Source organism: Cannabis sativa, chromosome 4 (assembly GCF_029168945.1).
Source record: "Cannabis sativa cultivar Pink pepper isolate KNU-18-1 chromosome 4, ASM2916894v1, whole genome shotgun sequence".
NCBI lineage: Eukaryota > Viridiplantae > Streptophyta > Magnoliopsida > Rosales > Cannabaceae > Cannabis > Cannabis sativa.
The window spans coordinates 33,959,561-34,031,649 of NC_083604.1; the positions used below are offsets into that span (position 1 = coordinate 33,959,561).

A 72,089-nucleotide genomic window follows, 5' to 3' on the forward strand; every position below is an offset into this window, starting at 1 on the left:
ATATTGGTGCAAGATTGTGATGTGATATATAGGTGATGCAATTATATGACACATGGGAGCAGGTTTTTGGCACAGGCTCACCTAGTTGGTGTTGGGTTTGATGCCCTAAATACAACTCATTTCATTATAATCAGATTTACTAATTAATAAAGATCAGAAATAACATTTTATGTTGCATGGTTCACATGATTTATTTCATGATTATATACACATAATGTATGAATTCTATTTAAGTCCAGAACATATGAATTTGTTAATAATTATATTGTTGTCAGCACGGTGGAATATAATCTTAATTATATGTTCGAAAGTTTATACCCTGATTTGTTAGAACACTAGATTTAGACTGACATGATAATCAGCGATAGGTATTCTTACACCTTGGATAAGTTTTATGTCCTTTCAAGGACATTGGAAAAGTTTACCAATATCGGATGTATGAAGTATACATCGGAAGGGACCGATATTGAACTTTGATTAGATATATTAAAATTTACCGTAATATCTATTCAATTCAATATCACCCGTTGATCCTAGATCAAATGATCTTAATCCTGATATGTTTAGGTTCGATCTCAAGAGTATTATACATGTTCTTTGATTTGTTAGTTAAGCCTACTTTTGGGTCAGGGTGATACGTACATTTTGGGAACATGATAGTATAATTGAGTGGGAGCGCTAAAATAAATATGGAGTCTATAACTTCTATAAGAATTTAGAAGTGAAACGATGATATCCTTTGAGCTTTGCTAAACAGAGATGAATGGTGGAGATCTCATTTCACTTTGCTGAAATATCATTTATACGGAGCTAAGTGTTTTAAGGATAAAATACATTGAATGTGTAAAGGTAATTTAAGTTCCTATTCAATGTAGATCATCTATTAGAGGGTAATTGATCAAATTAGGATTATAACAATAAATAACTAATAGCGTATCTATATCGTGGAACATATAGAGCGTTCTATATGATTGAGAGTGCAATTCCAAGTTCTAAGTGTGGATTCAATAAGGAATTAATAAGTTAGCGAATTTACTTGGTAAATTCGGTTCGACTTATTGGAAGCTCGATTTATAGAGGCCTATGGTCCCCATACTAGTTGAGACCATACTGCTTGTAAGACTCAGTTAATTGATTTTGATTAATCAATTATAATTCTAAAATTAGACTATGTCTAGTTTATGAATTTTCACTATGTCATGGCTTGATTGTGAAGAAATAGTGTTTTGGGGTTTATTTGTTAATTAAGAGACTTTATGGAGTCTAATTAATAAATATTGTAAATGACAATTTTATTTGATAGTTATTTTAATTGTTAAATAAATAGTTTGGCATTGATAAGGTTGAATTGAAAAATATGGTATTATTGAAAAGAAGAATAAGTGGTTGAAATAAAGTGGCAAAATTGTAACTTGAGATTGGTCCACTTATTGTATACGGCCAAGAGGTATTTTTGCCCAATATTTTATTATTTTTTAATCCATTTAATTCAACCCTAACCCTATTGAAGAATAGTATAAAAGGAAGGTTATGGTCTCATTGTCCAACTGATGCCTCCAAAGCTAAAAACCTAGATGAGACCTCATCCTTCTTCTTTCTTCTTCAATTCGAAACACTAAGCCTTTCTTCACACTAAATAATTTGACCCATTAGTGATAGAGTAGTGCCCACACACATCAAGTTGTATCTCAATCATAGTGTGTAAGACTGTAGGAGATTCCAAACAACAAGAAGGAGAATCATCATCAAAGGAAGGAGAGAAAGAGATCCAGGTTCAGATCTTGATTATGTTCTGTTACAGAAAGGAATCAATGGCTAGAGATCTGAACGGAAGGAGTCATTATATTCCGCTGCACCCAATGTAAGGTTTACTAAACTTTTTATGTGTTTATTTCATTGTTTTAGAATTCATATTAGGATGTTAATGAAATATACTTGTTAGTAAATCGAGATCCTGGTAAAATATTTCCAACAACTAGCCTCAGAGCCATGGTAATGATTTACTTTCAGGAAATATGAATTTAAATGATGTTATGTGTTCATTTGGATGGTTTCACGTCGTTTATGTGCTTATTTGATGATAGTTTAGAAATCGCAATATATGTTACTGAAATATTTTTTATTTCGATCTGGAATTATTTTTCCTGGAAAGTAGACAAAAAAATAAAATAAATTTAGGCTTTTACAGAACCTAATTTAGATTTTTTTATGAATTAGTTATGATTTTTTGAAGTTGAATAAAAATTTCAGGGTTTGAAAGCACACTCGCGCGCGCATGGGACAAAATCCCTTCAGACAAAGCCTTGTTCGAAGCTTCCCCTGTGTCATGCCCATGTTTCTCGGTCAGATGGGCCATTCCGCGCGCGCAGGGGTATGTAATGCATGCCCCTGTGCACCAAACTTGTTTTCTTCATAACTTTTGATTAAGAAATCGTTTTTCATTGAAACAAAAGCCAATTTTTGGTAGAATTTTGTGTAGAATCTAAATTTTCAATTAAAAATCTAATTGTCAGAATAAAATTGATTAAAATTAGTTTCTGATATTAGTAGGCTTTGAATTTTAAAAATTTGATTTCTCACAAAGGAGCCTTATGGTTAATTTTTGAAATTTTAGATTATTTTATTTATTTTAATTATAAGATCAGATATCATTATTTTTTTATTAAATTTGAATGATCTTTCTTTGATATTAAAATATTATCTTTTAAAATAATCTTGTTCAAATTTCAAAGTTTTCTAACCATATCATTTTTTTTTTCAAATTTGTTATTTTTTGAGATATATTTTATTAATTAAAATTATAAGATTAGGGATATGTTAGGTTTAACATTTTATCTTATTAGACATTTTTTTTATTAAAATTATATTTTGGTAAAAAGAACATGAAGATTTGAAAAATTGGTTAGTTTACTTTGATTAGATATTTTAGGGTTTCAAACCTTAAATTTTTCAAACTTATTTTTTTTTTAAATATTCTAACCATATGAAATATCTTATTTTTTCAATTAGTTTATTTATGTAATATATAAATTTATTAAATTATAAGACTTTGAATATAATAATGAAATATCTAAATTTAAAATTCAAGATATTTTATTATATTATCTTATTAGAAATTTTAAATAAATTAAATTTTTAATAAACTTGATATTTGAAAAATTGGTTAGATATTTTTTATTTTTTGTTATAATTTAGGAAATTTAGGAGTTTGTTGAATTTTGAATTTTCTCAAATATTCTCTAACAACATAAATTTGAATTCTAGTTAAGATATTTATTTTAAAATTTATTTTTTTTTAAATTTTAAAATTGAGATATTTTAGCTTACTTTCTAGATATTCCATATCAGTTACTTGTTATGGTTTGTATTGTTTGATTATATTATTATGTATTCAGATTTTTTTTACAAACCTATTATTTATTTGATCTAAATTGCTATGATTAACTTGTTGACAGATCCAATGATCTGATTTTAATCATAGTCGAATTGTCAATAGATCTTATAAATAATTTATAACAGGTAAATTTTTGCAATTTCTTTCATCTGTGTAAACCTAGTAACATGATAGGGCCCATCCAAATCATTTTGACCTGTGTGAGCCTATATGTTTGCTATTGGGCTTAGATACATATAGGAAGCCCATTTAAGTTTTACCAAGTAAATAGACTAGGTTGCTAAAATAAATTTTGACATTAGTAAATTTATTTAGGCCCAATTAGATTTGGGCTAACAATTGTTTATTTAAAGGTTAAATTCCTCTCCTTTGGGCCTTGTGTGAGAGTTGGGGGCCAATGAAGTGGGTACGACATACTGAACCCAACTCCCCCTCACATGAACTACTCCAATTGTGAAGGCCCATTTGCCTTATTTAAATAATTGTATTAGGTTAATTATATTAGTCTAACCTAATTAAAATTGAATTAGCAACATAATTAACTTTTAAAATATATGAAATTTATTTTTTCATTTAATATTTTAAAGTTAATTTTAGAAAAACACTTAGTTAATGATATATATTCTAGAAAGTTATTTCTAGAACTAATTATATTTTCTAATATTTAATTAGGAAAATATCATAGATTGTGAAATTAATTGTTTCATAATTAATTTTGGTACAATCTAAGTTATGTATATTTTTCCTAGTATTAAATTAGAATTAATAAAAGTCTTCTCTATACTTAATTATTTATTTCTTGAATTTAATACATTTAATTAAATTAAAAATTTAAATATTCAAGTTGATTTTCATCATGATACTATTTTCATGTTATTTAATTAAAATTGAAAATTATTTTAAGTTTGAAATCTTATTTCAAAATAACTTAAATTTGAATAATTTTCAAAATATATTTTATTTTATTTTAATTTATTAATCTTTTTCTCACAATTTCGAAATTGCATTTCTTAAATGCAGAAATTTTGAATTTTATTTGAAAAATAAATTAAAGTTGAAAATTATTTATTTTAATTTTGGACCAACTTAAATCAATGATTTTTTCATTTAATGATTAATTAAAAATAAATGAATTAAAATATATTATAATTAGAAATTGAATTAATTAGTCAAAGAAAATCTAGATAGATATTATCTGTTTTGCTTGAAGTATTTTTCTAGTGTATTTAATTAAATAGAAAATTAATATTTAATTTGATTTCATCATGATACTTAAATATTTAAAATTTTTCTTTAAAATTTAATTAAATAGGAAAATTATATTTTTTGTTGTAAATTAATTTTATTAATTAATTTTGGGCCAACATAAAATTAGAATAATTTTTTCCAGGATTTCTTTTTATTTTATTTTAAGAAATTTCAAAAATTGTATTCTTAAATACTTTAATTTTTTGAAATGCGATATATATTTATAGAAATTAAATTTGAGTTGTAAATTAACTTAAATTAATTTTGAGACAACTTAAATTGAATAATTTTTCTAAATATTTATTAGAAATTATTACTAAGATGGAAATAATTCATGTTATTTTCATATCCATCTAAGTATAATTTATATTTAGAATTTTTCATTCTAAATTGGAAATTTTTAATTAAATAAATATATATTTAAAATAAGTTGATTAAAATAAATATGAGAAGAAAATACACTTTAAATAATGAGCTTTATTATTAGGACATTCGATCTCCATTGTTGGTTTTACATAGCTTTTGTTTTAGTGAGTAATCCTCTATTGGAGAAACGTTCATTAAAACGTTCATTAGCAAGTTAGCACCGTTTAATCTCAAAAGATAAGTATATTTGTAAGTGTTTTATATGGTATTGATCATCCTAATGGTGGCGACTATATTTGACTTACAAAATATGAAACAATGGTAGAAGCTCATAAGATAGAATAGCCTTGACTCTCGCCTAAACGGGACAACGCTGGATTCCAATCTTGATTGAATAAAAGGTTGCTAGAATATTTATTATTTTAGATGAGATGACAACTCTGTTCAATGGATTGTATCACTGACTCTCGCCTAAACGGGACACTGATATCAGTTTGTTGAAGACCTTGGAAATTATTTAGGATTGTATGTTTTAGTATTTTCACTTGTCATTCCTACTCGCTATATGTTTAATAATTTCTGAATTGTGTATTAATTTATATTGAACCATGTTATTTTCTGTTATTAAATTGTAGTTTAATTTCGAATCTTCATTGTTGGTCTAACTTGTTTTGTTGTTCTAATGGGACAAATCCCTAATGGATTGTCAACATTAGACAAACATAATTGTGTTAGATCTCGAAAGATAAATATTGTAAATGCAACATCTAGTTGTTCATCAATTGATGACAGCTTAGACTAGTATTTACAATATGAAACAAGAAGATTGTATAAATAAGATTACTTTGACTCTCGCTAATCCAAGCATCGTTGGATTCTTATTTACAAACAAAATTATCCTAATTCCTCTTAGCTTATTCATTTCGAATTAGCTCAATAACATATCATTGGATGAATGGTATATAAATAATTTCATGTCATTCTATATTTTCTCTTAAGAAATTAAATGACGCATATGATTATATTCCCGAAATTCTTTCCCAAAATGATATTAATCCTTAATCTTAGAAATCTCCTACTTGTATGGGCAAATCAAACTTAGAGTTAGATTAGTAGTGGTGGTCCAAGAAAGAATTACTCATGTATATTTGGTATAAATTTAAGTCTTTGACTTTAAATTTTAGATTCCAAATATTTTTTTTAATACAATACAGTTTCACTTTCACCACTGTTTAATAACTATTTTCTATCAATTGATTCAAACTGTATGGAATATGAGTTTAGTATTCTATGACTAGGATCCACTTGCACTATTCTGAGAACTCTTTGATGTACCTAAATCTAAGTCATCAAAAGACACAACCACATATTTTCTAAATCTATGGCATTTGTGTCTTGTTCATAGTGGTTTTGACAAGATCATTCTCTGCAAAGAGTTAATATGCCTATATCCACTGAAAGTAAGTTCATCTCATTCGCAGATGGATGTACATTCAGGGGTGGATATGAGTTTTTCGTTATATTCTTAAAACAATCACTCTAGATATTACCTTATGCAAAGAAATTTGAAATGTTTGAAAAATTTCATGAATTTCTAGCAATGGTGATAAACCATTAAGGTAAGTGGTTAAAGATCTTGCAAACTGATAGGAGTGGAAAAATAGTTAGTAGATATGCATTTCAAAGATCATTAAGTTGGTTTTGAATTATATCCAAACTTACCTCCCTAGAAATTCGAGTTGCATATGGATTAGTTACTAATCGTTGCCTAAGACCTTCTATGGTAATACAATTTCAGAATGATGCAATGGTTGGGTACTTAGTGTAAAGCATTACTAGATTCATGGATGACCTAATTGAAATCTTAAGAAAATCTAGAACTGTTAACCATGGTTTGCATGTTTGTTAGCTATTCTAAGTGATTAGGGGTGGAACATCCCATAGTCAATAGATAAGAAAGTGTTTGTTTAAACAAATACTACTTTTCTAAGAAAATGACTAAGTATGAAAATAAAGTAGCAAATAAAGGAGATATTTTTTTCTTGATTCCATAAGTGTTCTATCATCTTATTCGATACAAGATGATCCCACTGCCTCTGTTGTCTTAACACAACCGAAGAGGTCAATACCATTTAGTTTTCTTAGACATGATTCACGGTACCTTATCATAGTGGGAGAGTTTCAAGGAAGTTCACTTCTTATGACTTGGAAGACACTAGTGATTAAAATCCATTGCGAGTTTAAACTAGTAATGGACTGTCAAGATAAGAAACTAAGAAGAAAAGCCAATAGAACTATGGTTTGATCCATTCACATGGAATAACCTAAAGTTTTGTATTACAAGGACAAGAAAGGAAATTTTCGTTAATAAGTCTATTCAATGGACTTAACAAAACTTCCTGTTCCTAGTATTATAGGTTTGAGTTTATCTAAACCTATGGCTTGTGGTATACCTAGTAATTACTTACTCTAATGCAAGAAATTTACTTTAGTAAGATCCTGAAGCATTTTCTTTTTAATGGAAATCTATAGAAGCTTCTCGACTTCTAGGCATAGATTTTATTTCTCTAAGGAAAAGTGTCAACTATTCCAGAAAATATAAAGTCATGAAAGAATTTCTTATATCAACAGTGAGAGGTCTCAGATATGCTTTAGTATGCGTTAGACTAGACACCTGCTGTTGAGTGGGAGTAAAGAGTAGGTATCAGATTAATCCAGGAGAGGAACATTGGAAGACAATCAAGTAAATCTTAAGATTAAGAAGAGGAACTATATGTTAGTCTATAAGGGTGTGTCTAAAACTCTTAGACTACACCACATCAGATTTCGAGACTTGCCTTTGTGCTAGAAAGTCTGCTGATAAGATGGTGATTACTCTGGGGGTGGAGTAGTTATTTTGGAGAAGTGTAAAAACCCATCTGAAGTCTCTTAGTCTACCAGAGAGAGACTGAATGTTAAAGTTGCAGGAAAGGTACTTATTCAGTCTAAGGAAAGTTCTATACATTTGTGGCACCGTTCCAACTTGTCTTAACTACTAGTGTTATTGCCTGATTAACCAAAAGTATAGAATCCAGTATGCCAAGAGAGTAGACATATAGAGAGGAATTTCACAATATCAAGAATTTTGTGATTAAGGAAGAGTAATGGTGGAGAAAAGGTTGGGTTTAATACAACCTGTCAGATCCTATTACGAGGAGTATACTAGTACTACACTTGATTTGTATACCAAGGTGTTGAGATTATTTGATCTAGGATCAACTAGGTGATATTGAATTGAATAGATATTACAATAAGTTTCTCATATCTAGTTCAAGTTCAATATCGGTCACTTCCAGTGCATACTCCATGCATCCAACCCAAGCTTACTTTAACCAATTGAAGCACCTCATAATTATCTAAAGTTCTCATATACTATAAAATTTTGATGAGACGGACGGTAAATCGAGATTCTTCAGATATTTTTTAGTGCAAATTTTTTATCTATTTATAATGTATTTTTTTTTATTTGTAAAATTTATTGTTGACCTCAAAAAGTGATCCACCGACAGTGGGATCGTGTATATCTGATGCTTGCCATGTATTTGCGCAAATAAGAATGAAAAGCAATAAAAAATAGATTTGTTATAGAGGTTTGACCCCCTTGTGATGGCGGGTAATGACCTACTCCCTGTTTAGTTGTATTAATATCGAGGGTTAATACTATCTAGATCACTATAGATGGAATCTTCTACAACACCCGTAGCAATACAAAGTATGAATCAAGAATTGCAACTTACAAGTGTAGAGTGTTAGAATATATTTTACCAAGACCTAGATTTACGAAAAAGTATGTTTTTAACATCCTAAACATGAACTTCTAAAACCATATAAAATACACACATAAAAGGTATGAGAAACCTTACATTGTTTGCAGCGGAATTCAATGACTCCTTCTGCTCAGATCTCTAACCCTTCTATCCTTTCAGTAGTAGAGTATCACCCAGATTTGAGCCCGACACTCCTTCTGTTGTTTGGATTCTTCACAGTCTTACACACTATGATTGACGACTAACTTGCTATGGGTTGGAATGCACTCAATCACTAAGGCTCGAATTTCATAGTGAAGAAGGCGATATGATTTCGAATTAGAAAGAAGAAAAAAAGAAGAAGAAGTCTAAAAAACCTTGTTGTCAGAGAGAATGAAAACTAGGTCTAAAGCCTTTGAAGCATTAGTTGGATAATGAGACCATTCTTTTCCTTTTATACTAATTTACATAGGGTTATGGTTGATTTATTTGGAATAATAAAATTATAAAAATAGAGCAAAAAGAGGCTCTAGTGGCCAGCCATGAAGTGGGCCCAACACTCGTTAAATTTTTGCCATTTTTCTTAACCATTTATCTTTTTTTACAAATACCAGTTTTTGCACTTTAAACCCTATAAATGCCAAAACTATTTATGTAATAATTAAAATAATAATCAAATAAAATTGCCATTTATATTATTTATGAATTAGGCTCCACAAAGTCTCTTAATTAATAAATAAACCCCAAAATTCTATTTCCTCACAATCAAGCCATAACTTAGTAAAAATTCATAAGCTAGACAAATTCTAATTTTAGAGCTATAATTGATTAATTAAAATCAATTAACAGATTCTTACAAGCAGTTTTTCTCAACTAGTATGGGGACCACGGGCCTATATAACCGAGCTTCCAATAAGCAGATCTAGAATTTACTAAGTAAATTCTCTAACTTATTAATTCCTCCTTGCACCACTATAGAATTTGGAATTTAGCTCTCAATTATATAAAGTGCACTATATGTTCCGCGATATAGATACTCTATAGCATTATCCATTTGTTATTATCCCAATAATTAATGATCTTCTATAGATGATTTATATTAAATATGGATTAATTTACTCTATAAGAAAATCATCATTTGACTTCTATATCCGAATAGAAGCTATAGATTTCGTATCTATGATTAGCACTCCAACTCAATTAAACTACCATGTCCTTAACCTATATGTCACGGGAAGAACCATTTAATCAATGATCATCTATAGATGATTTACATTGAATAGGTTAATTTACTGTTACACCCTTCAATGTTTATATCCTTAAAACACTTAGCTACCTATAAATGATATTCTAGTGAACTAATCTTGTAACACCCTAACTAACATAGGCGTATTACGTGATTTTTAAACATGCTGTGCAGCTCGTTGCTAATCAACGAGGTTTATGGAAAAACGTGATTAATTAAAAAATTTTGCTTTTTAATTAAACTTATAAAATATTATTACAAACGACTCGGGATCCCGATTATAAAATCATTTACAAAAAGATTTAAATGTTTAACTGATACACAAAATAAATGTCGCCTAGCGACTAGTTCCAAAATCAGCCTCGCTGTCCCGATGATCGTACGCTCCAGGCCTAACCGCCCCGACATGTACAATCTTCACAAGCTCGCTCGCAGTCCATCAGCTTTAGCCTTGCCTTTACCTACACATAAACGTAGAACTATGAGTCGACAGACTCAGTAAGAAAAGCATAATAATACTCATACATAAATCCCGGTCATGATCAGACGCCCATACCGCTGATCATAACCCTAACTGCCGTGTCCAACACGATACTGAGTCCCGCTACTGCCGTGTCCAACACGGTACTGAGCCACTACTGCCATGTCCAACATGGTACTGAGTTTTGAACGTTCATAGGGACGGTACTATTGACACGTAACAGCCTGATCGGTCGAACCGGTCATACTCCGGCTGCTGGTCATACTCCAGCCTGTACCGACGTGTTACTATATCCACCTGATCGGTCAAACCGGTCATACTCCGGCTGCTGGTCATACTCCAGCCTGTACCGATGGGATACGTCAATAGTACGGAACCACCAACCAAGTGTCAGCTTGATCGGTCGAACCGGTCATACTCCGGCTGCTGGTCATACTCCCGCCTGTACCGACGTGACAGGGTTGGATGGTTCGAAGCCAACATACATAACTAATGTAATCTAACAAGCTTCCTACATGCACGCTAAACATGTAATCTACATATGCATACTGTTATACTAATCTAACCTGGATTACGAATTCAGGTGTGCCGGTCAACCTGACTGGAACTTTAGCTGAGCGGTGGATTACAGGCTCCTTGACTAGGATTACACAAAGAGGAGATGAAAATCACAAGATTTGAGCAGAATAATCCCAACCCTAGCAGCCCAAGTCTTGGCCGAAAAGAGAGAGAGAGAGAGAGCTTTGAGTGTGTGTGATTTTGAAATGTTTTTTCTAATTTTGACTAAGTGTAGAAAATGAGAGAAAATGACTCTTAAGGCATATAACACTTAATTTCAGCCAAGTAATACATAATTAAACATTTTATTTTCATTTAGCAAAATCACAAAAAGACAAAATACCAATGGGGCAAAAAGACCATTTTGCCCCTCCACACAAAAACCACATAAAACACACTAAAGGGGTATTTTTGGGAAATTCTGAATTCCCGGCCATTCTCGACATTCCCAATGTCTAATAAACCGCCCCATACTACTAACATGCTAAGTTGTGATTTCTCCAGAAATACCGGGCACCGGAAATGCAAAATAAGAAAACTACTGAATGACATAGCAATGCATTTCTGAATTCGATAAATAACAGTATAATAAATTATATAAATAGCTATAAATAATTTTCATAAATAATCATAATTAACTGCTAATTTCCAAATTAAACTAAGCGGGCTTTACAACTATCCCCCCCTTAAAAGGATTTCGTCCCCGAAATCTAACCTGAATAACTCTGGATATTGAGCTCTCATATCTGACTCTAGCTCCCAGGTGGCTTCCTCCACCTTGCTGTATCTCCAGAGAACCTTGACCAATGCTATGGTCTTATTTCGAAGGACTTTATCCTTTCTATCCAGGATCTGCACTGGCTGTTCCTCATAAGTCATGTCTGGCTGTAGCTCAAGGCTCTCATAACTGAGTATATGAGAGGGATCTGAAACGTATTTTCTCAACATCAAGACATGGAATACGTTGTGAACTGCTGATAAGGCTAGAAGCAATGCTAACCGATATGCCACTTGACCTATCTTCCCAAGAATCTCGAAAGGTCCCGTAAATCTAGGGCATAACTTGCCTCTTTTCCCGAAACGTTTAATCCCCTTCATCGGAGATACCCGTAAAAACACATGGTCCTCTACTTGGAACTCAACATCTCTGCGTTTTGGATCTGCGTAGCTCTTCTGTCTACTGTGTGAGGCAAGCATTCTAGCTTTTATCTTCTCTATTGCCTCATTGGTCCGTTGCACTGACTCTGGACCTAAGTATTTTCTCTCCCCTGTCTCATCCCAGTGGATGGGAGATCTACACTTCCTACCGTATAACAGTTCATAGGGAGCCATCCCTATCGTACTCTGATAACTGTTGTTGTAAGAAAATTCTATCAACGGTAGATACTTACTCCATGAGCCTTCAAAATCCATAACACAGGCTCTCAACATGTCCTCCAATATCTGAATTGTCCTTTCGGACTGACCATCTGTCTGGGGATGGAATGTCGTACTGAATTTCAGCTTTGTACCCATTGCCCGTTGCAAACTTTGCCAAAATTTGGAGGTGAACTTTGGATCTCTATCCGAAACTATGGACTTCGGTACCCCGTGAAGTCTTACGATCTCTCTGACATACAACTCTGCCAACTGATTCACTATAAATGTTGTTCTAACCGGCAGAAAATGAGCAGATTTCGTAAATCGATCCACCACTACCCAGATGGAATCAAAAAAACCCGTGGTCCTAGTTAACCCGACCACAAAATCCATCGTGATATCTTCCCATTTCCATTCTGGTAGGGTTAAAGGCTGCAACAACCCTGCTGGTCTCTGATGTTCAGCCTTAATCTGCTGACAAGTGAGGCATCTCGATACGAATTCTACCAAATTCTTCTTCATACCGCTCCACCAGAAGTACGGTTTCAAATCTTGGTACATCTTAATGGTGCCGGGATGCAGAGAATACGGGGTAGAATGAGCCTCCTCAAAGATTTCGTTCCTAAGTTCCACACTATTCGAAACACAAACCCTGGCTTTATACAAAAGCATCCCACTGTCTGACACTGAAAAGTCCTTGGCTTGACCAGCCAACACCTCATCTCGGATCTTCACTAACTCTGGATCCGTCATCTGAGCAACTTTTATTCTTTCCAACAGGTCAGATTGCAGCGTTAAGTTGTGAAGCTGACCTACCACAAACTCAATGCTGGATCTAACCATATCCTCTGCTACCTGAGGTGAGATCTGAACCATACTAGCTACTTGGCCGGGACCCTTTCTTCTCAGGGCATCGGCCACTACATTGGCTTTTCCGGGGTGATAGAGGATCTCCCAATCGTAATCTTTCACTAATTCCAACCAACGCCTTTGTCTCATATTCAAATCCTTCTGAGTAAAGATATATTTGAGACTTTTATGGTCGGTATAGATTTCACACTTTTCCCCGTAAAGGTAATGCCGCCAAATCTTCAATGCAAAAACCACTGCGGCCAACTCTAGATCATGAGTCGGGTATCGCTGTTCATAATCCTTTAACTGACGGGAGGCATAACCGATGACCCGATCGGCTTGCATCAGTACACACCCCAAACCTTGTTTGGATGCGTCACAATAAACTACGAACTTCTCCTTGTCTGAAGGCAAAGCTAGCACTGGAGCGGTAATCAACCTCTGTTTTAGCTCCTAAAAACTAGCTTCGCATTTATCTGACCAGATAAACCGCTGATTCTTCTTTGTAAGCTTGGTTAGGGGCATTGAAATTTTAGAAAACCCTTCCACGAACCTACGGTAGTACCCAGCTAAATCTAAGAAGCTTCTGATCTCTGTCACTGTCTTCGGTCTTGGCCAATCCCTGACGGATTCGATCTTCCTGGGATCCACCTTGATCCCATCTTTGCTCACAATGTGCCCTAGGAAGGACACCTGAGATAGCCAGAACTCGCATTTCTTGAACTTGGCATAAAGCTTATGTTCTCGAAGCCGTTGCAGTACCATCTGAAGATGCAACTCATGCTCCTCTTCTGATTGAGAGTACACGAGAATGTCGTCGATAAACACAATATCCTTGAATACTCTATTCATCAAGTCCATGAATGCTGCAGGAGCATTGGTTAGTCCGAATGACATAACCAAAAATTCGTAATGTCCATACCTAGTGCGGAAAGCCGTCTTCGGAATGTCCTCCTCTCGGATTCTCAACTGATGATAACCCGAACGGAGATCAATCTTAGAAAAGACCGTCTTCCCCTGAAGCTGATCGAACAAATCATCGATCCTAGGTAATGGATATTTATTCTTCACTGTCAGCTTGTTCAATTCTCTGTAGTCGATGCACATCCTCATAGATCCATCCTTCTTCTTGACGAATAAAACCGGGGCTCCCCAGGGTGACACACTGGGCCGAATGAACCCTATGTCAAGCAACCCTTGGAGCTGAATCTTTAATTCCTTAAGTTCAGCTGGAGCCATTCTATATGGGGCTTTGGAAACCGGTTCCACCCCTGGTGCCAAGTCTATCACGAAGTCAATCTCCCGCTGAGGTGGTAACCCTGGAAGTTCTTCCGGAAAAACATCCAAAAATTCCCGAACCACTTTGATGTCCTCTGGCCGAATGGTATCTGGCCGTGTGGTGTCCACCACCACGGCCAGAAACCCTAAACAACCGCCGTGCAACAATTCTCTAGCTGACAAAGCCGAGATCACCGGGATCCGAGATCCCTGAACTGAACCAACAAACACAAATGGTTCCTCACTTTCCGGTTGGAAGATCACCATCTTCCTTTTACAATCAATGCTCGCCGAATATTTAGCTAGGAAATCCATTCCTAAAATAATATCGAATTCGAATAGACTCATCTCTATCAGATGAGCACTTAACTCTCTACCATCTATCTTGATCGGCATAGACCTAATCCACCTATTGGAGATAACCAATTCTCCGCCAGGTAATAGGGTTCCAAACCCTGATTCATATCTATCGTACGGTCTACCCAACTTACTAAAGACTCTGGCCGCCACATAAGAATGTGTGGCCCCAGAATCAAACAGCACTGAATATAGCGAGTTATTAATAGAAAGCTGACCTGTGACAACTGATGGGCTGGCATCTGCATCAGCCTGACTGATAGCGAACACCCTGGCTGGAGTTGGTATCGCTGGAGCTCTCGGTGCCTCTGATCGGAGCTGGGGACAGTCCCTCTTGAAGTGTCCGGGCATGCCACAGTGAAAGCATCCCTGTCCTTTGCACTCACCCTGATGGTGCCTCTTGCAGCTAGGGCACTCGGGATAGGAGAATCGGGTCTCAGTACCACCAGGACGACTCCCTCTGTTCTGGTTCCCCCGGGACCTCTTGTTCTGACTCGAGCAACCGGAGGCAGTGGGTGCTGTCTTCCTCTGATCAATGGCCGAACCGCTACTCCCCCTGCTAAAGCCTGATGCAGGAGGGGTAGGAGCCCCACCACTCGCCGAAGTACTAGCTGACTCCGACATACACCCAACTGTGCCCTCAGCTCGCAGTGCCTTCTCCACCATCTGAGCATAGGTGGTGTTGTCGTCCGTGGTAATCATCAGATCATGCTTGATCTGGGCATTCAACCCGTACAGATACTTCTCCTTCTTGCTGAAGTCGGTCGGCACAATTCCCGAGGCTAACCTCGCCAACCAATCAAACTGGGTAGTATACTCGGTGACGCTCATATTCTCACGCTGGGTCAGGTGAGCGAACTCTTTCCTCTTGGCGCTTCTGACCGCCTCATTGTAGTACTTCGCGTTGAAGAGTTCCTCGAACCTTTTCCAGGTCATGGTGGTGACGTCGTGAATCTGAGATACCATGTCCCACCAGACCAAAGCGTCCTCCTAGAACTGAAAAGTGGCACACACCACTCTGTCATTACCGGTGACACCCATAAAGTTCAGGATCTTGGTAATCACCGTCAGCCATTGCTCGGCTTTCATCACGTCTGGACCTCCCAGGAAAACCGGAGGTGCTTGCTTCCGGAACCGTTCGTACAAAGGTTCCAATCTATTGGCCGCCACCACTATCTCGGCACAGGCGGCGGGCGAGTGCCACTGGAACTATGGGCACTGGAACTGCAGGAGCACCCTGCTGTCTTAACCTCTGAATCTCGAGGTCTTGTTCTTCAATCCGGGCTTGCATTTCCCCAAACCGTAACTCCCACCCCGGGCTCCCCGATCGGCCTGGGAGCACAGGCAGCCTGTGGCGGGTTCTCATCACCCCGACCACGAGCCCTGCCTCGGGGACCTCTACCTCGGCCCCTAACAGGTGGGGGAAACTGAGCTCCCTGTCCTTGGTACGACCCTACGGAATTTCCCTGACTCCTGGTAGTCCGCCTGGCGTCCATCTGATTAGAACCGCTTGCGAAACCAATAGTTGGCATATCAGGTCGTATTCAAGGAGAGCTTACTAATGCCGCTTAATTTGGAAATTAAAAACGAAACATGCACCTATTCTACTATCAGGCTACTAACATGCTTCCTAACAGGTTTTTCTTTTTCTTAACTGAATAAAATAAACTACTAAAGCAATAAAGGCTTACTGAACCGTGAAACGAGCTAACTGCTGATGATGATTGTACATGTCGTGACGATCTTCGGAAGACAACCTGGGGGCTCTGATACCAAATTGTAACACCCTAACTAACATAGGCGTATTACGTGATTTTTAAACATGCTGTGCAGCTCGTTGCTAATCAACGAGGTTTATGGAAAAACATGATTAATTAAAAATTTTTGCTTTTTAATTAAACTTATAAAATATTATTACAAAAGACTCGGGATCCTGATTATAAAATCATTTACAAAAAGATTTTACTGTTTAACTGATACACAAAATAAATGTCGCCTAGCGACTAGTTCCAAAATCAGCCTCGCTGTCCCGATGATCGTACGCTCCAGGCCTAACCGCCTCGACATGTACAATCTTCACAAGCTCGCTCACAGTCCATCAGCTTTAGCCTTGCCTTTACCTACACATAAACGTAGAACTGTGCGTTGACAGACTCAGTAAGAAAAGCATAATAATACTCATACATAAATCCCGGTCATGATCAGACGCCCATACCCCTGATCATAACCCTAACTGCCGTGTCCAACACGATACTGAGTCCCGCTACTGCCGTGTCCAACACGGTACTGAGCCACTACTGCCATGTCCAACATGGTACTGAGTTTTGAACGTTCATAGGGACGGTACTATTGACACGTAACAGCCTGATCGGTCGAACCGGTCATACTCCGGCTGATGGTCATACTCCAGCCTATACCGACGTGTTACTATATCCACCTGATCGGTCGAACCAGTCATACTCCAGCTGCTGGTCATACTCCTGCCTGTACCGACGGGAAACGTCAATAGTACGGAACCACCAACCAAGTGTTAGCCTGATCGGTCGAACCGGTCATACTCCGGCTGCTGGTCATACTCCCGCCTGTACCGACGTGACAGGGTTGGATGGTTCGAAGCCAACATTCATAACTAATGTAATCTAACAGGCTTCCTACATGCACGCTAAACATGTAATCTACATATGCATACTGTTATACTAATCTTACCTGGATTCCGAATTCAGGTGTGCCGGTCAACCTGACTGGAACTTTAGCTGAGCGGCGGATTACAGACTCCTTGACTAGGATTACACAAAGAGGAGATGAAAATCACAAGATTTGAGAAGAAAAATCCCAGCCCTAGCAGCCCAAATCTTGGCCGAAAAGAGAGAGAGAGAGAGAGAGCTTTGAGTGTGTGTGATTTTGAAATGTTTTTTCTAATTTTGACTAAGTGTAGAAAATGAGAGAAAATGACTCTTAAGGCATATAACACTTAATTTCAGCCAAGTAATACATAATTAAACATTTTATTTTCATTTAGCAAAATCACAAAAAGACAAAATACCAATGGGGCAAAAAGACCATTTTGCCCCTCCACACAAAAACCACATAAAACACACTAAAGGGGTATTTTTGGGAAATTCTAAATTCCCGGCCATTCCCGACATTCCCAATGTCTAATAAACCGCCCCAAACTACTAACATGCTAAGTTGTGATTTCTACTGAGCCAAACACCGAGTTCCAAAAATACCGGGCACCGGAAATGCAAAATAAGAAAACTACTGAATGACATAGCAATGCATTTCTGAATTCCATAAATAACAGTATAATAAATTATTTAAATAGCTATAAATAATTTTCATAAATAATCATAATTAACTGCTAATTTCCAAATTAAACTATGCCAGCTTTACAAATCTAATCACTGAAATGAGTAGTCAACCATTTATCTCTATTAAGCCAAGCTCAAAGGAAATCATCATTTGACTTCTATATCCAGATAGAAGCTATTGATTCCGTATCTATGATTAGCGCTCACACTCAATTGAACTACCATGTCCTTAACCTATATGTCATGGGAAGAACCATTTGGTGGACTTTAACAAATAAATTCAAGAATACAAATAATGCAACTGAACTAGGATCTACCAATCTCAGGCCTGGAAAGGACATAGAACTTATCGAAGGTGCAAGTGAACTACATTGTAGATTATCCTATCAATTGAATTCTGTATACTGATAAATCATAGGAATACATTTTATCACATAATCTTGATTACATTCCATTATGCTTTCGACACAATAAACAAGAATAATTATGTGATAAGGATTTGGATGAATTTATAAATTAGATAAATATATAAATTATCACATGAACCAAATAGCACACTAAATAAGTAATGAAAATCAATCTGTTTCTTTATTGATAATTGTATAGAAAAATTACTGAAATAGAGTTTTATTTTGGGCACAAAGCTCAACATAGAGATGATGCTTGTACGGGCGTGTGAGAGAGGTAATGAAGAAGAGAGAATTTGTCAAACTTAGACTCAGAGTTTGGACGACAACCTTCAGACTTAGATTCAACATAGGTTTCTAGGCTAGTGTTAAGGCCTTTATATAAGAGGCCTAAACCCTAGATTACAGTTTGAAACACTAGATATTTGCATAATTTTTTATGTAATTCCAAAAGACTAAAATGCCCTTGAATCTAGATATTATTAAGCCATATTGTTGGGCTTTTAGGGCCCAGTTTGCAGCCCATGAATTGTTGTCCACGTGTAAAAGTGCACAAGAAACCATGAAGAGCACCTCTTGTCTGGCCAAGCCCTATTGGAGGGCAGGCTAGCCGGTCGTGGTGCAGTCCCATGGCTGGCCAACCATACGGCTGGCCAGTGTGGCCGACTAATTCTTGTGAAGGAGCTGGGTTGTCACTTTATGCCTGTTTGAGCACCCGGGTCTCCGTTTGCTTTGGTGCTAACTTGGCCTTCCTATTTGTGAGTTGTACTGCCATGTGGCACTGATTTTGTCCACGTAAGCATGCCATGTAAGGATGACAAAAATTGGGATAACATTTGCCCCCCAAGTCCCTATGTGAACATCTATACGGATGAGGACTTTACCAGCTATGTTGGTGATGTCGGGATTATTGTAGACCTTGCTAAATAAAAGTTGATGCATTTTTTAGCCTTTTGAAGCACTTTGTCTTAACTGACAGATTTCAACGCTGTAGAGAAATAGCTGCTTTAGTTGCCTTTATGATGTCTAGGTGAGGTAAGTGAAGAAAAGGGGCCCACATGCATTACACAATGGACTTTTAGGGGGAAAACCTTTTTTCACTTCTCAGATTTTACATTCCACTTTCTCTCACTAGAAACTTGCTTTAGAAAAATCGCTTCCTTCTCTCCAAAGGGCCAAAACACACAAGCATCATCTTCCTAGGATTTTTATGCCATTTCGATTATCCAAGCTTCTCACCCTTCTTTCCAATGACATCTTGCAGTGGGTAAGCTTTCTATTCTCGCCATTTTACCAGTATCTAGATTTACTAACAAGTATGTTTCATTAACATCCTAATATGAATTTCTAAAACAATGAAATTAAACACATATAAAGTTTAGGAAACCTTACATTGGGTGTAGCAGAATAATATGTCTCCTTCCACTGAGATCTCTAACCCTTGTATCCTATCTGTCACAGAGTATCACCAAGATCTGAGCCCGAATGTCCTTTTCTTCAGTCTGGATTCTTCACAATCTTCCACACTATGATTGAGATACCACTTGATGTGTGTGGGCACTCACTCTATCACTGAAGGTTCGAAAATTTGAAGAAGAAAAGAGAGGGGTATAGGTTCGGCTATAGGTATAGAATAGGAGGCTCAATTTTTCTGAAGACAAGAAAATTTCATCCAACTTAAGTGTGAGCCATCACTATCTATTTATAGGTAACCAGTAGGTTTAGGTTAGGAATTATTATGCATTAAAATAGTGGAAAAAGCTCAAAAGTTTTCAGCCATAGGTTAATGGGCCCCACTTGGGTATTTTTCCAATTTTTCCAATTTTCCCTTTATTTTCTCAAAAATGTAAATTTTCCAATTTAACCACTTAAATGCCAATTCTAATTATTTAATAACTAAAATTAATTATTAAATAAAATTGCCATTTAATATATTTATTAATTAGACTTAACAAAGTCTTTCAATAAATAAAACCTAGAATCTCTTCTCTCCACAATTTAGCCCTTACTTAGTGAAAATTCATAAACTAGACATAGTCTAATTTTAGAATTATAATTGATTAATTAAAATCAATTATCTGAGGCTTACAAGCAGTATGGTCTCAACTAGTATGGGGACCATGGGCCTATACAACTGAGCTTCCAATAAGCTGAACTAGAATTTACCGAGTAAATTCCCTAACTTATTAATTCCTTGTTGCATCCACTCATAGAACTTGCAATTGCACTCTCAGTCATATAGAACGCTCTATATGTTCCACCATATAGATACACTATCAACATTTAACCATCGTTATAATCTCAATAATCAAAGATCCTCTATAGATTATTTACACCAAGTAGGAATAAATTTACCGTTTCACTCCTCAATGTATTTTATCCTTAAAACATTTAGCTTCATGTAAATGATATTTCAGTGAACTAAAATATAATCACTGAAACAAGAGCTCTTCCATTTACCTCTATTAAGCCAAGCTCGAAGGAAATCATCGTTTCACTTCTAAATACCTATAGAAGCTATAGATTCATCTATATTTAGCGCTCCCACTCAATCATACTACAATGTTCCCAAAATGTACGTATCACCCTGGCCAGAAAGTGGGCTTAACTAACAAATCAAAGAACATGAATAAGACTCCTGAGATTGACCCTAAGCATGTCAGGATTAAGATCTTTGGATCTAAGATCAACTAGTGATATTGACTTAGAAAGATAGAACGGTAAGATTATAATATCTTCACCAAGATCAATATCGGTCCCGTCCAATGTATACTCCATACATTCAAAACTAGCATACTTTGCCAATGTTCTGGAAAGAACATAACACTTATTCAAAGTGTAAGTACACTTTATCGCTGATTATCACATCAGTGTAAATCCAATGCACTGATGAAACAGGGACTTTGTCTTTTAAAGAATATAATTACAATCACATTCCACTGTGTTAACATCACTGTAATTGTAAATGACTATATGTTCTGGACTTACAGATTTTGTATATATTAAACCACAAACATGAAAACTACATGAAAACATAAATGACTTCTAATCTTTTATTGATAACAAATCAGATTAGATTGAAATGGGTTTTATTTAGGGCATAAAATCCCAACAGATTTTGCATGGATGCATGAACACTATTCTTTTCTTTGAACATGCTTTCAGTCTTACATTAGATTATTATCCTTTCGATATTTTGATCCTCATGATAGCCTTAGGATACATAATGTGTCGATACTAGACGAAAAAGATCTAAAATTTGACTGTCATTATTATTCTGGCTCTTTGAGTCACGAAGAACATGTTTGAGTTCTTAAATAAACATGTATTCTGATCCATGTAGATCCTGGCCAGCCATGGAGGCCTTGTTTGAGGCCTGGCCGGCCAAGGGAGGCTTTCATGGCCGGCCAAGGGGCTATACCATGTTGGATTATATTTTACCAGGATCTAGATTTACTACCATGTATGTTGTTTAACATCCTAAATATGAATATCTAAAACAATGTATACAAAGTTTCAGAAACCTTACAATGGGTGCAGCGGAATTATAATGGCTCCTTCCACTCAGATCTCTAACCCTTGTATCCTTTCTGTAGCAGAGTATCACCAAGATCTAAGCCCGAAACTCCTTCCTTATGTTTGGATTCTTCACACTCTTACAGACTATGATTGAGGATCACTTGATGTGTGTGGGCACTTACTCTATCACCATAGGATTCGAAATTGTGAAGAGAAAAAGAGAAAAGGAGGGTTCGAATAGCATAGGGAAGAAGGCTCAAATTTTTGACCGAAGGCAAGTGTGTTCATCATCCTTCAATTTGTGGCCATCACTATCTATTTATAGGGAACCACCTAGGTTTAGGTTTGAATTATTTGGCATTAAAAAAAAGAAAACAAATTGTAAAAATAGAGCAATAGTGGCCCGCCATAGGATGTGGGCCCCCACTTTTCAATTTTGCCATTTTTCCAACTATTTATCTTATTTTCTCAAAAATGCCATTTTTCAAATTCAACCACTTAAATGCCAAAACTATTTATTTCATAATTAAAATTAATTATCAAATAAAATTGCCATTTAATATATTTATTAATAAAACTTAATAAAGTCTCTTAATTAACAAATAAACCATAGAATCTCTTTTCTTCACAATTAAGCCCTAGCTTAGTGAAAATTCATAAACTAGACATAGTCTAATTTTAGAATTATAATTGATTAATTAAAATCAACTAACTCAGTCATACAAGCAGTTTGTCTCAACTACTATCGCGACCATGGGCCTATATAAACGAGCTTCCAATAAGCAGATCTAGAATTTACCAAGTAACTTAACTAACTTATTAATTCCTCATTGCATCCACCATAGAACTTGGAATTGCACTCTCAGTTACATAGAAAGCTCTATATGTTCGACGATATAGATATGCTATTAATTATCCATTGTTATAATCCCAATAATCAATGATCCTCTATTAATGATCTACATTGCATATGGACAAAATTACCGTTACACCCTTTCAATGTATTTTATCCTTAAAACACTTGGCCACCTATAAATGATATTTTAGTGAACTAATATAATCACTAAAATGAGTGCTCTATCATTTATTTCTATTTAGCCCAGCTCGAACGAAAACATCGTTTAACTTCTATGTTAGGATAGAAGCTATAGACTCCATATATATGATTAGTGCTCCCACTCAATTGTACTATTGTGTTCCCAAAATGTACGTATCACCCTGACCAAATAACACTCTTGAGATCGAACCTAACCATGTCAAGATTAAGATCATTTGATCTAGGATCAACTAGGTGATATTGAATTGAATAGATATTACGGTAAATTTATCATATCTAATCCAAGTTCAATATGGGTCCCTTCCAATGTATACTCCATACATCTGATACTGGTAAACTTTGCCAATGCCCTGGAAAGGACATAACACTTGATTATCATGCCAGTCTAAATCCAGTAAACTGACAAATCAGGGAATTAAACTTTTGAACATATAATCATGATTATATTCCACTATGCTGACAACACTATAATAATGAACAAATACATATGTTCTGAACTTAATAGAATTTATACATTAAATATAATAATGAATTTAGTCATGTGAATCATGCAACATAAAATGATTTCAGATCTTTATTAATTAGTTAATCTGATTATATTGAAAGGGGTTTGATTTAGCGCACAAAACCCAACAAACTCTCAGTTGCACTAATATAAAACAAAAAGTGCATTTCAAATAATCTCAACACCTTGACATCCAAATCAAGTGTAGTATGTAGTATTCTCCCCGTAATAGGATTTGACAGGTTGTATTCAATACAAGCTTTCATCCACCATTACATTCCTTAAGAAAAAAAATCCTATATTGTGATATTCCTCTCTCTATATGTCTACTCCTCTAGGGATACTGGATTCTTTACTTTTTGGCAACTACTTTTGCGTTAATCCGGAAGTAACACTAGTAGTTAATAAATGGCTGAACAATGCCAAAAATGTATAAAACTCTCCTTAGACTGAATAAGTATCTTTCTTGTAACTTTAACATTTAGACTCTCTGGTAGACTTAGAGACTTTAGATAGGTTTTTACACTTCTCCAAAATCACTACTCCTCCCCTAGAGTAATCACCATCTCATCAGCAGACTTTCTAGCACTAAGGCAAGTCTAGAAGTCTAATAGTATTAAATACACCCTTATCGACTAACATATAGTTCTTCTTCTCGATCTTAAGATTCACTTGATTGTCTTCCAATGTTACTTTCCTGGATTAATCTGATACCTACTCATTACTCCCACTAAACAGTAGGTGTCTGGTCTAATGCATACTAAAGCATATTTGAGACCTCTCACTGTTGATCCTAAGGAATTCTTTCATTGGCCTTTATCTTTTCTAGAATAGTTGAAACTTTTCCTTAGATAAATGAAATCTATATCTGGAAGTCGAAAAGCTTCTATCGGTTTAGCCACTAGAAAAAAATGCTTGAGTATCTTACTAAAGTAAGTTGCTTGCACTAGAGGAAGTAATTACTAGGCGTATCACAAGCCATAGGTTTAGATAATCTCAAACCTATAATACCAAGAACAGGAAGTTTTGCTAAGTCCATTGAATAGACTTAATAACGAAATTTCCTTTCTTGTCCTTGTAATAGAAAATTTTTTGTTGTTCCATGTGAATGGTTTTAGCCATAGTTTTCTTGGATTTGCTTCTTAGTTTCTTATTCTGACAATCCTTTACTTGTTTAAACTAACAATGGATTTTCATCAGAAGTATTTTCCAAGTCATAACAGGGTGAGTTCGTTGAAACCCTCCCATTACGACAAGGTACCATGATTTTCTGTCTAAGAACATAAGTGGAATTATCCTCTTTGGTTGTGTCAAGACAACAGCGACAGTGGGACCATCTTATACAAAATAAGATGATCGAACACTTTTGGAATCAAGAAAAAATATCTCCTCTATTTTGCTACTTTGTTTCAGACTTAGTCATTTTCTTAGAAAAGTAGTATTTGTTAAAACAAACACTTTCTTATCTAATGACTATGGGATGGTCCACCCCTAATCACTTAGAATAGCTATCAAACATGCAAACTTTGGTTAACAATTCTAGCTTTCCTTAAGAATACGATTAGGTCATCCATGAATGTGGTAATGGTTTACACTAAGTACACAACCATTCCATCATTCTGAAATTTTCCTATCACTAGGATATTTCCGTAGAAGGACTAGGCAACGGCTAGTAACTAATCACAGACCTTATACTATCATCAATATGCAAATTGAATTTTTTGGGAGATAAGTTTGGATATAATTCAAAACATCAACTTAATGATCTTTGAACTGCATATCTACCAAATATTTCTCCACCCCTATCAGTTCGCAAGAACTTTAACCACTTACCTTAATGGTTTTTCACTATTCCTAGAAATTCATGAAATTTTTCAAACATTTCAAATTTCTTTTGCATAAGGTAAAATCTAGAGTTATCGTCTTAAGAATATAACGAAAACTCATATCCACCATGTACATCCCTCTTCGAATATAGATGATCTTACTTTCAGTGGATATAGGCATATGGCTCTTTGTATAGAATGATCTTGTCAAAACAACTATGAATAAGATACAAATGCCATAGATTTAAAAAATATGTGGTTGTGGTCTTTTGATGACATAGGTCTAGTTACAAGATAAAGTTCTTAGAATAGACCAAGTGGATCTTTGTCACAGAATACTAACTCAAATCCACACATAAACATACAGTTTGAATCCATTGATAGAAAATGGATATTAAAAAAAACTTGTGAAAGTCATACTGTAATGTGTAATGTGTTCTATAAAATTTTTATTTGGAATCTAAAATTTAAAGTCATAGACTTAAATTTAACCAAATATATATGAGCAATTATTCTCTCTTGGACCACCACTACTAATCTAACTCTAAGTTTAAATTGCCTATAGTATACATATATACAATAGGAGATTCAAGATCGAGGATTTATAACACTTCGGGATAGAATGTCGGGAATATAATCATATGCGCCATTCAATTCCTTAAGAGAAAACAAAATGATATCATAAGCAAATGATTTATAAACCATTCATCCAATGATATATATTATTTAAGCTAATTCAAAATGAACAAGCAAAGAGGAAAAATTAAAGGATAAACTTCTTCATTGTTTCCTATTGTAAATACTTGTCTAATGTGTCATCTATTGATGAACAGCTAGATGTTGCATTTACAAATATTTATCTATCGAGATCTAACACTATTATGTTTGTCTAATGGATGACAATTCATTAGGATTTGTCCCATTAAAAATAACAAGCCAAGTTAGACCAACAATGAAGATTCGAAATTAAACTACAATTAATAACAGAAAATAACATGGTTCAATATAAATTCATACACAATTCAGATATTATTAAGCATTTAGCAAGTAGGAATGAATAGTTAAAATAATAAAACTTACAATCCTAAATAATTTTCAAGGTTTCCAACAAACTTATACCAGTGTCCCATTTAGGCGAGAGTCAAAGATATCATCCATTGAATAAAGTAGTCAGCTCATCTAAAATGACAAACATTCTAGCAACCTCTTATTCGTTCAAGATGAGAATCCAGCGTTGTCCCGTTTAGGCGAAAGTCAAGGTCATTCTATCTTATGAGCTTCCACCATTGTTTCATACTTTTGTAAGTCTTACTAATAGTCGCCACCATTAGGGTGATCCATACCAAGAATAAAACACTTACAAATGATACTTATCTTTCAAGATTCTACGACATTAAATTGCTAATGAACGTTCATCCATTAGGGATGATTACTCACTAAAACAAGAACTATGTAGAACCAACAATGGAAATCGAATATTCTTGTAATAAAGCTCATTATTTAAAGTGTATTTCATCTAATATTTATTTTAATCTATCTATTTTAAATAAATATTTAATTAATTAAAATTAAAAATTTAGAAAGTTCTAAATATAAATTTTAATTTAATATTTATAAAATTATACTTAGATAGATCTGAAAATAAATAAAATTATTTTCCATCTTAGTAATAATTCTCGATAAATATTTCGAAAATTATTCAATTTAAGTTGATCAAAAAATTAATTAAAAGTAATTTTCAACTCAAATTTATTTTTTAATAAATATAGGTAGAAAAGTTCAAAAATCCAATGTATTTAAAATTAAATACATCTTTCGAAATTTCTTAAAATAAAATAAAATAAATCCTAAAAAAATATTCTAATTTATGTTGGTCCAAAATTAATTAATAAATTAATTTTCAACACAAATATCATTTTCCTATTTAATTAAATTTCTAAGAAAATTATCAAATATTTAAGTATCTTGAATAAAATAACCTTAAATATTAATTTTCTATTTAAGAAAAATACTTCAAGCAAACAGAAAATAACTATCTAGTTTTTCACAAACTAATTTCTTTATTTTTTAATATAAATTATAATATATTTTAGTCTATTTATTTTAATTAATCATTATTGAAAAATTTATTTAATTTAAGTTGATCTAAAAATTAATTTTCAACTTTAATCTATTTTTCAAAAAAAAAATTCGAAAATTGTCTACATTAAATAAATGCAATTTTGAAATTTGGTGGGATAAATGATGAATAACATAAAATAAAATATATTTTGAAAATTATTCTAATTTAAGTTGTTCTGAAATTAAAATTTTTAACATAAAAATAATTTTCTAGTTAATTAAATATTCTGAAAATAACTAATATTTAAGTGTCAAGAATAAAATCAACTTAAATATTTAATTTTTAATTTAATTAAATGTATTAAATATAAGAATTAAATAATAAGGTATAAAATAAACTTAATTATTATTCTAATTTAATACTAGGAAAAATATTCTAATTTAAGTTTGTCGAAAAATAATTAATTTTCAACTTAAAAATATTTTCCTAATTAATTAAATATTAGAAAATATAATTAATTACTAGAAATAACTATCTAGAATACATCTCATTAACTAAGTATTTTTCTAAAATTAACTTTAAAATATTCAATTAAAAATAAATTTCATATATTTAAAGTTAATTATGTTGCTAATTCAATTTTAATTACGTTAGACTAATATAATTAACCTAATACAATTATTTAAATAAGGCAAATGGACCTTCACAATTGGGGTGGTTCATGTGAGGGAGGGTTGGGTTCAGTATGTTGCACCCACTACTATTGGCCCCCTAAATCTCACACAAGGCCCAAAGGAGAGGAATTTAACCATTAAAAAAATAATTGTTATTCATTGAATAAGCCCAATTCAAATTGGGCCTAAATAAAATTACTTATGTAAAATTTTATTTTAGCAACCTAGTCCATTTAATTAATTAAACGTAAACGGGCTTCCTATATGCATCTAAGCCCAAAAGCAAACACATAGGCTCACACAGGTCAAATGATTTGGATGGGCCCTATCATGTTACTAGGTTTACACAGATGAAAGAATTTGCAAAATTTACCTGTTACAAATTATTTATAAGATCTATTGACAATTAGACTATGATTAAAATCAGATCATTGGATCTGTCAACAAGTTAAATCATAGCAATTTAGATCAAATAAATAAAACGTTTGTAAATTTTTTTTTTTTGAGTAAATAATCAAACATTACAAATAAACATGTAACAAATAACTGGAAAGTACGTTAAGATATTTCTATTTTAAATTTAAAATATTTAAAGTATATCTTAACTAGAGTTTAAAATTTAGGTTGTTAGAGAATACTTGAAAATATTTAAAATCTAACAAATCTCTTAAATATCCTAAATTCTAACTTAAATTCAAATATCTAACAAATTTTCAAATTTTTAAGTTTATTTACATAATTTAAAGTAATTAAATATCTAATAAGATAATCTAATATAATATCTTGAATTTAAAATTTAAATATTCCTAATATTATATTCTTAATCTTATAATTTAATAGATTAAATATAAAAAAATAAACAATTTAAAAAATAAGATATTTGATGGTTAGGATATTATCAATTTTATTTAAATAAATAATTAAATAAAGCAAAATATTCTAAGTTTAAAAATTTTATGGTTAGAAACCGTAAAACTTTTCAAAATTTCATTTTATTTTGCCAAAAAATAATTTTAATTAAAAAAATATCTAATAAAATAAAATGTCAAAACAAATATTTTTCAAATCTTATAATTTTATTTAATAAAATATATTTCAAAAATAAAAAATTTTAAAAAAATTAATATGGTTAGAAAATTTTGAAATTTAAACTAGATCATTCTAATATTATTAATATTTTAATATCAAAATAACATCATTTCAAATTTTAGTAATAAAATAAGTAATATCTGATCTTATAATTAAAATAAACAAAATAATCAAAATTTCAAAATTAACCATAAGGCTATCTTTGTGGAAAAGATCAAATTTTCAAATTCAAAGCGTACTAATATCTAAAACAAATTTTAATTAATTAAAAAAATTAATAAAAATTAATTTTATTCTGATAATTAGATTTTTAATTGAAAATTCAGATTCTACACAAAAATCTATTAAAATTTGAATTTTGTTTCAATGAAAAACGATTTTTGAATCAAAAGTTGTGACGAAAACAAGATTGGTGCACAAAGGTATGCACTGCATACCCCTGCGCGTACGGAAGTATGTGCAACCAATTTCAGATATTTTCATCCAAATTTGAAATATCATAACAATTTCATAAAAAAAATCAAATTGAGTTCTGTAAAAGCCTAAATTAATTAATTTTTTGTCTGCTTTTTAGTAAAATATTTCCAGAACGAAATAAAAAATAATTTTATAACATACATTGCGATTTCGATACAATCATCAAATAAGCACATTAACCATCATAAAACCATCCAAATCAACACAAACATCATTTTAAATCCATATTTCATGAAAGTAAATCATTACCATGGCTCTGAGGCCAGTTGTTGGATTATATTTTACCAGGATCTAGATTAAATACCATGTATGTTATTTAACATCCTAAATATAAATCTGTAAAATAATGTAAATAAACACATAAAAAGTTTGAGAAACCTAACAGTGGGTGTATCGGAATTATAATGGCTCCTTCCACTCAGATCTCTAACCCTTGTATCCTTTCTGTAGCAGAGTATCACCAAGATCTGAGCCCGAAACTCCTTCCTTGTATTTAGATTCTTCACAGTCTTACACACTATGATTAAGGATCACTTGATGTGTGTGGGCACTTAATCAATCACCATAGGGTTCAAAATTATGAAGAGAAAAAGGGAAGAGGAGGGTTCGAATAGCGTAGGGAAGAAGGCTCAAATTTTTGACTGAAGGCAAGTGTGTTCATCATCTTTCAATTTGAGGTCATGCATTAAAAAAAATAAAATAAATGGAAAAATAGAACAATAGTGGTCGACCATAGGATGTGGGCCCCCACTTTACAATTTTGCTATTTTTCCAACAATTTATCTTATTTTCTCAAAAATGCCATTTTTCCAATTCAACCACTTAAATGCCAAAACTATTTATTTAATAATTAAAATTAATTATCAAATAAAATTTCCATTTAATATATTTATTAATTAAACTTAATAAAGTTTCTTAATTAACAAATAAACCGTAAAATCTCTTTTCTTCACAATTAAGCCATAGCTTAGTGAAAATTCATAAACTAGACATAGTCTAATTTTAGAATTATAATTGATTAATTAAAATCAATTAACTGAGTCTTACAAGCAGTTTGTCTCAACTAGTATGGGGACCATGGGCCTATATAACCGAGCTTCCAATAAGTAGATCTTGAATTTACCAAGTAGATTACTAACTTATTAATTCCTCATTGCATCCACCATAGAACTTAGAATTGTACTTTCAGTTACATAGAACGCTCTATATGTTCCATGATATAGATACGCTATTAATTATCCATTGTTATAATCCTAATAATCAATGATCCTCTATAGATGATCTACATTGCATAGGGACAAAATTACCGTTACACTCTTTCAATGTATTTTATCCTTAAAACACTTGGCCACTTATAAATGATATTTTAGTGAACTAATATAATCACTAAAATGAGCGCTCTATCATTTATTTATATTTAGCCTAGCTCGAATGAAATTATCATTTTACTTTTATGTCCGGATAGAAGCTATAGATTCCATATCTATGATCAGCGCTCCCACTCAATTGTACTATTGTGTTCCCAAAATGTACGTATCACCCTGACCAAATAGTAGGCTTAACTAACAAATCAAAGAACACAAATAACACTCTCGAGATCGAACCAAACTATGTCAGGATTAAGATCATTTGATCTAGGATCAACTAGGTGTAATTGAATTGAATAGATATTACGGTAAATTTATCATCTCTAATCCAAGTTCAATATCGGTCCCTTCCAATGTATACTCCATACATCTGATACTGGTAAACTTTGGCAACACCTTGGAAAGGAGATAACACTTATCCAAGGTGTAAATATACCTATCGCTGATTATCATGCCAGTCTAATTCAGTGAACTTACTAATCAGGGAATTAAACTTTTGAACATGTAATCATGATTATATTCCGCTGTGTTGGCAACACTATAATAATGAACAAATACATATGTTTTGGACTTAATAAAATTTATACATTAAATATAATCATGAAATAAATCATGTGAACCTTGCAACATAAAATTATTTCTGATCTTTATTAATTAGTAAATCTGATTATATTGAAAAGAGTTTTATTTAGGGCACAAAACCATACATACCCCTAGGCTGGCTGGCCTATTCATGGAATTAGGGTTCCTGGCCAGCCTTTAAATTGGGTCTTGGGGTCTGGCCGACCACTAGGACCCATAAACATAGCCGGCCAAGGCCAAGGCTCCAATTGGGCAGCTAGTTTTTCTCCCTCTATTTACCTAAGCTAGGGTCTTACGACGGCCTTAGAGGAATATACAACTATTGCCTTATGTGTTGTTTCTCTTGGAAACTCTGCATAAGGCTAGGTAGTGAGTCCCTTATAGTCAATTATGCAACTTAGGACTTACTATGTGTCTTAGTAAGTGTACTGAAGACGGTACTTGGTCGTTCATCAACCATGTACATTATGTTTTACCTAGAAGGTACCCTTGTGTACTATTGACTTGAATGTGTTTGTAGCTTTGTTAGGTTGGTCAACTCCCCTTATTTCTTCCGTGGAGGTAGTATGCTAGGGTGCCTCCATATGACCCTCACGTGGCCAGGGTGGCCACAAGGGGCTGAGTTAGGATGGTGGAGGAGACCGCTCAGCCCTGCTGATGTTGAGCGAGAGATTGACCAAGGGGCTGAGAGTTCTAATGTAAAATCTGATCTAGAGAAGGCTACTCCGTGAAGAGGAGGTGGTATATGACATGTTCTATCCTCCAACATGGTCCCTTGGGTTGCTATGACGCCAATGGTAGGCCATTGAACAAGCTCAGTGAACCTTTCGAGCTTTGACTGGATCATGTCTTAGAGGAGTCTTCTAAGCCAAGGATACTAGATGCGAGATCAAAGGGAGACAGTTGGGTCTCCGCCGCTTCTACTCTTTTGGATGAGGTCTTTAGCGAGATTCTTGCTAGTGGCTTAGTAGGGGATCTCCACTACAAGATTCCCCGTAGGAATTGTTAGGCACATAGGCTCCCTTTGGATTGATTGGTGTGGTATGAGTGCCATATTAAGCATGGGGCGGTGAAAGCACTTCATCAATATTTTTGGGACATCGCTGCTTACTTTGGGATGTTCCCGACACAGATCTGTACTACTTTGATCTGAAGTCTATGCAGAAGCAGAAAAGAACAAGATATTTTTATTTCAGTCAGATCGGTCTCCAATGGTTGGGTGACACTAATTACACAAGCACGTCGAAGGTCAGTGGGTACGCCAAAAAGTATTTTATTGCCTACGGCCTCTGTAGGATCAAGCACTGAGAATTTTGGCATGTGCCATTCTTGAGATGTTGTATCTCTACTTTGCAGATAAGGGATAGGGAAAACTATATCATATCTCTTTTAACAGAGCAAAGAAATATAATCTGGTTGACTAGTGTGGACAATTTATGAATGTATGACTTATATCCTACTACTCCAAAAGTTGTAGGAGCGCTAGCTGCAGATGGGGCCTGCCCTGGAGATGGGCAAGCTCCTAACTTGGATGATGATAACGTACCTTTATCCTATATTGCAGAAAATCTAGAGAAGAAAGAAAGGGCTCTCTGCCAATGTTTGGCAAGAGGGGGTCCAGTATGTGATGCTTCTCTCCGTATTAGGCCTAGAGGCTAGGCTTTTGAGAGACGTACCCACCCCGTGCTCACATCAAGGAGCAAGGGCAAGGCTATCGTTGAGGACTCTGATAGTTCCTCTTTTGATGAAGATGGTATTTAATAGCTGATAACACCATGCTTTTTTCTTGTATTGAATGTTTATGATTGCAATCTGACTTTGCTCTTTCTTTTTGTAGTTATGTCTTCTAGGTTGAGGCGTCTTACTGGGGGACATTCAGATGAGCCCATATGGCGAGTGAGGGCCAAGGTGGCCAAGACTTTTAGTGGTGGAGATCTTGTCAGGTGTTCATTGCCTCCCTTTCTGCTAGGCCTGCATCAACTAGGCAGCTTGTGATTCAGCCTGTAGGCCTGAATACTCAGAGGCCTAGTAGAGGAGCGGGGTCAGTTGCTGGGTAGGGGGCTACTAAGGCAGTCAACAGGCACATTGAGCGAGCTATCCCCTTTATGGATGAGGATCTAAAGCAGCTTGCAACAGTGAGTCAAATAGGCTTTACTCTACTGTTGTTCAGGATCTTTCTCTGGTAAGTTGTACTTTTAGCTCTATTGATCTTTTTTGGCACTGCATAGGCCGGCTGGCCAAGAGGTATGTTGCATGTGTCTGGCTGGCCTTGGATGCTACTATGAGGGGCTAGCTAGCCATAGTAGTCCCAAGAGGGGACTGGCCGGCTAGTGTTGTGGTTTTTGTTGGAATTATTTTACAAGGATCTAGATTTACTACTATGTATGTTATTTAACATCCTAATATGAATTTCTAAAAAAAATAAATAAACACATATAAAGTTTAAGAAACCTTACATTGATTGCAGTGGAATACAATGACTCATTCTGTTCAGATCTCTAGCCCTTGATTGCTTACTGTATCAGAGCATTATCAAGATCTGAACCTGGATCTCTTTCTCTCCTTATTGTTGATTGGATTCTTCACAATCTTACACACTATGATTGAGATACCACTTGATGTGTGTGGGCACTCACTCTATCACTCAAAGTATGAAAATATGAAGAGAATAAGAAGAGAATATGGTTCGGCTAGGCTATAGGAAAGGAGTCTCAAAATTTCACTAAAGGTGATTTTTTCATCAACTTTAAGTGTGAGCCATCACTATCTATTTATAGGCAACCACCTAGGTTTAGGTTAGGATTTATTAGGCATTAAAAAGGTGAAGAAATTATATGGAAAATACATTCCCTAGTGGCCGGCCATAGGATGTATTGGGCCCCACTTGGAATTTTCTATTTTATCACAATCTTTCCTTATTTTCTCAAAAATGCCATTTTTCCAATTCTAACCATTTAAATGCCAAAGCTAATTATTTAATAATTAAAATAACTATCAAATAAAATTGTCATTTAATATATTTATTAATTAGACTTATCAAAGTCTCTTAATTAATAAATAAGATCTAGGATCTCTTTTCTTCACATTTAAGCCCTTGCTTAGTGAAAATTCATAAACTATACATAGCCTAATTTTAGAATTATAATTGATTAACTAAAATCAACTGAGTCTTACAAGTAGTATGGTCTCTACTAGTATGGGGACCATGGGCCTATATAACCGAGCTTCCAATAAGGTTATCTAGAATTTACCAAGTAAATCCACTAACTTATTAATTCCTCATTGCATCCAATCATAGAACTCGGAATGGCACTCTCAGTCATATAGAACGCTCTATATTTTCCACGATATAGATACGCTATTAATTATCCATTGTTATAATCCAAATAATCAAAGATCCTGCATAGATGATCTACATTGCATAGGGATAAAATTACCGTTACACCCTTTCAATGTATTTTATCCTTAAAACACTTGGCTACCTATAAATGATATTTTAGTGAACTAATATAATCACTAAAATGAGCTCTCTATCATTTATTTCTATTTAGCCTAGCACGAATGAAATTATCATTTCACTTTTATGTCCGGATAGAAGCTATAGATTCCGTATCTATGATCAGCCCTCCCACTCAATTGTACTATTGTGTTCCCAAAATGTACGTATCACCCTGACCAAATAGTAGGCTTAACTAAAAAATAAAAGAACACAAATAACACTCTCGAGATCGAACCAAACTATGTCAGGATTAGGATAATTTAATCTAGGATCAACTAGGTATAATTGAATTGAATAGATATTACGGTAAATTTATCATATCTAATCCAAGTTCAATATCTGTCCCTTCCAATGTATACTCCATACATCTGATACTGATAAACTTTGCCAACACCTTGGCTTAATTAACAAATCAAAGAACATGGATAATACTCTTGAGATCGAACATAACCATGTCAGGATTAAGATCATTTGATCTAGGATCAACTAGGTGATATTGAATTGCATAGATATTACGGTAAATTTATGATATCTAATCAAAGTTTAATATCGGTCCCTTCCAATGTATACTCCATACATCTGATACTAGTAAACTTTGTGTTATCCCAAATTTGGCACTCTGACGTGGCATCACGAGAATTGTGATACATGGAGTCCACTTGGAGCATCTGCTCAGAACGATAGACCGAGCTAGACGCCTCGCTGGCACATCCAGAATGAAATATTCAACGAGCCGTGCAGGATGATCAACACCTAGCGAATTTAGCTCTCGCATCATGAGTCATCAGCTCAATCCCTACAACTCAGGGATCAACTTACGTGGATATGGCATACACACGATCCCACTATCAGTGTACTTAGCCTCAATCCCACGATCCTTGCATTCGGCATTGATCACACGATCTTTCTATTTATGCACATTATAACGAGAGAGGAAACTCTTCCTCCTCAAGTTTCCTAGCCTTATAAATAGTAAGGAATGTTCACTGGGCAAAGGACAGAGAAATTATAAGCCGATACGCAGCTAAGCTAAGGCTATACTATTATCTAAGAATTATATATTCAGAGATACTGTTGTAAGAGCTATAAGAAAAGGAAACTTCTTCCTTGTTCTTAATTCAATACAAGTAACGAGGATTAGGCTATTACCGAGCTGCTCGGGGCTAAACCTCTATAAAATTCATGTGTCTTATTATTGCTTTCTTATATATATTCTGATTACGACATATCGTTTATCGCTTATCAAAAAGACTCATTGTCGTTGGCTAAAAGCGAAGTCAACATTTTGATGCTTTCATTGAGAGGAGAATTGCAGATCGCTCTTTTCGACATTCAACACGATGGTGCAAACTCGTAATGGCCTGTATGACCCAGCAAATTCACAGACGCTAAATCTGACATTGTAGGACCCAGGGAGTTCAAGGGTTCCACCCGCTATCAATCCTAGACTGACGGGAACCATGGTGAATGGTGGGACAGTTCTTGTTACTGAAACTACGCCTGGTGTGCAAGAGACTGGGAATAACAGTTACGCACATACCCAGGGCATTCATAACACGACTATTCCACCAGGAATAACCGCCCAAACGACCATCGGAGACGCAACCGAATTGCAAAATCTCCGTGCTGCGCTGAAACTCATGCAAGATCATAGCAACACTCTGCATCATGATCAGGAGGAACTACGTGCCGCAGTAAATCTCGCGTTTGATGAACAAAGGCGTATGTTTGCTGAATGGAGAGACAAAGAGATGGAGGCATTAAGGGCTCACCATGCAGAGATCGAAGATTGTAGTCAGCAAGCTACTATGCTGAAACAAAGAGCCTACCAGACTGTAGGCCAGCAAACGCCGAACGTCATTCCCCTGGGAGAAACAGAGGATGACCCGACGATGAATGCCTCCTAGACAACCAATGGTCAGCCGTCCAATCCCCAGTCACGAGTTCTACTCGTGGGCCAAGAGGTAGGCGGGTAGACCTTATCCGGGAATTCATCAGGAGGAGCCATACCTGACGGATCCAATTAGAATAATGGAGTCATTGTACCTGTCAACCAAGCGAATCAATAGCTAAGGCAACCAGGCTCTTCTGTGTTTGATAGGCTGGGAACAACCCATGACCTAATGGACGATCTAAACAGAAGAAGGGGAACAGACGAGCAGAATACTACAATGATCGTGTAGCCCGGAGCTCATACTCAAATCCTCGCTCAGAAAGACGCTCATGTAATCCCAACCGACCAAAACGCTAATCAAGTCAGCCCAGCCGTACAGCCCAGCTTGACGAGTTGAAGAATATGTTTCATGGCATGGCAGGACAGCGTAACAATGATCTTGAATTAGACCATGCTCGCGGAACTCCCTTCTCACCAGAGATCAATCTCCTACCACTACCCTACAAGTTCAAAATGCCAACATGGAAGATGTATACTGGGAGAGAAGATCCTCTCTCCCATCTCAAGTATTCTAAGATGCAAATGGATTTACAGGGAGTGCGAGGGGATGTATGTTGCAGAATCTTTCCCGCCACTCTGTCGGAAGCCGCAAAGCAATGGCATTTGAAATTGGCTCCTGGAAATTTTAGTTCATGGAAAACCTTCTCTTCGGAATTCCATGCACAATTCTCTTCCTCACGTCAGCTCCCATTGCATCTGGGAGATTTCGCCGAAGTAAAGCAACCACCAGGCGAGCCACTCCGGGCATACATCAGCAAATTCATGACGGACGCGAGCAAGGTGTCGCGGGTAACCAAGGATGGAAAGTTATCCGCGATACTGCGGAGCATTGAAGTCCTTGGTGAACTATGGAAGGATATAAGGAAGAACGGACCGGTTGACTCAATGAGTGATTTCCTGGACCGAGCCGAAGGTTTCATCAAGCTCGAACAAGCCATTCAACGAGCAGAAGGTGAGCAAAAGCCGGGCAAAACAGAAAGCATACCAGAAAGTGATCTCGAGCCAATACCACAACCAAGTAACATTGAAGACAAACTGACCTGGAAGCTACATGTGGATGGGTTGGCAACAGATCAACTATCTGGTGCAGGAATTGCCCTTGTCACACTTGGGGGGCAACACCTGCATGCTGCGTTAAAATTCAGATTCAAAGCCTCTAACAACGAAGCCGAATACGAAGCCGGACTTAAACTAGCGAAGGAAATGAAGGTCGAAAACAATGAGATCTGTAGTGATTCATAACTGGTGGTAAATTATGTATCCGGCGAATACAAGGCTCGGGGAGAAAAAATGATAGCATATATGAGAAAAATACATGATCTGCTCGCACAATTTAAAAGCTACAGTCTCAGAAAAATTCCAAGAGAACAAAATTCAACGGCAGATGCGTTAGCTCGATTGGCGAGCAGCAATATAAGTGACAAGACAAACCTGGTCCCGATCCAGTTCCTTGAGGAGCCTAGCATCACTGGCACGGAAGAAATCAAAATGATCGATACATCTCCAAACTGGATGACGCCAATAGCAGCCTATCTCAACTCGAGGGAACTCCCAGATAACTGAAATGAAGCTCGAAAAATGAGAAGAAAGGCAGCACGGTACATCATAGTAGAAGGGGTCATGTACAGAAGAGGATTCTCGATGATATTACTCAGATGTGTCACACCAGATGAAGCGACACGGCTTCTATTTGAAGTTCACGACGGATTTTGTGGAAATCATGCAGCCGGACAGAGCTTATCAAAGAAAATTCTATGGCAAGGCTACTTCTGGCAACCGATGATTGAAGATTCGAGAGCCTATGTGAAGAAGTGCGACAAATGCCAGAGATTTTCAAAGATACTAAGAGCTCCGCCCAACAAGCTGACACAGATGCAAAGTTCGTGGCCCTTTGCCATCTGGGGAATTGACCTAATTGGACAGTTACCTAAAGGTAAAGGCGGGGTGCAGTACGCAGTGGTAGCAGTCGACTACTTTACTAAGTGGACTAAAGCCGAACCACTTGCAACCATCACATCAAAGCAGGTTCAAGACTTTATAGTGAAGAACATCATATGCCGGTTCAGACTATCGTACTAAATAGTCTCGGACAACGACAAGTAGTTCAACAGCCAATCTTTCACTGATTTCTGTGCAAACCATGGTATCATCAAAAGTTTCTCCGCAGTGGCACATCCTCAAGGAAATGGTCAAGTTGAAGCATTCAACAAAACCTTGAAGGATACACTAAAAAAGAAACTCGAAGATGCCAAAGGAAACTGGCTAGAAGAACTCCCTGATGTTCTATGGTCATACCGTACAACGGAAAAAACAGCAACTGGTCAGACACCATTTACAATGGCATACGGTTATGAAGCTATGCTGCCCGTCGAACTCGAGCCACCTTCCCACAGAAGATTGACGTACGATCAAGGTACCAATCACATACTCCTTGCAGAATCACCTGATGAACTCAAAGAAAAAGGAGCAACTACAAACTTAAAGTTGGTCGCTCATCAACAAAAAGTAGCTCGGTATTTCAACAAACAAGTGAAAGCTCAGAAATTCTTCGTGGGAGATATGGTCCTAAGAAGGGTATTCCTAAACACCAAAGACAGCACGTCAGGTGTACTAGGAGCTAACTGGGAAGGACTATACCATGTGGTCGAAGTTCTCGATTCCGGAGCATACAAATTAGGTAAGTATGACGAAAAAATGCAACTCATTCTAGTACCACGGTACTGGAATGGAGAACATTTCAGGAAATACTACCAATAAAGTACTCAGGTCAGATTGACCACTTCAAAGTACTCAGGTCAGCTAGACCACTTCAAAGTACTCAAGTCGGCTAGACCACTTCAAAGTACTCAGGTCAGCTAGACCACTTCAAAGTACTCAGGTCGGCTAGACCACTTCAAAATACTCAGATCGGCTAGACCATTTCAAAGTACTAAATGAACATTCGCTTCTAAGGGAATGGCCTTTTGGGCAGACTACGCGCAAAGGTTTCAGAAACAAAGTACTAAGGTCGGCAAGACCACTTTAAAGTACAGTTTCTTATGTCTGCAATTTGTTTTATGTCATGTTAAGCTAAAAGATCAGATTAGATCACTAGCTCTGATGTAAGTTACTACGGTAACAAATATATTTTCGATCAATAAATGAGTAAAGATAGTATTTCCAATTCTATTGAGTCGAAAAAATCAGCATAATTATAATTTACCTTTAGCGTACAAAAGGTTTAGTCGAACCCAAAATACCGAACATATAAGCAATATATTTGCAAAAGACAAGTGACCAAGAGTCATACGTATGCTCGGTTAGTTGGGGGCACCTATACCTGTACAAAGCATTTGGTAAAAATAAAACAATCACAATTGCATGGCAATTATAAACAGAGAATGAAATTCATTAAGGATGACAAAAGCACGTAGTACCGGGATTAAAAGCTACCTGGTCAGCCCGTTAGCAAAAAAATGAAAAATTATTCCAAGTTTAAAGACCGCTTGGTCGGTTATGATGTCTTAAAAAAGGCCCTGAGGCCGAATATGATATATAAAAAAAAGGAGATAAAAAGAGAACTGCTTAAATAGCTGGACCCAGGCTCTTGGTTCGGTTCTTCTGGGCCAACTGGAGAAGGAGGATCTGTTGTTTGAACAGGAGAAGCATCGACAGCCTGGCCAAAGGTTGAAGCAGCTTGGCCGAGGGTTGATGAAGCCGCCTCGTTCCCACCATAAGCAACTTGGACCACGCAGTACTCAAGGTACATGTCCTTAGCCTCGCCCAAGTAGTCAAAATTGGCCCGGGGATGACCTTTCTAGAAATCGAAGAAGAGCTCGAGGCCGACTGTCTCTAAGGCATTAACCTTCTCCTTCAACCTGTCCGCCTCGGCCACCTTGGCGTCCTTCTCCTCCTTCATCCGAAGAAGAACTTGCTGCAGAGAAGTCCTTTCATCTTGAAGACTGTTAACTTCACCAGATAAGATCTCGATGGTCTCCTCAAAGCGATCAGCAGCTTCGAGATCCTTTGTCAGCACGGAGATCTTCTTCTCGGTAGTAGACAGCTTCTTGTTGGCTTCGCCCAACTCCAATCGAACAGCTCCAGCTTTCGCCCTGGCCTCCTCAGCTTCCTTTTTGGCCAAGTCCGCCTCCGCCCTCAAGGTGTCGGACAGAGCCGCACTCTTGGAAGCAACAGACTTAGCCCGTGAGTAAGTGTAAGCCAACTTCAAACAGGCCTCCACAAAGGAAAAAATTCAGCAAATAGAGATAAGTATGGAAAGTTAAAGGGAAGTATCAAAAAAGACTTACCCTGGTGATCTCCTTCAGGACTCCGCCCACCAACACATGCAGAGACGAGTCACTATAAGCACCAGCCAGTTGCTCACTAACCTCGTTAACCAGTCGGTTCATATAGTAGGCCAGCATCTCTTTGCCCTTTTTGGCCTCGGGGAGCACAGGCAAAGGCAGAGTTGGTGCCCGCACCCGCTCAAGAGTACTCCGGACAAGTTCAGACCCAGCCGTTGGTGGTCCAGACTCCTTGGACTTGGCAGATTTGGGGGTAGAAGGGTTTGCAGCAGTCAACTCCTCGGAAAGGTCAATGACCTTTCTAGAAGGTCTCTTCTCCGAGGACCCTTCACCGCCCTTAGACTTCTTGGCCGGAACTACAACAAAATATATTTTCAGCGACTAGATTTTTTGTGACCAAATCAACTTAGTCGCTAATAGTTAGATTTTGCAACTAATTTTTAGTCGCAAATATTTTTAGTCATGAGACAATGTTTAATTAGAACCAAAAAAATCAATGACCAATTTTTTAGTCACTGTTTGTTATATTTAGTGACTAAAGTAGTATTTAGTCACTAAAATTGTGGCGCCAAATTATAATAGTGGGGAGACTAATAATTTTTGGTTACTATAATTATTTAGTCACTAAAAATTTGAATTTTGTGACGAAATAGTTAGTCAGTAAAAGTTAATGATCTTTTACAACTAAAATATTAGACTTAAAATAATTTATTTTTACAATTATTAATAATTTATATGTATCGAGTAATCATTTAGTTACCACAAAACATAAGATTAATAATAAAATTTAGTTAAAATGAGTAGACAGTGGCATTGAATTATGTTTTATCTATTACATTTGTTCATATATGTATGGACAATATGTAAATATTAATTTTTTTCCTAGATATATTAATATTAGTTTGATATATTAATTTTAATATAATATAAATTTAACATGTTCATATTTTTATTAAAATACTGTATTAAACAATATACAAAGATAATAAATAATATAATTATTTTTTAGAGAAATATAATTATTCATTACTAAAAATAAACTTGGTACACAATATTTATTTCTTTTCATTTTAGGCGGTAAATTCCAAAACTTTCCCTCAATATTTTCAATTTCCCACCTTAATTAGCAATTATTCAGTTGAGCCTTGATTCGCATATTAGCAGTCTCTATCATCTTTTTCTCCAAATGAACTTCTCTATCAGCTTTCTCTAACAACCTTAGCTCACTGACTCACCCTATCCTCACCCCGACAGTCTAATCCCAACCCTAACCTCTGCTTCACACCCAACAACGACAGTGGCCCTCGAGAGGTTCCGTAATATGCGCCTCACTATGTTGATTTACTTTTCATTATGCACCAAACTAACTAATTCTTCTAGTATTAAGAATGATTTCTTACTACTTTTTTAAGGTGAATTCTTTTTTCCAGTGGAATTTGTTTGCCATAAAAATGACCAGTCTAAAATTCATCGAAACCCCTTCGTTATTATGTCTATTTGGGTATAAAATATTATTTTTCCAGTTTGAATCTTATTATTATGAAGATCCTATAGTTTTTAGATTGCCCCCATAACCCGAAGAATCAATTTGTGAGAGCAAGAAATATTTGGTAAATGAAACGATCGGCATCTATTGTTGGAGAAAGGCAACGGGAAAAATATTTCCTGATGTTTACTTTTTATCTCCGTGAAAGATTAACGACTTAACATCTGGTTTTACATGCCCCTTTTTCTTTTAACCGTTGTACTAACTTTAGATTCTTAGTAATACTATGTGAAGCTGGAGAATAAATTTTATGATTAGTGCAACTTATTTGTTCTAATTGGTTGCATTAATCAAGAACGCCACCCGTCTTCTCACCCTCACTCTCTGTCTTTTTTTTTTTCCCTTCGCAGGTGCCCAAGTGGGATTCAGTAGTAGGTGTTTTGAAAGCATCTGCTACTGTACATACCTTGTTTGGGAAAATGCCTCAAACAATGATTGTTTGTCAAGATTTGTGGTTTATTTTAGAATCTCATGTTTATATTGTTTTATTGATTTAGGTGTTAAGAGAAGCTGAAATGTCGATTGAGTGGAAAGCACATTATGCTGGAACCATAATTGATCTGGAAAAATAGAAATTTTATTGTCTTTTTCTCAAGGTTTGCCTTTTTTTTTGTTCCTTTCTTTTTTGTAATCAAGGGGTCAATGAATTAAAAAATGGTTATATTGTCTGTTATGTCTATTTTGTATTTGCAAGAACTATATTTCCAGTTATGTATCTACAGGGGCATTTGTAAGTGGTTTCTTGCTGTAAAATTGGGACAATTTATTTGTCTTCTTTTCCAAATTTATTCATACTTACTCAAACCATGCATATGTACTAACACAATGAAACTAACTGGCTTTTTCATTTGGATGGCTATGAATGAAACTCTAATTTTCTCACATTATGTATATAATAGTGATAAAAGACTAAATATTTTATTCTCGTATGTATGAAAAAAAGCTTGATGAAATACTCACATGAGTTTAGAATTTTATTGTATTGATTTTAGTTGGCTTAATTTCCAATTTTTAATGTTAAAAAAATCATTGTACAACAAAGGGGCTGCAAGAGGTGAGGATTATTTTTATTACTATTTAATTTTGGATTATTTTTTCATGGAAAACTATTTGTTTTTATCCTATCATAGATGCGAGTTCTTTTTTCAACTAAAAAAAGCAAAGCATGAGATAAATTAGAAATAATTAATGCTTATTTAGTTTTATGGTTTTGAGCTAGTTTCTCATTTTCTCTACCGTGGCAGAGTCAAGTCTTACAGACTGAGTTCTTATATTGAATTTAGGACCAATCCCGAAAGTACAACCACATACCTATTTTTAGAAGGATTTTTATGCTTATGAATCTTTTCTTTTTTATTACAGGAGCTGGAAAACTCGAACACTATAACTTCCATTGGTGATCTGAACAATGCTCTTAAAGAAACAGTCATGTATAGCCTTACAATGAGTGTAATTTTTTCTTCTTCTTATAACTCTAATTATTATATGGTAGATAATTTAACCTTAGAAAATATACAAGCTATGAAATTCTAAGCATATCAAATAAAGTTAATGACTTGTACTTTTCATTTACAAAAGGATTCATGCAGAGAAAAGCTGTAGAATCAATAGATTGAATTTGAGGTACTTAAAGTTTTGCCTGTAGTTATATTTTTATAGGACTTGGTGAAGCATAAATAAAAAAAAATTGTTATAAGGAACGATATAATTCAATTACATGCTGGTTTCAATACTGTTGAACCTATTGTGCACAATTATGGTCAGATTTATTAAAAATATCAGCTTACCTTGCCTAGAGCAAATTTTTTGAAATAAAAACCAAGTATATTGTACCATACTGAAACTAATACCATATTCAGTATTTCATTCTATGATTAATGTGTAAATCTTTTAATATGCTTCAGTCTCCTGTGTATATTCTTTCTTCAGTTGTTATTGTTGTTTATTTTGGAACTTTATGTTGTTGAATTAATCTTATATATTAATTTTTACTGCAGAGTATAATCTTTTCGATAAACAAGCTGAAGCTATATTAGACATAAATCTAAGAAGACTTACACTTCTTGAGGTACAAATTAGTTGTGACACAGTGGATCTGTTCTCTGTTCGGATTCTTAAATCTCTTAGTCATTGTTTGCAAGGACTTTATACTAATAAATATAATTCTTTGTAGATGAAAAAGTTTATCAATGAAAGTGAATCTTTGAGGGAGCAAATTTCAAAATTAGAGGAACTTTTGTGAAGCAAGTAGAATATGTTAGAGGTATATATTTACTATTCAAGCGATAAATAAATTTTGCCGCACTAATTAGTTTTGTTTTTTAACTTTGCAGGCATATCATGAAGTATTATCTTTCGAAATTATTTGGATTATTTGGTGATAGTTTTTAGTGTAGTTCACTTTTAAGGTATATAGGAACTTGTTCATCTGCTAAACAAGACATATACATCGAACTAGAAGCATCAAAGTAGGGGCATATATGCTTTTTTTTTATTTTAGAACCAACTCTGTTCTGTATTAATTTACTGATTTTTCAGGTGAGATTTTATAGTACTATTATATTACGTTTAACTTCTCTCACTGCTGTAGATCTCTCTCTGTTGCAAGATAATGAAGAGAGGAACTTTCATAATGGCTAAATTGTAGTGACAACTATGTATTGCTGCTAATTTTAATAATTTTCTTATAATTCTTTCACAAATCATGCCTACATATGCTCAGAGGATGCTTTAAGAGTTTGAGGGGTGTGTGCTTCTAAATTCTGAGTTGGAGTCAGATCATATAGAGGCTTCACATTCTTTTTATGTTTGTTTGCCTAATTTAGTGTTAGTTTTTTTTGTTCATTTAGTTTGGTTTGTATTGGGGTAACTTTTTTCTGTTTTCCATGTTGGCAACTCTGATTCATGGAGTTTGTTGTTGTAGATCATAGACAATACAATTCAAGCAAGGATTATGTAATTAAATTTTTTATGATTGCTATTGTAGTTTTTATGTAATGAATAAATGTGTTCAATATTATTTAAATATAGCTTTTTGAATAATTTGTTTTTATTATATAATTTAAATGAATATATTTTAAATTAAAAAATAATAATAATAATTAGTTCTGAATAATTAATTTATGTAATTATTTATTTATTATTGCCAACTAAACTATTTAGTCACAAAATATTAGCTTTTTTGTGGCTAAATTTTAGTTGTTAAAGTTTACTTTTTTGGTTGTTGAAAGTGCATATTGGTATTTATGTGACCAATACATCAATCATACTGTGACTAACTTTAATATATTTTGTAACTAAATTTTAGTCATAGAAAATAACATTATTTCTGACTAAATATATTAGTCACTAAATCTCTTCTACGACCGACATTCAGCGACTAAATGGTGACTAAAAATAATTAGTCATAAAAAATTTTGGGTGACTAAATAATGAGTTTTAATGACCAAAAAACTAGTCGGGCAAAATGAGTTTTTTTGTAGTTGCTAGAGCTTCCGCCCATTCTCTTCCTTAGAGCATCGAGCATCTGTCGAGACATGTCTGCACAGAGCAAAAATAGTGTGGTTAGAAAACAGCCATCAGAAAACACAAGGCATGAAAGGAAAGAAGCTCAAAAAAGAAGTAAAATGCAAGTGACCGCCCGCACAGAGATTCAGAAGTCCATCATCACCTGACATCGATTTTATCTCAAACATGACTGCCTTCCCTTTTCCAGCAAAGTGGGCTCCCTTATGCGAATAGCATGTTCAACAGGTCGGGGCGTGGCCGGGAGTTTCTTCTTGCTCTTCAATGGGGTCACCTGCTCAGCCTCAGCCTAATCCTCAGGATCCAAAGGCTCCTGAGCATACTGCTTGGCCCTAACACCTCCTTTCAACTTAGCCTCACGCTTAAGTTGAAGGAGCTCATCCTCCTAATGAGCTCGTTCAGGCCGACCAGCACCAAACTTCCTCTTCTTCCCGCCGTGGACATAGGAGAAAAGTCCTTAGGGTAAAGCTCATACTTCACCAGATTATCATCGGAGGTCAAGTGGATGATATTCCTGTCTTCCTCCGGCAACCGGACAAGTTTTTGAGCTCTATCCCTAAGAGCAAGGGTGAGGGGATGACGGTAATATGTCGAAATATTCTAAAACCGAGTCTGGGTGATGCTCGAATCCTTCACCATGAAGTACTCATCAACAAAATGCCCTATCTTGTTGATGGCCTTGTCATCCGTGCCGCTCAACCACTTGAAGCTTGGCTGAGATAACTAGAAGTACCCCGACCTGCCTTGCTTTGGGGTCGACTTCAGGTCGAAGAACCAGGCGACCTCGTGGGGGGAAAGAGCATCCCATCCTTGGGAAGCGTAGAGGACGAAGAGAGCGGACAAATACTTAATGCCCTTTGGTGCAATTTGTGCCGGGCAGAGGCCGAAGAAGTCTGCCACATCCCTGAAGTACTTGTGCAAGGGCATCAACGCCCCTTACTGGTTGTGAGACCCCGACCAGGCGCACATTCCCTTATCAGGATTTTGTGGCGCAATTGTCGTGGGTGGGAATGTAGCCGTCCAGCTCGCCCAGGTACCCGTCCTGGTCGAGAGTTCAGAGGCGTGCCTCCGAAATCTTGGACGGAGGACTTACCCACGTGGCACCCAAGGCACCCTGCCTCCTATGAGGAACCGCCTCAGCAAGCTCCTCACTGACGTAGTCCACGCCCTCAACCAGGATGTCTCCGTCAGCATCGACTGGCTGGCCAACCTTGTTGTACTCCCTGAAGTAAGGGGGTTCAACCTCTTCCTCTCCCTCTGCCTCGGAAGGACTGCCCGGACGCACCTCGTTCAGCTCCTCAACCTCCTGGACCTCAGCGTCCCCCTAACGGTCCTCTTCCATCGGGACGGCCGAATTCTGTTCGGCGTCGGGCAGAGTGGCAAGCCGAGCCACTTGAAGATCAAAAGCGTCGGCCAGACGCGTGGTTTTCTTTGTAGGAGCCATCATCCTATGGCTTGGTACAACGTTAGAAGAGTTTCCTTTGCTAGAAGGAGGACTAGCACGAAGACGAGGATGAACCTCGTGCAGAAGTTGAAGCAAATCCTGGTCGATCTGATGCCAGAGTTCCCAAGACTCACCTGGGTTCATCTATAAAAGACAACACACAAGATGAGTGTTGGACAAAGTATCAAACGAGAGACAAGCAAATATGTCGACCAGGAGTACGCAACAGGTTAAAAAACGACTATGTTTAAAGAAAAGTCAAAACTCAAGAAGTCAGAAAGTTTTCTTGAGTTAGGGCAGAAAAGTTCATGACACTTAGAATAAGCAAGATGAAAGGCGGACGCAATACCGTTCGAAAATAAGCTTTACAGCTGAAAGCCCACATGAAGACATGGTAAAGAAGAGTCGCAGAAGTTTCTAACCCTAGGGTTTCCTAAGCATTCTTTCTACAGCATAGATGCATTCAAAGCGTAAACATGCAAAGAAAAGCATAAAGGAAATCAAAAACTTACTCAAAGATTCGAATGACTGAGTTTAAGCAAACCAGCAATCGTCTGAAGGCACTTCGGCAACTTTGAAGCCAGGAAATCTCTTTTTGCTCTGGAGTTTACTTAACAACGAAGGGTGATAAAATGGGTTATGTGCCAGTACGATGAGTATTTATAGGCAAAGGGGTAACTGTATCAAAAGGAACCTTAGACGCCTTGACTTCTCGCCTTTAAAGAGAATATGGGAAATCAAAAGTAATCAAGTGCAACCATCAGCCGTTCAAAATATTAATTGTCAGAGCATTAATTAGCCGAAAACTGAAGGGACGTCCAATCAGCTTCACATCGAGTCTCAGACGGTCATGCTCAACACGTGTCCCCATCCAAAGGCAGAGCCAGCTCGGAATAAGTCTACACGCAACCTCAAAGGTCCCGTACAGACTTAGAAGGCAAATGTTATCCCAAATTTGGCACTCTAACGTGGCATCACGAGAATGGTGACACGTGGAGTCCACTTGGAGCATCTGCTCGGAACGATAGACCGAGAAGGACACCTCGCTGGCACATCCAGAATGAAATATTCAACGAGCCGTGTAGGACGATCAACACTTAGCAAATTTAGCACTCGCATCATGAGTCATCAGCTCAATTCCTACAACTCCGGGATCAACTTACGTGGATATGGCATACACATGATCCCACTATCAGTGTACTTAGCCTCAATCCCACGATCCTTGCATTCAGCATTGATCACACGATCTTTCTGTTTATGCGCATTGTAACGAGAGAGGAAACTCTTTCCTGCAAGTTTCCCAGCCCTATAAATAGCGAGGAATGTTCACTGGGCAAAGGACGGAGAAATTATAAGCCGATACGCAGCTAAGCTAAGGCTATACTATTATCTAAGAATTATATATTCAGAGATAGTGTTGCAAGAGCTATAACAAAAGAAAACTTCTTCCTTGTTCTTAAGTCAATACAAATAACGAGGATTAGGCTATTACCGAACTGCTCGGGGCTGAACCTCTATAAAATTCTCGTGTCTTATTATTGCTTTCTTATATATATTCTCATTACGACATATCATTTATCGCTTAGCAAAAAGACTCATTGACGTTGGTTAAAAGTGAAGTCAACAGTTTGCCAATGCCCTGGAAAGGACATACCACTTATCCAAGGTGTAGGTATACCAATAGATGATTATCATGCAAGTCTAAATCCAGTGAACTGACAAATCAGGGAATTAATCTTTTTGAACATATAATCATAATTATATTCCACTGTGCTGACAACACCATAATCACGAACAAATACATATGTTCTGGACCTAATAGAATTTATAATCATGTGAACCATGCAACATAAAATGTGATTTCTGGTCTTTATTAATTAGTCAATCAGATTATATTTAAATGGGTTTTATTTACGGCACAAAACCCAACAGTTTTTACACTAATGTTGTTTTGTTTGTAGGCCTTGATTAAACTGAGCTCATCTCGTGATGGCTCTCGGGGGTCCTCAACTTCTTTTCAGGAGTGAGTGAAGACCTTTGAGGCTTCCTTGTTGTAAAGGACAAAGCCATATCTGAGCTGGAGGCCCTCTTCGCGGAGAGACATAGAACACCACACAAACCACCTTCATCTCCAGGCTGCAGTCTGATCTTGATGACTACAAGCAGAAGCTGTAGGAGGCTCTTGATGGCCAACAAGCCATTAGGGAGGAGTACGCCGACTTCTCTTCTGAACTCACTTATAAGATCTAGTTGCGCAACCCTAGACCTAATCTGCCTTACATGGGAAGTGAGGCTTTTTTGGAGAGAATGTTGGCCCCTAGAAAGGCACTTTTTGACAGCCAGATGAAGGTAGACCATGTTTCTACCTATCGAGAGGGATCTTCATCTGGGACTCATGACGAGGGGTTGGTCGATCCACTTGTGGAGGAGGTGGTCGGCCAGGATATTGACCACCAGGTCGGCCAGCATGCTGATGATGGGGCTGGCCTAGATTCTATTGATCTCGATTCTGAGGCTCCAGATTTAACTCTTTCAGCCCTTGGACATATTTAGATAGTTTTTTCATTAGTAGTATTAGATATTATGTTTGTATAATATAAATGTATTTTCATGTTCCGCATATCATGTGGATTTTTATGGCCGGTGGCCTTTTAGCTTTAGAACACTTCTTACTTTTACATTCTATGTGGCTGTGGCCTTTTTAAAACATTTTTTTTTTATATTCTTGTTGCATGTGGCCTGAGGCTTTTTTAGGACACTACTTTATTTTTAGCCCCGGGGCCTTCATGTTCGTGTCTTTGGCTATAAGCCCTTTGTTTTTTAACACTACTAGTATTTGGTACTGTTGCTTTTTTTTATCATGGATTGTGTGACCGACCACGCGGACTTTAATCTTGGCTATCTTCTTATGGCCTTGACAAGTAAGGGTCCGAATTTACTTTGGCAAGCCAAAGTACATCTGCACGACTTAGAGGCAGGTTTAGTAGCTTATACAAAGCGTTAAAATTTCGCTATGTAAGTTTAGTGTGCTTGTTCAATGCGTTGTACTATTTGGGTGCACCCCAAGTGACCATGTAGACAAGTCTCTTGGTCACTTGCTATTCACCACATTTAATAGACTTTTCCTAGGTTCTGTCTGGCGAGAATACTATAGTACGGATGTGGAACTAAAAGAATAACTTCAAGAAGTTAATCTATGAACAAGTGATTTTTAGACACAATGAACATAATATTAATATTGTTATTATTCATTAATTGGTCATTGTTTTTTGCAACTTACATAAATTGAATCTATAGGCCTACAGTACATAAATTTAGCTTCTAGATGTCAAGTGGCTACCCCTACTCGCCTAGTAAAGTAGAGGCCATCGTTGAAGAACGGTAAGAGACCATGCCAAAAAGGCTGTGGGTTCTAGCGCTTTTTGTACTATAATGTTGAGTAGGTAGAACTGATACTTTGGTGTAGAGTTTTGTAAGCTAGTTACTGATAGTATTTGCGAAAGGTACTCTCCATTCCAATATATTGATAGGAGAAAGAGCTACATGTTCTCATTATACCTTCGTAGCTTGTAGGTTCCCTTACTACTTATCTATTTAACTTGATAAGGGCCTTCCTAGTTAGGTCCAAACACACTTGTTGTTGAGTCTTCAGGAACACTCTTTGGAGCACCCGGTCTCATATGAAGACTTTCCTACTCTTGACTTGTTTGTTGAAGTACCTTGCCACCTTTTTCTGGTAGGCTTGCAGCTTTAGGTTGGCTTATTCTCTTCTTTCTTCTCTTCATCAAGGGACTCTACTAGTAGGGTGTTATTTATTTGTTTTTCATAGATTGTTCTCCTGTGAGATGGTGGGACTAGTTCTACAAGAAACATCGCCTTGTAGCCGTAAGCAAGAGCGAATGGAGTTTGCCCAGTGGCCATCTGTTGGAAATTATTTTACAAAGATCTATGATCTACTCACAAGTATGTTGATTAACACCCTAAATATGAACTTTCTAAAACGATGAAATAAACACATATAAAGTTTAGTAAACCTTACATTGGGTGCAGCGGAAGAATATGACTCCTTCCGTTCAGATATCTAGCCCTTGATTCTTTTCTGTAGCAGACCATTATCAATATTTGAACCTGGATCTCTTTCTCTGATTCTTTAGTGCTGAAACTCCTTCTTGCTGAAAGTCTTTCTTTACGATCTTCCTCACTATGATTGAGGTATCACTTGCTGTGTGTGGGCACTACTCTAATCACAAGTGTTTCAAAATCTCAAGGAGGAAGAGAGAGAGAGAGTGGGCGGCCAGGTATAGAAAGAGAAGGCTCAGGTTTTTCTGAATGAAAAGTGTGAAAGTTAAGTGTAAATTTCTTGAAGCCTTCACTATCTATTTATAGCATTCTACTAGGGTTAGGTTTGAATTATTTAGCATTAAAATAATGAAAATATCAGGCAAATGGGCCTTCACAATTGGGGTGGTTCATGTGAGGGGGTGCTGGGTTCAGTATGTCGTACCCACTACTATGGCTCCCAACTCTCACACAAGGCCCAAAAGAGAGGAATTTAACCTTAAAAAGAACAACTGTTATTAATTGAATAGGCCTAAAAACTAAATGGGCCTAAATAAAATCTATCAAGAACTATGATATTTTATTTAGCGACAACAACCTATTTGCATCTATAATGAAATTAAACACATAGGCTCACACAGGCACACAATTTGGATGGATCCTATCATGTTGCTAGGTCATACACAGATGAAAGAAGATTGTAAATATACCTGTTACAAATTATTTACTTGACCAAGGGAGCCATGAGTTAAAATCAGATCATTGGATCTGTCAACAAGTTAACCATGGCTATTTGCAATCAAGCAATAATAGGTTTTAAAAACTTACAAACAAGCTAAAAACACATACTCCTGCAACAAGGTTAGCTGGATAGTTGGATGTAGGATTTATTTAATTTTAAATAAATAATTTCGAAAAATTAATTAAATAAAAAAAAAATTATTTTCCAAAATAAAAAAATAAAATAAAATTTCAAAATTTCAAAATTAATAGAAAAAAAATATTTAATATTAAACCTACAATTTTGAAAAATTAGGTTTCAACCAACCTAAATATCATTTCAAAATTTGCTAACTACTTTTAAAAATTTAATGTTATTTTATAAAAAAAATAAATAAAAAATTAAAAAAGATAAATAAATATCTTTTTCAGATTTTAAATGTAATTTAAATAAATAAAATAACAAAATTTAAAAGTTAGCAAAATATCTTACATCTATTTAAAATTACATGATTATAGTTATCTTATTTTAAATTTAAATAAGGTCAAATTATATATAAAAAAATTAATTTAAAAAATTAATATCTGACCTTAAATTTAAAAATAAGATAAGATATAATCAAATTTAAAAATAAGATAGATAATTAAGCAAAAAAAGATAGATATTTACTATTTTTTAAATTCAAATTACACTCATGAATTAAATTTAAAAATATTAATTAATTTAATTATGATAATTAGAATTGAATTAGGAATAGTAAATGTATAAACACAGAACTACACAAAAAATCGGAACCTAATCCATGAAATAGCATGAAAAAATGAAGAAAAACAAAAAAAAATGCGAGCCGTACGGACGGTATGCAGTGCATACACGTCCGCGCGCGGTGGTGGGTGGCTTGGGCGAGGAGACACGGCGCAGGGAGGACTTTGCATGATTTCCGCGCGTGTGTCTCTGTTGCTCAATCCCGAAATTTTCTCGAAACTTCAAAAAATCATAACTAATTCAAATTAAATAAAAATTGAGTTCTGTAAAAAGGTAACTTGCTTAATTTTTTCCATACTATACAATAAAAATAATTCCAGATACAGATATTCAATTATTTTTTACGAAAATTCACAAACATCAGTCAATCATCATATAACACTCAATACAACATGATACCATCCAAAACATCAAACCATCATTCTAAAGTCCAAATTTCTTGCAAGAAAATCAATTACCATGGCTCTGATACCAGTTGTTGGAAATTATTTTACCAGGATCTTGGATCTACTCACAAGTATGTTGATTAACACCCTAAATATGAACTTTCTAAAACGATAAAATAAACACATATAAAGTTTAATAAACCTTACATTGGGTGCAGCGGAATAATATGACTCCTTCCGTTCAACTATCTAGCCCTTGATTCCTTTCTGTAGCAGAACATTATCAATATCTGAACCTGGATCTCTTTCTCTGATTCTTTAGTGTTGAAACTCCTTCTTGCTGAAAGTCTTTCTTCACGATCTTCCTCACTATGATTGAGGTATCACTTGCTGTGTGTGGGCATTACTCTAATAACTAAGTGTTTCGAAATATCAAGGAGGAAGAGAGAGAGAGAGTGGGCGGCCAGGTATAGAGAGAGAAGGCTCAGCTTTTTCTGAATGAAAAGTGTCAAAGTTAAGTGTTAATTTCCTGAAGCCTTCACTATCTATTTATAGCATTCCACTAGAGTTAGGTTTGAATTATTTGACATTAAAATAATGAAAATATCAGAGGTAAAACCCTACAAAAGTGGCCGGCCCTATACAGTATGGATTTGGCCCTCACTTTTTGCAATTTTGCAGTTTTATCTTTTCTGCATCTGCTTTTCTCAAAAACGCCAGTTTTCTAATTCAACCATTTAAATGCCAATTCTAACTATTTAATAACTATAAATAATTATTAAATAATATTGTCATTTATCATATTTATTAATTGAACCATACAAAGTATCATAATTAACAAATATGCCCCTAAAACTCTTTCTTTACAATTTCGCCCTTACTTAGTGAAAAATTCACAAATAGACATAGTCTAATTTGAGAATTATAATTGATTAATCAAAACCAAATATATGAGTCTTACAAGCAATATTATCTCAACTTGTGGGGGGACCATGGGTCTATATAACCGAGCTTGCAATAAGCAGATCAAGAATTTATAACCTAAATTCACTGACTTATTAATTCTTCATTGAATCCATGCATAGAACTTAGAATTGCACTCTCAATATATAGAATGCTCTATATGTTCCACCATATAGACACATCATTAGTTATCTATTGTTATAATCCTAATTTAATCAATGATCCTCTATATGAATGATCTACACTGCAAAGGGATTAGATTACCGTTACACCCTACAATGTATTTTATCCTTAAAACACTTAACCCCGTATAAATGATATTTCAGCTTATGTGAAATGAGATCTCCACCATTTATTTTCGTTTGGTCAAGCTCGAAGAAGATCATCCTTTACTTACTATTCGCCAGATAGAAGCTATAGATTCCATGTTTATGTTAGCGCTCCCACTCAATTGCACTACCGTGTTCCCAAAATGTACGTATCACCCTCACCCAAAACTAGGCTTAACTAACAAATCAAAGAACACGAATAGCCTCTTGAGATTGATCCTAATCATAACAGGATTAAGATCATTTGATCTAAGATCAACTAGGTGATATTGACTTTCATAGATATTACGGTAAGTTTAATAAATCTAAGTCAAAGTTCAATATCGATCTCTTCCGATGCATACTCCATGCATCCAATCTGAGCTTTACTTTAACCAATGCTCTGGAAAGAACGTAGCATTTCTCCAAATGCAAGTAAACTCTGTGGTAGATTATCATATCAGTAAAACCTTGTGTCTGATAAATCTAGGAAACTTTATTCACAAAGTCATGTTTACTTTCCAATATGTTGACAACACAATAAACAGGATCAAGTATGTGAAAAGGGTTTCAGACGAATTCATACATTATGTAAATATAATCATGAAATAAATCATGTGAACCATGCAACATTAAATGTTATTTCTGATCTATATTAATAAGTAAATCTGATTATATTGAAATGAGTTTTATTTAGGGCATAAAACCCAACACCATCTTCTCGGTAGTCCTATCTAACTATAGGACCTCTAGGAGCAATTCAGGCTAGTTGCCTTTTCCTTCCTCAAGGTGCTTCTTTAGGGTGTCCTTGATTGTTTTGTTGACAGCTTCCACCTGGCCATTTTCTTGAGGATGGGCCACGAAAGTTATGCTCTTGATGATGCCATATCTATTGCAGAAATTAGTGAACATGTCACTATCAAACTATTTGTCTTTGTCTGACACAATCTTTTGGGGAAGTTTGAATCAGCACATAATGTTCTTGACAAAAAATTCAAGGACCTTCTTCAAGGTAATTGCTGCAAGGGGTTCAGCTTTTGTCCATTTGGTGAAGCAGTCTACTACGACGACAACAAACTATACTCCTCTTTTTCCCTTTAGGAGCTAACGAATTAGGTATATCCCCCACACTTTAAAGGGCAAAGGAGACTGCATCATCATGAGCTCATTGAGTGCAGCTCTTGGTATTCTCAAAAACATCTAGAACTTGTCACATTTCGAACATAGTCTATCGAGTGTTTGATAATTGTTGGCTTAAAGTATCCCTGTCAGAGTATGTTCTTGGATAGGCTTTGATCCTCGGCATGATTGTCGTAGAAGCCTCATGCACTTCTATCATTAGCCGTTCAGCTTCGACTTTGGTGACACACCTCAAGAGAGGCATGGAAAAACTCCATCATTACATTATCTCATCTAAGATCATGTACCTACTAGATTTTCTTCTCAGTTTTCTTGTTTCATTTTTGTCTTCTAGTAAGGCTCTGAGCTTGAGATAAGTTGCAACAGGCGTCATCCATGTTGGAGTGTTATCCAACATGTTGACTTCTTCTAAGATAACAATGTTGGGTTCCTCTTAGAACTATTTGGGCACCAAGTTTGCTTTGTCATCAATGGTGATGCTTGCCAGATGGGCAAGTGCATCTACGGTGACGTTCTGTTCTCTTATGATCTGCTTGATTGTGTAGCCTTTGAGATGATTTAGCAAGTCTTAGATTTTGCCTAAGCAACAATTTTTTCACCCCGAGCTGTATATTCACCTAGGACGTGATTCACAACTAGTTGAGAATTACTTAATATGTCCACGTGGCTAGCCCATACTTCATGTGCCAGCTTGAGGCCATCTATCAAGGCTCTGTATTTAGCCTCATTGTTCGAGGCTTTGAAGCTAAATTTTATTGCTACGTGTAGTTGCTACCCATATGTGTTGTAAGGGTGATGACTACACCAGACAATTGGTCAACAGAGCTTCTGTCAACATTGATTTTCCATGCTAGTATTGAGGAACTTTGTTACTGCTCTTGCTTTCGCTTCTTCTCTAGCTCTTTCTCTTCTCCTGAGTCTTATCTCAAGAGTTGAGTTGGTACACTTAGCCATGAAGTCTACAAGGGCTTGACCCTTTATGGCTGTCCTTGGTAGGTATGTGATCTCAAACTGGCCAAGGTCAATGGCCTATTTGAGTAGTCAACCTAATGCTTTAGGTTTCTGTAAAACCTTTTGCAGTGGTTGATCATTTTACACCATTATGGGTTGTGCCTAGAAGTAAAGCCTTAACTTTCTAGAAGCTAAGAGCAAGGTATAAGTAAGCTTCTCCATGAATGGGTATCGACTTTCAGTGTCGATTAGCCTTTTGCTGATGTAGTATACAGGGTGCTGTACACTGTCTTTTTCTCTTGTGAGGATAGCACTCACATCATGCTCTGTGACTGCCAGCTATACACCTAGCTCTTCATTGTCTACGGGCTTAGATAGAACTACTTGTTTAGCCAATTGTTTCTTCAGCTCCTAGAATGCATTTTCACATTCCTCTGTCCACTCAATTGTTTTGTTGCATCTAAGAATGTTGAAGAAGGGTACACATTTATTTATAAACTTAGACACAAATCTACTTAATGTAGCAATACTTCCTGTTAGGATCTGTACTTCCTTGAATGTTGTGGGTGACTTCATGTCCAAAAGGTCTTGGATCTTGTCTAGATTTGCTTCTATTCCCTTAGCGTTGACAGTAAAGCCAAGGAATTTTCTGGAGCTTACTCCAAAAGAGCGTATGAGGGGGTTGAGCTTCATGCTATACATAAGAAGGATTTTGAAGCACTTGCATAGGTCTTCCACGTGCCCCCACCCATTTTGGACTTGACAAGCATGTCGTCCACATACACCTCCATGTTGCAGCCGATAAGATTTGTGATCATCATGTTCACCAACTTTTAATATGTGACCCTTGCATTTTTGAGCCTAAAAGGCATGACCTTGTAGCAGTATAGGCATATGTCCGTCATGAAGATAGTGTGCTCCTAATCTAGTGGATGCATCTTTATCTGATTGTAACTTGAATACGCGTCCATGAAATTCAAGATTTAATGACCAGCTATGGCATCTACTAGTTGGTCAATTCTCAGGAGCGAAAAGTAGTCTTTTGTACATGCTTTGTTTAGGTTGGTGAAGTTGATGCATACTCTCAACTTCTTGTAGGGTTTAGGCACCAATACTTGGTTGGATACCCACTCAGGGTAGAATGCCTCTGTTATGAAGTCATTGGCTCTCAGCCTTTTAACCTCACCTTTGAGCGCTTCAGCACGCTCCTTGTCTAACAACTGTCTTTTTTGTTGAACAGGCTGGATGCTTGGATCAACGTTGAGTGCATGGGTCATCATGTAGGAGTCAATTCTAACCGTGTATCCATGTGACCATGCGAAAAGGTCCAGGTTTGCCCTTAGAAATTCTACCATTATTGATTCGATTTCTAGAGCCAAACCTTTTCCAATCTTTAGTCTTATTCTTCAAAACAATAGAGGAAACAGCAGGGACACAAATAAGAAAGATTCTATGCACTAAGCAAATTCAATCAAGATTATTTCCTAGACATTCAACAATCAACCCAGATATCCCAAACATGCTATACAAACAAACAATGATACAAGTATAAAGTTTCCTGAAAACTTACATGAAGCTTGAGAACTGGAGGTCGATGTTGATCGTCGGTACAATGAGGATTGGCAGCGACGAAGGAAAAGTAATAAGTAATCTATGGTGTCTGGAATTTTTCTTCTCTCTATGAAGGCTCTGAGAAAATTTGGCAAGATAGCGAAAGTAACCAAATGAAATGGGAAGGTTGGCTTTTATAGGCCAGAATGGATGTGAAACAGATGTGATCAGGCATCATCGTACGATGAGAAAATCAATCGATTCACATTCTGCAGATCTAATAGTTGGGATAAGCGCTCTTCAAGGCGGTTGGAAAAGTTTGAGTATTCGACTGACACCCATTAAATGCGCCGGATCATTAATGAACGGGAAACGAATTGTTGCCTGCAAAAGTAAAAACTGTAATAATGACGGTCATAAATGCACCCCACGCACCCGAGGCACGTGCCCGTTAGTTAATACGACAACCGGAGGCATCCAAGCAAGCCTCATTCACTTCACACCAAACGAGGCTTGGGGGTAAATGTTTCCCCTGGTTTTCCCTAAAATACGTGGACTAATGCGATAACGACACGTAGCTCTGAAGAGTATGGCTTTGACATAATTTGACTAAGTCCTTGTAAACCTAGAGGGTCGGTTAAAGAGACACCCCCCGGAGAAGGTGTGAGCAAGCCACGCACTCCCGGAGGGCAAAGCTATAGCAAAGCACTTCCGGGAGATCTCAGACCCCATTTGAACAGTCATCTCACATTTAATGCCGCATGGGAGAAGGCGTATTGGTACTGCCATAAATATTAAATTCTGACGGCGTAACCCCGCTTCTGCAGCTATTACGTTATGATTAATAAGCCTAGTGACGGCTACTTTATGAGGGATCACATCAGTCAAGAAGCGATAATGGAGTATATCTATCTAACTCCTGAAATACCTAGGGAACAGACCATGCATTTCCTATTTTGCATGGGCTAGGAACACATGCTCCTACTGACGTTACACAGAAATACATATGGGATAATTCTAGGGATTACCTCAGAGAAAATACTATAAATACCCCCCAAACGCATTAAGGCAGGGGTCGAGAATTCTGGGTTTCATAAGAACAAAAGAGAAAAGTCACCAAGAACATTCTTTGTAATACATACTCTTGTAATTATTAAGGACTCGTGGACTAAGGCTCATTAATGCCTCAACAACGTAAAAATCTTGTGCATTAAACTTCTCACAGCTTTCTTATATATTATTATATTGGTTGCCAAAAATCTCGGTCAACAACAATTATTATTTTAAGAATAAAATAATAAATAAATAATAATTATCCTAATTATATGTCAAAATATCTCAAATTAAGCATTATTAAAATTTCTACAAAAATATCTAAGTTATTTAAATATTAAAAATATAATTTATAAATTTCTAATAAGTAAAATGATATAAAAAAATAAAATATCATTTTTCAAAGTTATAATTTATAAACAATTAAATATTTAACAAAATAACAAATTTTTGAATTTAAAAATATCATGGTTAGAATATCTATAAAAATATCTAGGTTAATTTCAAATTTATTAATTATTTAATTTATCATATAAGGTGATTTTAATATAATATTTAAAATTAAAAAGATAATGCTATCTTTAATTTAAAATATATACAATATTAAAATATCAACATTAAAAAAAATAATATGTAAACATTAAAGAAATTAACAAATCTTTAAATCTGACCATAATTTAAAATTAAAATAATCAATTTTTAAATTTAAACCTCAAAATATCAAAAATTAATAATAATCTATTAAAAAATAAATATTATTAATTTAAAATTGATATTTAAGTTTAAATATTTTAAAAATAATATTTTATTTTAAAATTAGAGTTTGAAAATTGCAAAAATTTGAAATCTGGGAAAAATCCCACAAAAATCGAGTATTGGAGGTGGCTGCCCAAGAGGCTGCACGTGCAGCCCATGAGAGGCTTCTAGCAGGCCTGATGCGCGCGCGGGAGAGGGTTTTGCAGCCTCTAATGTGCGGCAAATCCAGGCGCATGCAACATCTTCCTCGGCAAGCTGCTGGGTGCACACAGGAAGCATCAGCGTGCGCCAGACAGGATTTTGTTTGAATTTACGCACGCAATGGGGCTCCTTGTCCGAATTTCTAGTGCTCGAAACTTCCAAAATTCATAACTCTTTCAATTTTTATCGGAATTGAGTTCCGTAAACAAAAATTGCTTAATTTTTCACAAGGAATCCAAATAAAATATTTTCATGGCAAAAAATTTCGTAAATCATATACATTCATCATATAAGCACATAAACCATCATGAAACCATCCAAATCAACACAAACATCATTTTAATTCATATTTCATGAAAGTAAATCATTACAATGGCTCTGAGGCCAGTTGTTAGAATTATTTTACCAAGATCTAGATTTACTACCATGTATGTTGTTTAACGTCCTAATATGAATTTTTAAAACAATGTAAATAAACACATATAAAGTTTAAGAAACCTTACATTGATTGTAGCAGAATATAATGACTCCTTCCGTTCAGATCTCTAGCCCTTGATTCCTTTCTGTAGCAGAGCATTATCAAGATCTGAACCTCGATCTCTTTCTCTCCTTCTTGTTGATTGGATTCTTCACAGTCTCACATACTATGATTGAGGACCGACTTGATGTGTGTGGGCACTTACTCAATCACTAATGGCTGAAATTATTTAGTGAAGAAAAGCTATAGGTTTCGAATTGAAGAAGAAAGAATAAGGAAGAGGTCTCATCTAGGTTTTTAACTTTAGAGGCATTAGTTTGGATGAAGAGACCACAGCCTTCCTTTTATACTATCTTCAATAGGGTTAGGGTTGATTTATTTGGAATAAAAAAATGATAAAAAAAAATGGACCAAAATTACCATCTCGTGGCCGACCATGAAAGGGCCCAACACTAGTTAGATTTTTGCCATTTTTCTTAACTATTTGTCTATTTTTCGCAAATACTATTTTTTACAATTTCAACCCTACAAATGACAAACTTATTTATTTAATAATTAAAATAATTATCAAATAAAATTTTCATTTATAATATTTATTAATTAGACTCCATAAAGTATCTTAATTAACAAATAAACCCCAAAACATTATTTCTTCACAAGCAAACCATATCTTAGTGAAAAATTCATAAACTAGACATAGTCTAATTTTAGAATGACAATTGATTAATTAAAATCAATTAACTCAGTCTTACAAGTAGTTTGTCTCAACTAGTATGGGGACCATGGGCCTATATAACCGAGCTTCCAATAAGCAGATCTAGAATTTACTAAGTAAATCCACTAACTTATTAATTCCTCATTGCATCCACCATAGAACTTTGAATTGCACTCTGAGTTACATAGAACGCTCTATATGTTCCACGATATAGATACACTATTAATTATCCATTGTTATAATCTCAATAATCAATCATCCTGTATAAATGATCTACATTGCATAGGGATACAATTACCGTTACACCCTTTCAATGTATCTTATCTTTAAAACACTTGGCCACCTATAAATGATATTTTAGTAAAATAATCTAATCACTAAAATGAGATCTCAAGCATTTACTCTTTTCAGCCAAGCTCGAAGGAAATCATCGTTTCACTTCTATAGAAGTTATAGATTCCATATCTATGTTTAGCTCTCCCACTCAATTGTACTATCGTGTTCCCAAAATGTACGTATCACCCTGACCAAAAAGTAGGCTTAACTAACAAATCAAAGAACACAAATAACACTCTTGAGATCAAACCTAATCATGTCAGGATTAAGATCATTTGATCTAGGATCAACTAGGTGATATTGAATTGAAGAGATATTACGGTAAATTTATCATATCTAATCAAAGCTCAATATCGGTTCCCTCCAATGTATACTCCATACATCTGACACTGGTAAACTTTGCCAATGCCCTAGAATGGACAAAACACTTATCCAAGGTGTAAGTATACCTATCACTGATTATCATGCCAATCTAAATCCAGTGAACTGACAAATCAGGGAATTAAAACTTTTGAACATATAATCATGATTATATTCCACAGTGTTGACAACACTATAATCATGAACAAATACATATGTTCTGGACTTAATAGAATTTATACATATAATCATGAAATAAATCATGTGAACCATGCAACATAAAAATGATTTATGATCTTTATTAATTAGTAAATCTGATTATATTGAAATGAGTTTTACTTAGGGCACAAAAACCCAACACCTGATTCATCAGTGCACAGGATTTACACTGATGTGATAATCAGCGATAAAGTATACTTACACCTTGGATAAGTGTTATGTTCTTTCTAGAATATTGGCAAAGTATGCTACTTTCGGATGTATGGAGTATACATTGGATTGGGAAAGATATTGATCTTGGTAAAGATATTATAATCTTACCGTTGTATCTTTCTAAGTCAATATCACTAGTGTTGGAAATTATTTTACCAGGATCTTAGATCTACTCACAAGTATGTTGATTAACACCCTAAATATGAACTTCTAAAACGATTATGAAATAAACACATATAAAGTATGAGAAACCTTACATTGGGTGCAGCGGAATAATATGACTCCTTCCGTTCAGATCTCTAACCCTTGTATCCTTTCTGTCGCAGAGTATTATCAAGATTTGAACCTCAATCTCTTTCTTAGATTCTTTAGTACTGAAACTCCTTCTTGCTGAAAGTCTTTCTTCACGATCTTCCTCACAATGATTGAGGTATCACTTGCTGTGTGTGGGCACTACTCTAATCACTAAGTATTTCGAAATTTCAAGGAAGAAGAAAGAGAGAGAGTGGGCGGCCAGGTATAGAGAGAGAAGGCTCAGGTTTTTCTGAATAAAAAGTGTAATTTTCCTGAAGCCTTCACTATCTATTTATAGCATTCCACTAGGGTTAGGTTTGAATTATTTGGCATTAAAATAATGAAAATATCAGATGATAAAGCCTATAAAAGGGGTCGGCCCTACGAATGTGGATTTGGGCCTCACTTTAGCAATTTTGCAGTTTTATCAATTCGGAATCTAATTTTCTCAAAAATGCCAATTTTCAAATTCAACCATATATATGCCAATTCTAACTATTTAATAACTAAAAATAATTATTAAATAATATTGTCATTTATCATATTTATTAATTGAACCGTACAAAGTATCATAATTAACAAATATGCCCCTAAAACTCTTTCTTTACAATTTCGCCCTTACTTAGTGAAAAATTCACAAATAGACATAATCTAATTTGAGAATTATAATTGATTAATCAAAACCAATTATATGAGTCTTCCAAGCAATATTATCTTAACTAGTGTGGGGACCATGGGTTTATATAACCGAGCTTCCAATAAGCAGATCAAGAATTTATAACCTAAATTCACTGACTTATTAATTCTTCGTTGAATCCACGCATAGAACTTAGAATTGCACTCTCAGTATATAGAATGCTCTATATGTTCCACCATATAGACACATCATTAGTTATCCATTGTTATAATCCTAATTTGATCAATGATCCTCTATATGAATGATCTACACTGTAAAGGGATTAGATTACTGTTACACCCTACAATATATTTTATCCTTAAAACACTTAACCCCGTATAAATGATATTTCAGCTTATGTGAAATGAGTACTCCACCAATTATTTTTCGTTTTGTCAAGCTCGAAGGAGATCATCCTTTACTTACTATTCGCCAGATAGAAGCTATAGATTCCATGTTTATGTTAGCACTCCCACTCAATTGCATTACCGTGTTCCCAAAATGTACGTATCACCCTGACCCAAAAGTAGGCTTAACTAACAAATCAAAGAAAACGAATAACCTCTTGAGATTGAGCCTAATCATAACAGGATTAAGATCATTTGATCTAGGATCAACTAGGTGATATTGACTTGAATAGATATTACGGTAAGATTAATAAATCTAAGTCAAGGTTCAATATTGGTCCCTTCCGATGCATACTCCATGAATCCAACCTGAGCTTTACTTTAACCAATGCTCTGGAAAGAACATAGAATTTCTCCAAATGCAAGTAAACTCTATTGTAGATTATCATATCAGTAAAACCCTATGTTTGATAAATCTAGGAACGTTTATTCACATAGTCATGTTTACTTTCCAAAGTGATGACAACACAATAAACAGGATCATGTATGTGAAAAGGGTTTCAGATGAATTCATACATTATGTACATATAATCATGAAATTATTCATGTGAACCATGCAACATTAAATGTTATTTCTGATCTATATTAATAAGTAAATCTGATTATATTGAAATGAGTTTTATTTAGGGCATAAAACCCAACAAACTCCCACTTGCACTAATATAAAACAAAAAGTGCATTTCAAATAATCTCAACACCTTGATATACAAATCAAGTGAAGTAGTAGTAAACTCCTCGTAATAGGATCTGAAAGATTGAATTGAACACAAACTTTTCTCCACCATTACTCTTCCTTAATCACAAAATCATTGATAATGTGAAATTCCTCTCTATATGTCTACTCTTTTTGGGATACTGGATTCTGTACTTTTGGCAACTACTTTTGGTTAATCAGGAAATAACACTAGTAGTTTAGGCAATTTGGAATGATGCCAAAAATGTATAGAACTTTCTTTAGACTGAATAAGTACCATTCCTGCAACTTTAACATTCAGTACCTTTCTGGTAGACCTAGAGACTTCAGATAGGTTTTTACACTTCTCCAAAATTACTATTCCACCCCCAGAGTAATCACCATCTTATCAGAAAGATTTTCTAGCACAAAGGCATATCTCAAAATCTGATGTGGTGTAGTCTAAGAGTTTGAAACACACTCTTATTGACTAACATATAGTTCCTCTTCATAATCGTAAGATTTACTTGATTGTCTTCCAATGTTCTTCTCCTAGATTAACCTGATACTTACTCATTACTCCCACTCAACAGCAGGTGTGTGGTCTAAGGCATACTAAAGCATATCTGAGTCCTCTAACTGTTGATATAAGGAATTCTTTCACGGCTTTATCTTTTCTTGAATAGTTGAGACTTTTCCTTAGATAAATAAAATCTATGCCTAGAAGTCGAGAAGCTTCTATAGATTGCCATTCGAAAGAAAATGCTTCATCATCTTACTTAAGTAAGTTGCTTGCATTAGAGTAAGTAATTACCAGGTATACCACAAGCCATAGGTTTAGATAAACTCAAACCTATAATACTAGGAACCGGAAGTCTTGTTAAGTCCATTGAATAGACTTATACACGAAATTTCCTTTTATGTCCTTGTAATAGAAAGTTTAGGTTACTCAATGTGAATGGATTAAACCATAGTTCTATTGGCTTTTTCTCTTAGTTTCTTATCTTGACAATCCATTACTTGTTTAAACTCACAATGGATTTTAATCACTAGTGTCTTCCAAGTCATAAGAAGGTGAGTTCCTAGAAACTCTCCCACTACGACAAGGTACCGTGAATTATGTCAAAGAAAACTAAATTGTATTGATCTCTTTGGTTGTGACAAGACAACAGAGGCAGTGGGATCATCATATGTCTAATAAGATGATAGAATACTTTTTGAATCAAGAAAAATATCTCCTTTATTTATTTTCAGACTTAGTCATTATCTTAGAAAAGTAGTATTTATTTAAACAAACACTTTCTTGTCTATTGACTATGGGATGGTCCACCCCTAATCACTTAGAATTGCTAACAAACATGCAAACCATGGTTAACAGTTCTAGCTTGTCTTAAGATTTTGATTACGTCATCTATGAATCTAGTAATGATTTACATAAAGTATACAACCATTACATCATTCTGAAATTGTATTACCATAGAAGGATTTAGGCAACAACTAGTAACTAATCATCAATATGCAAATCGAAATTTCTGGGGAGGTAAGTTTGGATATAATTCAAAAATCAATTTAATGATCTTTGAACTGCATATCTACTAACTATTTCTCCACCCCTATCAGTTCGTAAGATCTTTAACCACTTACCTTAATGGTTTTCCACCATTGCTAGAAATCAGAAAATTTTCAAACATTTCAAATTTCTTTGCATAAGGTATAATCTAGAGTTATCGTTTTAAGAATACAACGAAAAACTCATATCCACCCCTAAATGTACATCCATCTACGAATGAGATGAACAACTTTCAGTGGATATAGGCTGTTGGGTTTTATGCCCTAAATAAAACTCTTTATAATTTGATTAGTTATCAATATAAGAAATTTGAAGTGATTTATGTTTGCATGAATTTTACATGCTAATGGTTTAATATGTTTATTACATTTACACACAGAATCAGTTAAATCCAGATCATGTGTTTATTCACAATTACAGTATCGTCCACACAGTGGAATGTGATTGTGATCATATAAATCAAAAAACTAAGTCCCTGTTTCATCAGTGTTTTGGATTTACACTAATGTGATAATCAGCGATGATGTGTACTTACACTTGGAGTAAGTGTTATGTTCTTTCCAGGACATTAGTAAAGTATACTAGTTTCGAATGTATGGAGTATACATTGGACTGGACCGATATTGCAACTTAGTTAAGATATTACAAACTTACCGTTATATATCTTTCCAAGTCAATATCAGTAGTTGATCTTAAGATTAAAAGAATCTAAATCCTGATATGCTTAGGCTCAACTCACGAGTGCTATTCATGTTCTTTGATTTATTAGTTAAGCCTACTTTTGGGTCAGGGTGATACGTATATTTTGGGAACATGATAGTATGATTGAGTGGGAGTGCTGAACATAAATATGGAATCTATAGCTTCTACTGGTGTATAGAAGTCAAGTGATGATTCCCTTCGAGCTTAGCAAATAGAAGTAAATGGATGAGCTCTTGTTTAACTGACTAAATATTAGATCACTAAACACCATTTACAGGTAGCTAAGTGTTTTAAGGGGCAAAATACATTGAGGGGTGAGAACGGTAAAATTATCCCATCTCGATGTAAATCATCTGTATAGAGGATCTTTGATCACAATAAGATTATAACAATGGTTAAATAAGATAGCATATCTATATCGTGGAACATATAATATGCTCTATATAAGTCTGAGAGTGCAATTCTAAGTTCTAAGAGTGGATTCAACGAAGAATTAATAATTAGGAATTTACTTGGTAAATTCGGTTCACTTATTGGAAGCTCAGCATATAGATCCATGGTCCCCATTCTAGTTGAGAACATTCATGTTGTAAGACTCAATAATTGATTCGTGATTAGTCAATTATAATTCTAAAGTAAGACTATGTCTAAGTTTGTGAATTTTCACTAAGCAGGGGCGAAATTGTAAAGAAAAGAGATTCTAGGTTTATTTATTTATTAATGGACTTTATATGTCTAGTTAATAATTAAATTAAATGACAATATTATTTAATAATCTATTTTAGTTATTAAATAATTAGTTTTGGCATTTAAATGGTTAGAATTGGAAAATGGCGTTTTTGAGAAAATAGAAATATAGTTTGTTAAAACTGCAAAATCAAGTGGGGCCCATTCTATACACGTTGGCCGGCCACTTATTGTGGAATTTCAAATCGATATTTTCATTATTTTAATGCCAAATAATTCCTAACCTAAACCTAGTAGTTGCCTATAAATAGAAAGTGATGGCTCAGTCAAATCACAAGTTTTCATAACCTTTTCTCACAGAAATTTCTCTCTTCAGAAAAACTGAGCCTTCCCCTTTTCTATACCTTGGCCGAACCCCTCTCTTCTCTTTTCTTCTTCTATATTTCGACCCTAGTGAAAGAGTGAGTGCCCACACACAGCAAGTAGTCACTGAATCATAGATTGGAAAACTATGAAGGATCAAACTCAAAGAGAAGGACATTCGGGCTCAGATCTTGATAATACTCTGCGACAAAAAGGATACAAGGGTTAGAGATCTGAGTGGAAGGAGACATTAATTCCGCTGAATCAATGTAAGGTTTTCTTAACTTTTTATGTGTTTATTTAATCGTTTTATCGTTTATTTTCTCCACCAATTATTTTTCGTTTGGTCAAGCTCGAAGGAGATCATCCTTTACTTACTATTCGCCAGATAGAAGCTATAGATTCCATGTTTATGTTAGCGCTCCCACTCAATTGCACTACCGTGTTCCCAAAATATACGTATCACCCTGACCTAAAAGTAGGCTTAACTAACAAATCAAAGAACACGAATAGCCTCTTGAGATTGAGCCTAATCATAACAGGATTAAGATCATTTGATCTAGGATCAACTAGGCGATATTGACTTGAATAGATATTACGGTAAGTTTAATAAATCAAAGTCAAAATTCAATATCGGTCCCTTCCGATGCATACTCCATGCATCCAACCTGAGCTTTACTTTAACCAATGCTCTGGAAAGAACATAGCATTTCTCCAAATGCAAGTAAACTCTGTTGTAGATTATCATATCAGTAAACCCCTGTGTCTGATAAATCTAGGAAACTTTATTCACATAGTCATGTTTACTTTCGAAAGAGTTGACAGCACAATAAACAGGATTAAGTATGTGAAAAGGGTTTCAGATGAATTCATACATTATGTACATATAATCATGAAATAAATCATGTGAACCATGAAACATTAAATGTTATTTTTGATCTATATTAATAAGTAAATCTGATTATATTGAAATGAGTTTTATTTAGGGCATAAAACCCAACAACTAGTTCATCTTAGATCAAAAGATCTTAATCCGGACATGCTTAGGTTCAATCTCAGGAGTGTTATTCATGTTCTTAGATTTGTTAGTTAAGCCTACTTTCTGGTCAGGGTGATACGTACATTTTGGAAACATGATAGTGCAATTGAGTGGGAGCGCTTAACATAGATATGGAATCTATAGCTTCTATCTCGACATAAAAGTGAAACGATGATTTCCTTCGAGCTTGGCTTAATAAAGATAAATGGAAGAGCTCTTGTTTCAGTGATTATATTAGCTCACTGAAATATCATTTTTAGGAAGCTAAGTGTTTTAAGGATAAAATACATTGATGGGTGAAACGGTAAATTTATCCCAACTCGGTGTAGATCATCTATAGAGGATCTTTGATTATTGAGATTAGAACAACGGTTAAATGTTTATAGCGTATCTATATCGTGGAACATATAGAGCCTTCTATATGACTGAGAGTGCAATTCCAAGTGTATGGTGGATACAATAAGGAATTAATAAGTTAGTGAATTTACTTGGTAAATTCTAGTTCTGCTTATTGGAAGCTTGGTTGTATAGGCCCATGGTCCCCATACTAGTTGAGACCATACTGCTTGCAAGACTCAGATAATTGATTTTAATTAATCAATTATAATTCTCAAATTAGACTATGTCTAGTTTATGAATTTTCACTAAGCAGGGGCTTAAATGTGAAGAAAAGAGATTCTAGGGTTTCTTTATTAATTAAGAGAGTTTGTTAAGTCTAATTAATAAATATAATAAATGGAAATTTTATTTGATAATTAATTTTAATTAATAAATAAATAGTTTTGGCATTTAAGTTGTTAAAATTAGAAAAATGGCATTTTTGAGAAAATAAGGAAAAATTATTGGAAAATGGCAAAATTCTAAAGTGGGGCCCACATCCTATGGCCGGCCACTTATGAGGGAATTTACATTTAATTTTTTCAATATTTTAATGCCTAATAAATTTTAACCTGAACCTAGGTGGTTGCCTATAAATAGATAGTGATGGCTCACACTAAATGATGACGAAATTCAAGACTTCAGTAAAAATTTGTTGAGCCTTCAGTCTTGCTATTTTCAAACTACATTCCTCTCTTCCTCTCTCCATATTTTCATACCCTTTAGTGATAGAGTAAGTGCCCACACACATCAAGTGGTACTCAATTATAGTGTGTAAGGTTGTGAAGAATCGAGTTTCAAGAGAAAGAGATTCAGACTCAGATCTTGGTGATACCCTGCTACAGACAGGATACAAGGGTTAGAGATCTGAGTAGAAGGAGCCATTAATATTCCGCTGCACCCACTTGAAACTTTATATGTGTTTAATTACATTGTTTTAGAAATTCATATTTAGGATGTTAAATAACATACATGGTAGTTTATCTAGATCCTAGTAAAACATATTCCAACAACTGGCCTCAGTGCCATGGTAATGATTTACTTTCATAAATAATTAATTAAAACGATGTTTTATGGTTATTTGGATGGTTTTCATGATGGTTTATGTGCTTATTTGATGATTGGTTTGAAATCGCAATGTATGTTGTAAGAATATTTTCTATTTCGTTCTGGAAATATTTTAAATCGAAAGTAGATAAAAAAATTAATGAATTTAGGCTTTTATAGAGTCCAATTTGATTTTTTATGAATTAGTTATGATGTTTTGAATTTGGATAAAAATATTTGAACATGTTGCACACTCACGCGCGCGCACCTAGGGGACTGCCGTCATCCCCACACATTTTCGGAGAGCCTGACCGACGAAACTCGGACACGGGCTGTCTGAAGCTGTGTCACGCTGAGCTCCCTCGGCCAAGTAGGCTGCATGCAACCTTGTCACTCAGCCACTCCTCCCATTCCAGGCGCGTAGGGGTATGCATTGCATACCCCTGTGCACCAAAATTGTTTTCTTCATATTTTTTGATTCAAAAATCGTTTTTCATTGAAACAAAATTCGAATTTTGGTAGAATTTTGTGTAGAATCTAATTTTTCCATTAAAATCTAATTTTTAGAATAAAATAAATTTTTATTAATTTTTAAATTAATTAAAATTACTTTTACATGTTAGTAGGCTTTAAATTTTGAAATTTTGATTTTTCACGAAAATAGCCTTATGGTTAATTTTAAAATTTAAATTATTTTATTTATTTTAATTATAAGATCAGATTTTACATTTTTTTTATTATTAAATTCGAATGATCTTATTTTGATATTAAAATAATTTTTTAAAAAATAATCTAGTTTAAATTTCAAAATTTGCTAACCCATATTTTTTTTCAAATTTTTTATTTTTTGATATATATTTTATTAATTAAATTATAAGATTTGATAAATGTCAGTTTTAACATTTCATCTTATTAGATATTTTTTTTTAATTAAAATTAATTATACCAAAAATAACATGAAATTTTTAAAATTGGTTAGTTTAGGTTTGAATAGAAATTTTAGAGTTTTTAACCATAAAAATTTTGA

The 72,089-nt window shown here is 35.1% G+C and overlaps 1 long non-coding RNA gene across 2 annotated transcripts; it reads left to right on the top strand.

The window, feature by feature from the left end:
* Positions 1–42,692: 42,692 nt before the first annotated feature.
* LOC133036897 (uncharacterized) lies at positions 42,693–46,039 on the top strand. 2 transcript variants are annotated; one of them, XR_009687318.1, is made up of 5 exons: positions 42,693–42,847; positions 43,433–43,678; positions 44,445–44,531; positions 45,080–45,150; positions 45,256–46,039. It is a non-coding gene; the product is annotated as an uncharacterized LOC133036897 (long non-coding RNA). The 2 variants fall into 2 exon arrangements; XR_009687317.1 differs by having other exon boundaries at positions 43,433–44,531; positions 45,256–46,036.
* Positions 46,040–72,089: the final 26,050 nt, after the last annotated feature.